The following is a 71,241-nucleotide window of genomic DNA, read 5'->3' as shown; positions in this document are numbered from 1 at the left end:
TGCATTTATAATCCCTACATCAAATAATCTCGCTGTATTGAAATGAATAGAAATGCCATTCATCTGTGACATGAAAACAAACAAAAATGTATAGTATTTTAAAATATGATTCTGTATTAAGAACAACAATAAAAACAGCCATGACACAATTAAAGAAACTATAAGTAAAGAAAATGTCCTCACATTTTTATCTTCAATTTTATAGACATTGTGCTGCTTCTTCTGCTGTGCATACCTTGGCCCCTTGGGGGCAGTACAATACGGGTATCCACGATGACCGCTGCAGCTCTGCAGTTACCAGTATGAATATTAGTGTTTCTTTGTAGAGGATGAGAAAAATAAAGAAAATCTGGGACGATTGTTATGTGTCTAAATGCATTGCTTAATTACTTGTTTTTAAAATTTTTAAATATTGCGAATGTCCCCATTGTGGACTATTAAAGGCTTTCTGATTCTGATGCTTGAATGGTTTAACATATTTTCACACTGATGCTACTCATTGGTATGTGCATTTTTTTACTCGGAGCTTTCTTCAGTGTCAGTGGCCTTTTTCCACTTAATCCACCTTTGAATGCCAATTATACAAACCATCAATACTTTAGGCAGTGTCTGAAACTAATGACAAAATGTTTGTGTACACCCGGGCAGACAACTCTGAAATGTTGCCTGCCAGGCCATAAAGTTGCCTGCCCGATTTTTCACAACTTGAAACATAATAAGATGACTGATCGCAAAAAAAAACATTGCGAAGTATAAATGATTTTTTTGATGATGTTTGTGTTGCGTTGTCTGCTCAAAGCCATGTGGACCCCTCTTTCTAAGCGGCTTTCAAAACTTTCAAGTACACTTTTCAGTCACGGTCCGAAGTCAGTCCGAAGCACGAAACAGGCTTCTGATTGGCTGCCGTGCCGAGTATGCAAATTGCCAAACGAACGTTAACGTAGCGGTTTGCCTGTAGCTTTACTGAATAAAACAAACCTTTGATTTGAAAAAAACATTTTTTTTTCTTGAAGTTGTCGGCCACCCGGGCCGAGACGTTTTGAAAGTCGTACGCCTGACGTAAAAGTTGTACGGCCCGGGCCTTCGGGCAGACGTTATTTCAAACATTGCACTCGTGTGGAGTTTGCATCTTCTCTACGTGCCCGCGTTGGGTTTCTCAGGGTACGACAGTTTCCTCTCACACTCCAAAAACATGCATTGTAGATGGTGAAACATTCGAAACTGTCATAGGTGTGGATGGTTGTTGTTTGTCTATTTGGGCCCTGTGAGTGTCTGGCAACCAGTTGCCTAAGGATGGGGCAATACAATAGAAAATGGCAACAAAAATAACAAAACATCACTTCAATGTCACCAGAAATGTTGACTGCTATCAATTCCAGTTCTAGGAAATGGCTACCGAGTGTCACGTTTGGGTTGGCGACCAACGTATGGCACTGTCGGCCCCGCCTGCCGCTGCACAGATGTTGGTCGTTTTAATCAGTGGCAGTTAAAAGGATTCCCGGCACGACCATTCAGTGTCGGGTCATTGTTTGTTTCACCCTGTCAGGTTTGTTTTATTTTGTTATATTTGTACTCATTGTTTTGTTTTGACGACTTTGATGTTTTAGTTTTTCTTCCTGCTGACTTTATTTTAATACAATTTGTCAAATGCACACTGCCCCTCCCTCCTGCCTGCTTTTTTGAGGTCCACCACCATCATGACTGCGCAAATCGTGACACCTAGTTGTCCGTGGACGCAATGGTTTAATTTCTTGTGTGCCTGATGAGCGTCTAAAATAGATTTGCATTAGCTGCAATGGTCTTGAAAAGGTTTCAGACAAGCATCTTCGTTGTGGAAGGCTCCAGAAGATCCCAGGATGTTACAGGGAGGGGTGGTTGCGAGGGTGAAATGGCATTTTCCTGTTCTAATGAATAACTAAGGCCAAGCGCTAGTTTGGCACTTGGCAGCACAGATGAGAGAGGCTGGCCTTCATGATAAATGCTGCGCCTGCCTCAAAACAAAAACAGAAAAAGTAACATTTAGTTCTTCGCCTTGTCGACATGTTTCATCAAAGCAATTTGAGAATGCAACATGAAAGGGAAAAAAGGAAGGAAGCAGGCATCTGTGGGATGAAGATGGAAAGAAAGTTGTGGTTATTTCTTTTTTCCGCCCTTCTTCTTACTTTGGCGCCTAATCGTTCTGCCTCCCCGTTCTCGCCGCCTTCTGTTTCTTGTGAACTTGTTACTCCCCCATTTCAGGATGGGAGTACATTACATGGCCGGGTGAGTGCTTGAGCTTCCATCATAGTCACACAAATGTCAATGACAGTCACTGGTTAGGGGTACACCCGGAGGGTTGGCAGTCAAGCACAGGGCAGACGTGCTAAAAAAATCTCCACTCAGTTCCAGGGTTTTTGTCATTGTCACTTGAATTCCAGGACCCACATAATATTGAGTTTTAGGACTACATAAACATTCAATACAGTGTTATAAATCTTAGGCTCTCTTCTTTCATCAGAAAAAAAGACTTTGTTCCTAAATTATATGGATCTGGAGTTATATGAGCTTGAAATGAGGGCAGATGTCCAAAATACAATGCAATACAGTCATCAGCACCCACGGGAAAAAAAAAAAAATAATTCGGGAATGTCGTGTTCGTCATGTTTTCAATTCCCGAATAAATTCGTGAATGGCAGTTGAATGAGTTAACAAAATACAGATTCACTTTTATGATGAAAATCGCCCATATTTTCCAGTGTATAAGGTGCATCGGAGTATAAGGCGCACCCCCAATTAATGGTGTATTTTCAAACTCTTTCCATAGATAAGGGACACTGGACTATAAGACGCACCTTCAATGAATGAAAAATGTTTTCCAAATATAATACCTAAACATAAAAGTTTTCCAAATATAAGGCACACCACATTATAAGGCACAACAGTAGAGGCTGGGGTGACCCACGACTTCTTCTTCGATGATTGCTGACAGGAGTTGCGTATTCTGTTGTGGCTCCATATTACTTCACATATAAGGCGCACCTGCGTATAAGGTGCAGGGTCGTCTTTTGAAAAATAATTGAGGCTTTTGGGTGCACCTTATACACCGGAAAATACAGTAAATAAATAGGGACATCATTTTTTTAACTCTACTAACTCTGCCTAGCAATTTAGCAAAGGATTGCCATGATCAGGGACAACAAAAGTTGGCTCGCTGTACAGATAAATACATGATTGTTGTTCTTTTTTTAAATAATCACCAAAGTGTGGCTACAGCAGAACAGTTTCAGGACAAAGTATAGACCCTAGATCCATATGACTTTTCCTGGCACGTCAGATGTAAGTAATACACCTTTTTCGTTTTCCACCATTTTAGACACTTGCTGCACGAACCTGTCGTCCAATAAAATGGATGCGTCGGAACACTGCTGGCTTTGACATCTCAAGCATTTGTCTTGCCTCTCGGAGCCGAACTGACGCTGTGCGAGTTCCACTTCCTCAGATGGAGGCTTGCCCGAAAGGTCAGGGGGGAAAGTAAAGTCAAGGTTCTGAAAATGTTCCAACACCCATCCTTTCTTTCTTATTGCCAAGCGGCATTAATCGCTATGTTATCAGCGCAGGAAGAAGCCGGGTCGTATATTCGGATGCGCTTGCACCCCCACAACGGTGTTGCATCCATATTTGGCTGAGCGTTCTATTAGTCTTGTCGACCAGTGGCGAACTGTCAAGGCCTGCAAGGCCTTCTCTGTTGGACTAAAAATATCTGAATCACGGACTGGGGTTAATTATATTTTGTCCATGAATTCATATTAAATCATTCCAAATTTTCTATCAGCTTCCTTCCGTTGTTTCCAGATGTGTGTTTTCGTCTTTTTTTTGTTTCCTGACATCAGAAAAACATTTTATAGCATCTAAAATACCCAAACACGCAGTATGATATTTTTAGTCAAATGCAAAACACCAATAAAAATGACTTAAAGTGTCTAAAAACTACTTCAATTTGAAACCGGAAGTGGCCAGTTTCAGAAGGTCCCGCTCCCTTGATCGTTTTGTCACGCCAAGACGTCTTGCCTTGCTCGAGAATCAAAACAATGGCTTCAGACTAGGAAAAGATGCTTTCTTGTTACTCATCCAGTTATGAATATGATTCAAATAGTTCTTAAGAGGAAAGCATCCATGTTTGCAATCGATTAAAGAATTTATTCCGGTCATTTTGATGCTGGATCAAAATGACAAATGACAAATGACAAAATGATCTGGAGAGAAATGTAGTGACAAACTCTTGAGTACTCACAGTACCTACAAAAGGCAGAAGATGGCGACAAAGCTCCATGGAAATTGTATCCTGGGATGTTTTGTCATCGAATATCAAAAAGAAGTCTTGGTGCAACACACAACGATTCACCATCGCGTTATTTATGTGTTTTCCTTCTAATTTCTCCATCAACACGAAGTTTTCAGACCAAAGAAAGTACTGCAAAATGCATTGAGGTGATGAAAGGACTGCTACAATGTGTCATTTCTCGGTCAGGGGCGTTCCTTCCGTGACGTGAGGACTCGTCACCCACTCAAAAACAAGACTTCCGGAATACTCAGCGCGAGTCTTAAAACGTAAATTATAGCTATATGCGGTGGAATCTTTGTAAAATACACTCAGTAGAAGTCATTTGAAGCGATTTTACAAGTTATGGACACAACTTGTCCGAAGGCGTCGGTTATCCTTTAAGCATTTAACCAATCATATTTCAGCCATCATTTGTTACTAGGGTCAGCAATCTACCTGGACGCCTTCACAATCAGTTCTGGGGGCCTTGTCACATTAAATGTGTCGATCGAAATGTTGCTTTAACCAATCATATTTCAAGTTGGCAACCAAAGGTTTTTGCAAACTCAAATTGGATAGTCACATGAATGGCAAACCAAAAGGGGTACCAACGCCTTCCTGAAGGCGCTAGTTAATGTCAGAGTTTTCGCAAACTATGATTGGCCAGTCACCAGTCAATCATAGTACAGTATCACAAGCCGCTAGCTTGTGACAAGGGCATACAGGCTAGGGGTGGCCCGCTAACAGTATCGCAGGGGTCTGGAGCCTATGGCTCGTGAGCCATATATGGCTATTTTGATGATTGCATGTGGCTCGCCGATAAAACTAAATACACATTCTTGCTTTTTCGCTCTTATTTCCTGTTTGGGCTACAGTTGGCGGAAAGTGCTGTTTTGATTGGATGATACTGACCTAGCTTGACTGAAAGCGCAATTTTGATTGGATGATACTGACCTTAGGTGGGTTGATGTTCAAAGAGCAATTTTGATTGAATGATACGGACCTCGGTGGCCGTTCATGTTGAAACAGGTAAATGCCCCTTTTAAATAAGCCCGACGAGTAAAAAAATGACAAGTATCATACACTTCAGGTTGAATGAACGGAAGGATTCGCCTTTGTTGAGAGAAAAGGTTCTGATTCTAATTTGCAATGAAACAATATCATCGATGAAACAGTCGAATGTCAGTGGCATTTTGACAAGCCCCATGCTAACATTAGTATCAATATACTTCTGCGAGAGACAGCAGAAAGCAAGTGTGGAAGCTAATGAGCCGTGTGCACGCTAGCTAGCAGTAACTTTGCGTATGGAACCGGCAAGTTGACTTTCATTCCGATTTTTACCAATCACGAGGAACGGAAAACCATTCATGCTAATTGTGAGTACTATCACATATGTAGTTATTTTAAATAATACATTCTGACATTTTGTTGAAAAGCGGCCATGCGTGTGTGCGCATTTCCGTGCGCGCGTGTGCGCGTGCGCGTGTGTGGCTCTCACTGAAAAACATTTCTAAATATTTTACTTTTATGGCTCTCAGTAAAAAAAGGTTCCCGACCCCTGCTGTATCTGTAGCGAGCTGCACAAGTAAATATAGTGTGTTGATTTAATAACGTACAATAGCTGAAGGAGGAGAAGAAATTGATTTGGTTGAAGATTTAAAGGACGACACCATTTTTTGTTTCCTAACTGACATCAGAAAAACGTTTTTATACCCAAAACACGCAGGCTGATATTTTTAGTCAAATGGAAAACACTAATAGAAATGACTTAAAGTGTCCCAAAAGTACTTCAAAATCACCTCAGAAAGTTTCAGTTTCAGAAGGTCCCGCCCCCTTGTTCGTCACGTCACGCCAGGACGTCTTGCCTTGCTCGAGAATAAAAACAATGGTTTCAGATTTGGAGAAGATGCTTTCTTTTTACTCATGCAGTTATGAATATGATTGAAATAGTTCAGAAGAGGAAAGCATAAATGTTTGCAATCGATTAAAGAAGTCCGTCTCATTTTGAGGCGTCTGCACTCCAATGTTGCCCAAGCTTCGTTGGAAATGGGCTGATTTGTCTGCTGTGAATTTGTGTCAACTAGTATCAAATAGTAGTCTTGGTGCAACACACGATTCACCATTGCGTTATGTTTTTTCCTTCTAATTTCACCATCAACACCAATCAACACGAAGTTTTCAGACCAAACAAAGTACCCAAAATGCATTGTCTGTCGCTTTCTCAGACAGGGGCATTCCAGACGTGACATCATGTCAGGCATCGTCATCAACTCGAAAACAAGACTTCCTGAATATTCAGCGTGAGTCTTAAAACGTAAAATATAGCTATATGCTCTGGAATCTTTGTAAAATACGCTCAGTAGAAGTCATTTGAAGCGATTTTACAAATTATGGACACAACTTGTCCGGAGGCGTCGGTTATCCTTTAATGTTAAAGCCATTTTGAAGATGGACTTTTCAAGAAAAGTTGGACATAATTATGAGAGCTTGGTCAGTTATTTCCCGGCTAATGGTATCCTCTAGTGGAGGGTACCACACCACACTTTTGTCAGTCTGGATTGATTCAGACATAGCACGACTGAAGGCCTTGTGATGAAATCCACGGCCCGCCCTGTTGTCTACTATGTACAAAGTTAAGCATGCACACAGGCATGTGAGCTTAAATTTGAAAGAGGGATGGTGAGGTTGAGATCTTGTACTGTGGGGCGAGGACACAATAGACTGAAAAGGGTGGAACTTCCTGACCCGTGACTTGGAGGTTAATGGATATGATGGTCTACCTTGTTTTGTGAGTGTGACCCAACAACTATTTTTGCTTTATTTGTTTATGTTTAGCATCTGCTCAAGTGTGCTACACTGTTTCAGAATCACTGCCCAGCCAAAATCACAACAACAACATCATAATACTTAGGCACAAAAATCATCCAGGCCTGCTCGTGTGAAGCAAGTGTGCCATGAGCGTGCACGCAGGATGCTGGCCGGAGAGTGCGAGTGCCATTATCAGTTGATTAGCCGGCAAGTCTCGCCTTTTTCCTGTAAGTGCTTCGGTCATTTGCGAGCACACAAATGAGGTTGCAACGGCGTCTAATTCATTTTGGCATCCAGTTCAAATGGTCCGCTGTCAGGAAAGCTAATCTGCCGCCTCCCTCCCCCATCCCTTCATTCTTATGTTTTGACAATAAAGATAGCCTATCTCATCCCGTTACAAGCGGTCTGTCTGCTGCCTTGTCCAAGATATGCCTGACAACCATTCTGATGGTGTGTGTCACCCAATGGGACTGTTTGTAACCCTTTGATTGCCCCAACACAGAGAGCTCATGTTGTTGATGCAGCCGCAGGCGCACTCCAGAAGTTGGACTCAATCGAGACCGATGCAAAATCCACTTTTGCTGTGATCATCTGTTGCCCAAAATAAAGATTCCCAACAACAGTTGAAACAAAAACAAACAAAAAAATCACAGAAACGGTTACTTCTTTGTACGAACTAGAAGCAAAAAATATGTATATTTAACATTGGCGCGCCGTGCTTGTCACTCCTAGGCCTTCAGTAGTACTACCTCTGAAGCCTGCCTTTCCAGTAGCTCCTGTATTTTTTTTTAATTCTTCCTTTCATTTCCTCTTATCACTTTGTTGCTGTGAAATGTAAATTTCTCCACTGCGAGACTAATAAAGGTGAATCCAAGCAATTCAGTTGCGAGTGTGGTGTGATAATACTGCACGTCCAATAGAGGGTGCCATTGGCCTAGAAATAACTTGGAACTTGAAGAAACTTAAGAAATACTGTCATTAAACCGTTCGAATTTTTACAATGGACGTGGGGATTCATGATAACATAAAATTGCAATATTATTTGGTATTTTTGCTAGCTTCATAGCTCTCTAAATTTAATGATGTCCATCTGTTCTTGAAAAGTCCACCTTGAAAATGTCTTTAACAGTATATATGCAACCTAATCCATTTATTTCCCTCCTTCAGCCATTGTGGGTTGACAAAACCACTATTAAATAAACACAAAAATGTTTGCTACTGATACAGTATGCTAGCTCTGCCCAGTATGGTGTTATCACTAGCGGTGAGTCATAGTTCGCGAAAACTAACCAGCGTCTTCGAATAAGCCTTGGTTTGCCAACTCGAACTCTAATCGTTAAAAGCAACAGTTTCATCGACATTGATTTTTATGCTCCAGGGCCTGCAGAACTGATTGTAAAAGGACAACCGACGTCTCCGGACAAGTTGTGTCCATAATTTGTAAAATGGCTTCAAATGACTTCTACTGAGCGTATTTTAATAAGATTCCACCGCATACAGCTATATTTTACTTTTTAAGACTTGCTCTGAGTATGACGAGTCCGTACGTGACGTCACGAAAGGACCGCCCCCTGACCGAAAACAGACACATCGTAGCAGTCCTTCCATCACGTCAATGTATTTTGCTGTACATGTTTGGTCTGAGAACCGTGTTGCACCCAAAAGCCGCCAGAAGAGGGCATCCAAGCTCCATATAAGGAATTTATCAGCCTGTGGAAGCGGAGGTGGCCACTGGAGGTCGCCATTTTGTGCCTCTTTTTTTTGGGTGAGATTTTCCCCCAATTTTGCCTCAAAATGGCACATATAAATCGATTGCAAACATGTATGCTTTCCTCTTCAGAACTATTTGAATCATATTCATAACATAACATAAAGCTGACTTTGACTTTGACCTTTTGACTTTGATAACTGGATGTGTAACAAGAAAGCATATTCTCCGAATCTGAAGCAATTGTTTTGATTCACCAGCAATGCAAGACGTCTTGGCGTGACGTCACGTACTGGGGGTGGGACTTTCTGAAAATGCCCAATTCGCAGCTCAATTTTTTGCAGATTTTGGACATTTTAAGTCATTTTTATTGGTGTTTTGCATTTGACTAAAAATATCATACTGCGTGTTTTAGGTATTTTAGATGCTATAAAAGTTTTTCTGATGTCAGTTAAAAAACAAAAAAGTGACGTTGGTTGTCCTTTAATGCGAAGAGATAGATTTCTGACCCTGGTAACAAATGATGGCTGAAATGTGATTGGTTAGAAATTAAATGTATTATTATTACTCAGCATTTTACTTAGACTTTTACTTTACTTTAATTTTACTTTACTTTAATTTTACTTTACATGTTACTCAGCAGCTCATGTATTTTGTTTTTCTACTTTCTTTCCTACCCCTGAAGGGAAAAGCCGAAAGGAAAAGAAGAAGACTTTCATTCCTTTCATCACTTTGCTGCTGTGAAATGTAAATTTCTCCACTGTGAGACTAATAAAGGCAAATCCAATCCAATCCAATTATTATAAATTCTTAAATACGAAGACACACATCTAGAAGCAGCACAACAGGGTGGGGGAGCAACGAAAGGAAGCTCAGACAATTTGGAATTATGTACAAAATATCATTCACATTCATCTGTAATTCAAATATTTTTAGGGCAGCAGAGAAGACCTTGCAGGCCATGGCGGCCCACTACTGATATTTAATAGCTCAATTTGAGGGGAAAAATTATATATAATGGAATTGTCTCAATGGAACGACACCAGACAAAAGTTTCAACACCGTCACCTTCCTCAATGCAGAGTGGCAATTCATTCACCAATACACTATTGCCACAGCTCACTGTGAGGAGCTAACATCTGATCCAACGTTGCGTGGTTGTTGAATTACCTTTGTTAAAAAATGAGATCATCCTGTCTTTTGGTTCCATTGACATGTCTGACTTTGACGCCATCATTCAGCTCAGTCCACTTCGGATGATAGCTCGACATGGCTTCAGCACTCCTGTTTCACTGCAGAATAACAAGCAGATCTACTGTAGACTGCAGGTGTTAGTTTAGGCAAGAGAAATTTACAGAGATGACATCCCCTTTTTCACGCCTTCAGAAGTTAGTATTTAGTAATTTCATACAATTTCCTTCTGTTTGATGTAAAAATGTTACTGTTACATATATTATTTTCTTGATTTCTTTTAGTGTTTCTGAAAGCCATAAAGTGACAACTTTAAATGACTGTCAGAAGTTCTGTGTGACATCTGGGATCATTTTTCCCCAGATTTACAAATCTAAAAAGAATGAACATCCTCTGAGACTGGTGAAGGCTTGGTCAGCAATGTTTTTATTTGTTTATTTATGTTTTGGGTCGCGGGGGTGCTGGAGGCCGTCCCAGCTGCCCTTTGGGAGAAATGCCTTTCACAGTAGTTGTTAAAGCGCTATATAAATCAATGTGTATTGTATTGTGGTGCCAAAGTATTGAGGGGAATTTCATTATTGACTAAAACTTAACTAGCCAGTCTCTCAACACAACTTCGAAATGGAACTTCCTTAGAGTTCGACCAGTCACCAGATGTGCACAAATGCAACCTTGTTTGCGTTTTTTTGGTGTGTTTTCAGACGAAACAATGCAAAACAAACCCGAAAGAAAATATGCTTGATTAAGACATTCAACGAAACAAAACAAGAAATGCAAACCCAAATCTCGCCAGAGAAATTAATCAAGGGACGGCCTTTTCTTGAACTGACTTCAGAGGACGGATGGGGGTGGGGGGTCGGATGAGGAAATGGACAATGGGCAAGGAAGAGTGACGGAAGAGAGGCGGCGGGCAGGATGGGGTAGACGCGAGGAGAGAATGTCAGTCCTGCAAGTTGGAGTTGCATTTTTATTTTTATTTTATTTTATCTGACACATGAATCAAAGAAGGGAAAGCGTGGGCCCCCCCGAGAGTGGCGCGGTGGGGGGGCATCGCTGAAAGACAATCCAAAATAAAGCTTTCTTCTATAGCTGATTAAAAGAAGTCCAACCAGAAGGGTGGAAGTCAAAAGTATCAATCACAGATCAATCCAGTGCTTTGTTATAATATGCACAAAAAAGTCAACCAAAATCACTTTAAAAACAAGACAATTGTTTATTAAATTTAGCTGTTAAAATGACAATGATGTTTTAAAGTAAACATTAAGCACTATTTGGCAACCTTTGAGAAGAACTCTAAAGATTTGGTGTTCCAGCTGCTTCACAGCCAACAGTTGTATAAGGGAAAATGGGATTACGACTCCTGTGATCCTGTGACGTTAAACTCCTCCAATGCTCTTGCATCTGATTTAAACCAGATTCAGCAATATTGTGTTCCTATTTATTAACAATGAGAAAAGGAGAGTGAACCCTCAGTGATCCATGCAAACGACTGACTAATAGTCTGCTAAAACCGAACAGAAGGAAGAACTTGACATGCACTGCCCCCTGCTGATCACACTGATGTCTTGTAACGTGTTAACAGGGGGAAAAAGATCACAAGTGACAAGAGGATGATCGTTTTGTGGATTTACAGCCGATCAGGATGTATCGGAAATTATCAAAAATTGAAACTGGCTTTATGAGAAACAACCACACAAACCAAAATACATCGACATCTACAAGAGTCAGTTGAGATCAACACATTTTAAAAATCACTTGGATAAGTTACAGGTGCTTTAAACCTTATTGCACTTCCCGAACAAAAACAAAAGAATAGTTCACAGTATGGTCGGTCAAAGTCACAAGATGCCCCATGACGGGGGTTTCGCTTGGCTTTAAATACATAAGACACAAGAGTGAAGCATTCCTTTTGTGCATTTTTGTAAGTCAAGAGTTTGACTTTGTAAACTTATTCACATACCCCTAAAAAACCCGAAATATTTCACAGACAAACTGTAAAGCAGCACACTCTTCAGCCCACAGACTACACGAGATGCTCCGTCATCCCATTTTTTCTGCGCAATTTCCTACTCACGCCGAACTGTACAGCAGTCCGGGCTGCACCACATGTGTCCGATTGCAACTCTTAAAATAGTGGAACATCCTTCGAAAAGAAAGTGTCGGGAAGTTTCCGATGAGAGCGAGCCACCCATCAATCTGGAGCAGGAAGAGGAAATAATATCACAGCTACAGCATAATGCTTGAAAATAGCTTTGCTGACCTGTACGTGTTTCAGAAGCCATCCTTTCATCTCCTGTTTTGGGCCTTCACTGCCCATGAAATAAGGCTTTGATTCACAATGGGCTCCCCCCCTGAGCCATAACCACGTCTCTTCGTTAAACCTGTCAAGGCTGTTGTTATGCTCATGTGAATGCTCATATCTTGAAATTTTGGTCATTGAACATTTGAGCAGACCACCCACTGCACACAGTCAAGTGTCTGTATCTCCCTTGGCCCTTTACTCCATACAAATCCGTCGCCATTGACGACAACAATGAACTCCACAGGTGCCTTGGTCACCCAATGACAAGGGAGAAGTCACTGGATTTTGGACAGTCCACTTGCCAGGAGAAGTCTGAACGGGACAGTGGAGCGTGACACACTTAAGGGCAGTCGGTGGAGACCTGCAAAACGAGATGATGAAATTAAATTCAGCACAATTGCAGGGTGGAGTGCTAAAACAAGGGGAAAATAGTGGTTCGGGTGAAGCCAGAGTCGATTAATCATGGAACAAAAGTGAGCTGGGAGGCAATGGAAAAGAATAAGTGAGGTGGCCTTAGCGCAGAGATGCTATCTAAACTGTAAGGAAGGGGGACTGCATGTGTGCGTGGAGCTTTGAGGACTTGTTTGTGTTGGGCGGAGGGTACGTGGCTGTGTGTGCTGCGAGGGGGTCCAGGGCGGTGGTCCTGAAGGTCTCCCAAGGGGATCCGACTCTCCTCCTGTCCTTTGACACTTTCCTGTATGAATTGTATTCTTTCTATCTAAGGAAAAGCAGTCAGCCCACAGGGAAATGGGGCCCCATGCTGGGAAACTCTTGATGGCTTATCCAAGTGCAGTCAATTTCAGCTCAAAGCACTCACGCCATTTCGATATGCTGTCATTTTGACTTGCAGAGTCACAAAATTAAAAGAATACCAACCAAATGCACGGATGAGTTCCCTCTGCACAGCCCACGTGACCGTCTTGATCAGAGAGGCAGAGGTGAGGCCAGCAAACAGCATGTTGTACAGGAATACCACGTAAAAGTTCCCAAGCCAGTTGTAGCGGCCAAAATCTCCCAACAGGTCAAAGCGCGTGATGCCTAAGACCACAAGAATACAAGTGAACGGAAGCAACGCCAAAGTTCTCCTTCTCAGGTAGCAAAGGCCACAAACGCCCTCTTGTGGCGGTTACTAAAACTACAATTTCATATTGCTGGTAGTTTCCTTCCATTCTTACCAAGTGTCCGTGAAAACACTGGCAGTGCTGAGCTCAGGATGAGAAGAGAAACACAGTTGGCAATCATCTAAAGGGAACAGAAAAAATACAATTGTTTTCATAATAATAATAATAATAATAATAATAATACATTTCATTTATCAGCGCCTTTAAAAACTCTCAAGGTCACTTTATAGTCACAGGACAGGTTTTTTCTGTGGGTGAGCAGCAGGCAGCCACACGCGCCAGCATTCACTCAACACGGAATAACTCAAATATGTAGAAAGCTAGCTAGCTATCTAATAGATAGATAACCAGCTTGCTATCTAGATAGCTAATGGACAGTATAGAAGTATTTTTCATGTCTCCTTATGTTTACTGCCTCCAAAATACGCTGACTCTTTCAGTTGTATTTGTTCTCCAATCTCTCGTTCATAAGTGCGGCGGGGTACCCAGCAGGTAAGGACTTTGAGCGTGTACTTTGTCCTATCCTCGCTTTGACTTCTATTCCAGGCGTGATATGAGCTAGTTTTTCGAAGAATACTTGCCAATTTTTGCTGATGTATGTGTAAGTCGCATTTAGGCGACACAGTGGTGCCATGTTGCCAGTGTGTGGGGATATTTAAAGGACAACCAACGCCTGCGGACAAGTTGTGTCCATAATTTGTAAAATCGCTTCAAATGACTTCTACTGAGCGTATTTTACAAAGACTCCTCCGCATATAGCTATATTTTACGTTTTAAGACTCACGCTGAATATTCCGTCTTGTTTTTGAGTTGGTGACGATTCCTGACGTCATATCACGGAAGGAACGCCCCTGACCGAGAAAGGACACACTGTAGCAGTCCTTTCATCACGTCAATGCATTTTGCGGTACTTTGTTTGGTCTGAAAATTTCGTGTTGATGGCAAAATTAGAAGGAAAACACATAAGTAATGCGATGGTGAATCCTTGTGTGTTGCACCGAACAACTATTTGATATTCGCTGACAAAAATTCCCAGGAGACAAATCAGCCCATTTCCACGGAGCTTTGTCACCATCTTCTGCATTTTTTGGGTGCTACATTTCTCTCCAGATGCCTCAAAATGACACGGAATAAATTATTTAATCGATTGCAAACATGTATGCTTTCCTCTTCAGAACTATTTGAATCATATTCATAACTGGATGAGTTACAAGCCATTGTTTTGATTGTCGAGCAAGGCAAGACGTCTTGGCGTGACACCACGAACAACGGGGCGCCACCTTCTCAAACTGGCAACCTCCGGGTTCAATTTGAAGTAGTTTTTAGACACTTTAAGTCATTTTTATTGGTGTTTTGCATTTGACTAAAAATATCATCCTGCGTGTTTTGGGTAGTTTAGATGCTACAAAACGTTTTTCAGATGTCAGTTAGGAAACAAAAAAGTGGTGTTGGTTGTCCTTTAAGCGCTTTGTTTCAGCTTCAGCTGTTGTTAAAGCGCTATATAAACCAATGTGTGTGTATTGCATTGTATTTTGGACAGCCACCCTCATTTTAAGCTCATATAACTCCAGACTCATATAACTGAGGAATTAGCTATTTTTTCTGAAGAAGAAAGAGAGTCTAAGATTTCTAACACTGTATTGAATATTTAAGTAGTCCTAAAACTCAATTTTCTGTGGGTCCTGGAAATCGAGTGACAATGACAAAAACCCTGCACTGGTGTGGACACATTTTTGCACATGATTGGCAGTGAATGAGTTAACATCCCTTTAAACACCTTTATTGCAACCTGGGAAAATTATGCTAATGTATTATCTTTCTTATGCCTACTTGGTTGGCCGGTGAAAACATATCCACTTTAAGCGTCCATTACTGATCTTTGCTTTCCCATCCTGGATCCTGGCTACTAGTACAACTTATTCATTAAGTCATCTCATAGCTTGCTGTGACGACGAGGCTCTCTGGAGCTAGCTAACTATCAGTGAGGTGGAGCACAAGTTCTAAAAAAGTGGGAATTGGGGAACAACTGGGCTTCATTTTTTTTGTTCTTTTGACTTCAAGACGGCGCCGCAGGAGTGGCTGCCTTTCCAGCAGCTCATGTATTTTGTTTTTCTACTCTCATTCCTTTCATCACTTTGCTGCTGTGAAATGTAAATTTCTCCACTGTGAGACTAATAAAGGCATATCCAATCCAATTTACCATTGGCAAAAAAATTAAAGAAAACAAATGTAAAAAACTCTATGTTGATCTCTACAGATTTTACACATCACAGAAATTGTTTTCAACCAGGTACCATATTTTCAAACACATCTATAAATGTAGTTTTTGCATGTATTTTTGATGTGTAGATGGTGGAGTTACCTGTGTGAGGTTAGTGTCTTGTGCACGAGGTACCAAGCTGGTGAAGAGAGGAGAGCTATAGAATCCTACAACTGATGAAACCATTAAATAGCTGTCGGTTATTATGAAGGACACATATGTTTCAGCAACTTTTTTTAAAGGTGATCACACCCCATGATCGCCCCCCAGATGTGTTTCAGCAACTTTTTTTAAAGGTGATCGCCCCCCATGCATCACTAAACACAAAATAGACTGCTGGTCAATCACAGTGTCATTGCACTGAAAGGATACAGTATAAGGACAACTTGAACTGCTGCACCCAGTGAACCAAACATTGAGAAGGAGGCCATCCCAAGGTGAGGGTCCTGAATGGACAAAAAAAAGCTGCACCTCAAAAGATGCACGGGACTTGCTGCAAAACCCCCTAATAAAATCCTTACTTCCATTCCCCTGGGCATCGCCGTCTCGTCAAGGAGTAGCTCCAGCACATTGAAACACACCATCAGAACACACAAAACCTGAAAACAGACAAATATTCCCAAAGGGCTCATTGGCTGAAAGACAGACTTTAATCAGCCTGGAAGAACATTGTGAATAATTACGGTGAGAGCGAGGAGCATAAGCATGGCCAGCGGATAGCCCAAGTTTCTCTGCCAAGGCGACGCTTTCCTTCGCTTCTCTGCCAAGGCCGAAAGAAGAAACCAGTTGAGCAAACAATGACTGCACAATGTCAACACCGATGGAGAGGTGAAACGCACCCAAGGCGATACGCTTTATCCGGACAGCTTGGTGCTCTTTCTTCATTGCTTCAATGTTTAGCTTAACCCAGCAGGACTGAGAACTGCCACCTTGTTACAGGCAAAACATCAATTTTAAATTCAATCTAAAACCAACAAGGTTCATTGGCTACTCACACTTCAATTTTCGGTAAAGCGAGTCCTCCTCCAGTGTGGTGCATCTGAGGGCTTCATCAACATCTTCAAACAGCTAAGGAAGAGAAGACAAACAGTGAAAAAAAACACAGTGTACATTTATCTTTGCTTTCCCATCCTGGATCCTGACTACTAGTACAACTACTGTAATCCTTCGTTTATCACAGTTAATGCGGACCGGGACGACCTGTGATAGATGAAAAACCGCGATAAAGCTAAGTTGGTAAATTTACATGTGTATGAGTACAAAAAAATATTTATAAGATCAAATTTAGTGGAACATAGTACAGGACATGCATAAAGAAGCAGAGTAAATGTTTGTAGTACAGTACAAAACTCTAATGCTAACAGTCCACTGTCAACATACAGTATATAGAGTATATTTACAGGTACACTACACGTCTTTCCTGATGGAACGCATCATAGATTCATTGATGTAATGGCGTGCAACAGCGGCATAACTTTCACCTTCCCTCAGTGTGTCAAGTAATTTTCCTTTTCACTATCATCATTTTCCTCTCTTTTTTGGGGTTCGCTGGATGATTTTGAAGGCACGCGGTGCTTAGGAGCCATTGTCGGGTGTATTAAGTACACTGTACAAACTAAAATACGAGATTACGTACAGTACGTAACCTGAATTAACGCAATGCGAGAACAGGAGAAGGGATAAACATTTAGGTAGGTTGAATGCTGACCAGTAGTGTCGTCTCTCGGCCAATCAGCTTTGGCCCGAGTCAGCACGAAAATAAATGAAAAAAGAAAACCCAGTGTTGACAGCGCGGCATCACATGAAGGTAAACAAAGTCAAGACGATTAATGTACAGTAAGCAATGTGCTGAAAATGTTGTTTATATTAATTTGTTTGACTCATTGTGAGGTGTGGCCAAATGAAACCGGCGTTTTTGGTTCCTGAACTAATTTTCATTTACAGCACAGTAATGCTTTCATAATGGATGAATAAAGAAAAAAATAACAACAGTAAATCTAATGAATGCTGTATGCTGCTCTCTGTGACTCGTCGTTTTACAGTACTGTACTGTAGTGCCTTTTTTTTAGGTTGGAAAAAAATCAAACCGTGAAGTAGCATGGGATTACTGCATACATGTTTTGTAAGATTGCACGTCAAACTAATGCATCAGCTAGATGTATCAGTAAATATAATTGATGTGATCTTGCAGGACTGTCCCAAATATTCCAATTATAACTTTTTTAAGGATCATGAGGTGGTATGATACTAAGTGCACAGCATATGAAAAAAAAAGCAAAAATAGTTAGAAATTATGAGAATTGTAAGGTGACTCCAAACTGCAAAACACAACAAATAAAAGCAATGTGGTGCCTCACTCAACATCAGGTATGTCACTCACCTGAGGTTTGACCAACAGGCTGCCCGTTACACTGAACATACGAGACAACCCAAGAGGTGTACACACTGAGGAGAACAAATTCACAGATGATATGAAAATAATATCAACAAAGTTGAATGATCTGAAATCCACAACAAAGGAGACCTACACAGGAGCAGCAACACTCCAAAGAGAGAGATGCCTGAGTATAAGTAGGGAAGGTAATACTCCCACAGATCTGCAATTGACAAGCACACACAGGAAGACTTTGGGTCAAAAGGTTCTCAAGTGGATCACCAAACAGTTGACTGACCATAGAGGCTCTTCCTGGCTAGGTTGTCGTGCAGAAGGGCTGATGCCACCCACACAATGCCCAAAACCAGGAGGGCTAAGAGCAACAATAGGACAACTGCTTCATATACTCGTGCCATCACTCCCTGCATACACAAACAGAACACGGACGTATTCAAGCACAGAGCTCAAAGAGCATGCTTTAATCACAAGGTTCGTTATTACCTTTTTGGATCCGACAAATCCTTCAGACTCGGTGAAGAAGTATGCAAATGGCATAAGGAAGACCAGGGACAAATTGGAGAAAAGGAAAACGAGGTTCCACAACCCTGATAAAAGAGAAGAAACGTGTCCAGTTTGTTGAGGATTTCTTTGCAGTTCTACACTTCACCACTGAGCGGCAGCATTTTTCAACTCCTTGTAACTCGTCAAGCATGAATCATGCTAAGAAAAATGAAGAGAAACATCTTGGGGGGACAATGCAAGTTACACCACGTTAAAACAATCCCAAACATCACTTGAGATAGTGCCTTGAAAGTCATTTAACTCATTCACTGCAAGACGTGCAAAAATATGTCCACTCCAGTGCCAGGGTTTTTGTCATTGCCATTTGAATTCCAGGACGCACACATAAAGAGTTTTAGGACTACATAAATATTCAATACAGCGGTAGAAACTTTACTCTCTTCTTTCATCAGAATAAAAATGCAATGCAATACAAACTGTACATATTGGTCTGTATAGCACTTTAACAACAGCTGAAGTTGGAACAAAGCACTAACATGGAAAAAAGGGAAATGCTGCCCCCTTGTGGAAAAGAAAAAAACATGGCCAGAGGTCATGGCCAGCGCTTTGCCGGCACCCAAGCATAAAAAAAAACAAAACCCGAACAAATTCGGGAATGGCGCTCTACGTCATATTTTCAATTCCCGAATAAATTCGTGAATGGCAGTGAATGAGTTAATGATAGTTTCTGACGCTTTTGAAAGTTACGATATGAATACAAAAATGTACCGTGGATCAGAGAGCCATTGAGCCACTGCATGTAGTAGCTTTGTGGAAAGGTGAGCAGGACCTCATTCGACAAAATCGAGATGGGCAGAAGCAGCACGGCACACAGAGCAACGGAGAGCGTGAATGTACACAACCACAGCCTGGAGGAGAGGACCAGAGGGATTGTTTGACAAAAGTTATACTCGTAATCCAAAGTCACATTTTTGTTTGTTTTTAACGCTGGTCTGGGACAGCAGCCAAGGTGACCCACAGAAGGTAAGACGACAGTGCCAGCGTGTCGGGACAAAGGGTAAAGGGATACTGTTCCTGTCATAATCAGCAGCCACACAGTCGACAAGGCAATAAAGTTGGATCTCGGCACACTGCATGTGTTTCTCTTCATTCACACTGCATGACATTGATCAACGTGAGGGAGGGAAAGAAGATTGCCCCAAGTCAGTTAATCATTACTAGCTTTTCACTTACGCAATTCTGTTGACTGTCGCATCTTCAATATCATCTGAAAGAGAGCAAAACATTTGATTGTGCTTCCATTGAGAATAACATGCGTATGAGTTTACAGGGGTTATTTTGAACGATCCAATCAACCATCTATCCATTTTTTGATCCACTTAATTCTCACAAGGGAGGCGGACACTATCCCAGCTGTATTTGGGCAGTAGGTGGAGGACACCCTGAACATGTTGCAAGCCAATCGCAGGGCACACAGAGACAAACGACCATCCGCGCTCACATTCATACATACCTAGGGACAATTTAGTATGTTCCATTAACCTGCCATGCATGTTTTTGGGGTGAAACCAGGAGTACCCGGGATAAACTCACACAGGCAACCCAGAGAACATACAAACTACATACATGAAAGCCAGAGCCAAATTCGAACCCTGAGCCTCTCCACTGTGCGGCGGAACTGTAACTGGTAGACTACCATCATAACATTATGTAAAGAAAAAAAACCCTGTGAGTCTCTATTATCATGACAAAGGTAAACTCTGAAGGAGTCTTAGTGAAGCCCATGAGTAGTACCAGAGTTCACAGAGGAATGGGTGTGAGGGAGGGGTTCGGAAACATTGTATACAAGTATGATTGGAATCCTAGGTAAAAAATTACTTATCATGAAACAAAACTAAACTAAACTACAAAGAATGAGTCACTGTGAATGCTAACTGCAGGAAATTATCGTGAAAAACATCTGTTTTACATTGTGAAATACAGTGGCCGGCTGTGCATGTCACTCTGAGGCCTTCAGTAGTGCTACGTCTGAATTAATCAGCTGTAAGTGTGGTGTGAGATCACTACACGTCCACTAGAGGGTACCGTTGGCCAGGAAAGAACTTGTGACTTTAAGAAACTTAAGAAATACTTTCATTAAACTGTTCGAATTTTGACTATGAACATGTGGATTTGTGATAACCTCATAAAATTGCAATATTATTTGCTATTTTTGCTAGGTTCTGAGCTGTCCGAACTTAATGATTTCCATTTATTTTTGAAAAGTCCGTCTTGAAATGGTTTTAACAGTATATCTGCAACCAAATCCATTTAATTTCCTCCTTCAGCCATTGTGCGTTGACAAAACCGCTATTGAATCAACACAATATATTTGCTTCTGCAGTTCGCTACAGATATAGTGTGCTAGCTTTGGCCAGTATGCTCGTCACTAGTGGCTAGTGATACTATGATCGGCTAGTGACTAGCCATTCATGTGACGAGAAAACTTTGATCTTTCCAGCGCCTGCAAGCAGGCATTAGGTTTCCAACTCAAACTCTGATTGGTTAAAGCAACAGTTTCATCGACACTTATTTTATGCTCCAGGGCCTGCAGAACTGATTGTGAAGGCGTAGAGGTAGATTTCTGACCCTAGAAACAAATGATGGCTGAAATGCGATTGGTGAAATGCTTAAATACGAAAACACAATTCTGGAAGCAGCACAACAGGGGAAAAGTAATGAAAGGAAGCTGAAAGACGATTTGGAATTATTTAATAAGAATTCATGGACAAAATATAATTCACATTCGTCTGTGATTCAGATATTTTTAGGGTCAGCAGAGAAGGCCTTGCGGGCCCTGGCGGCCTACCACTGGTGAAATAACTAAAATCTGTCTTGTATGTCCATCTAGGTAAAGACTGCTACGGACCCAAACACAAGTTCTTTGCTACTCAATCCCACAAACAATTTGAGCATGGCATTGCTCAAATGCTACTCAACTGCAGGGCTGGACTGCTCTTGCGTGCAGGCTGTTTTCGACGGCACATAATGAAGTCCAGCCAGCCATAGCAAAGCAAAGACAACTTGGCCTGGCGGACATCCTCATCTGCTTTCAATGAAGTTAAGTTATCAAAATGGTTATGTAACCACCAGGCCTGGAGAGCCAAATATATTGAAACAGGATATTTGCACTTTTGAGCAACAAAACTAACATGCTAGCATCAATCAACAACATTCCTTGAAACGTTTAGACATTGCACATAAGAGAGAAATGTCGCAGTAAAAATATTGAAATGTTGCAGTAAAAATATTGAAGTGTGGCAGTAAAAATATTGAATTCAACAGCTTGGCGACCTGTTTCTCTGCTTATTTATCGCTCTAATGCAGGGGTGTCAAAGTCATTTTTTGCTGCGGGCCACATTGTAGTTATGGTTTCCTCTCGAGGGCCGTTATGAATTTGGGGAACCCATTAGAATGTTTAAATCCCTTCAAATATTACATATAGACAGTGACGTGCGGTGAGGTTCATGGCTGGTGAGGCACTGACGTCATCAATGACGTCACCGCTCGTCTCTACTTAGTATTTGAACGGGAAATTCAGCGATTTTGAAGAAAATCCTAAAACGATAAAGTTAAATGGACAAGAACTTTAAAGTACAAATCACTAAATACATCTAACTGTTTAATTTATTTTTTCATTTGATATTTCCATGACAGCTTTCCATGATGACAGGTGAGGCACTGCCTCACCTGCCTCTATTGACTGCACGTCACTGCATATAGAGAACACAACATCCAAAAATATGAAATTTTGGCTCAGATTTTAGCAATCATCATGGCATTTAACAAGTTTGATTTGCTTTCGCGGGCCGAAAAAAACGATGTGGCGGGCCGGATTTGGCCCGCGGGCCTTGACTTTGACACCTGTGCTCTAATGTAAAACGTTAATAGGCACAAACATGCAACAGTTTGTTCCCATGTGACAAATGTATGAGTTCGCATGAGATACAGTACTGACAAAGTCATCTACGCCTTCACTCCGGGGCATATTTTCCGTTTGAGTTTAGGTTCATTCCTTACGCGTCTTTCAAGGTGCAACAATTTTACCACTAAGGTTTACTGCACACCGACCATGCCGAACTTGGGAAACCACCGAAGAGGCTTCACCCACTGAATTCTGGACAGCCGTGCAAGTCCAGAATGGTGGTGATTTCCTGACAGATGTGAACTCCTCCACCATCCCCCCCAAAAAGAATTAGTTGTCACACTAAAAACTTTTACTGAACTCATTTATGCCAAGCATGTTCGTATGAACACAGACAAATTCATTTTCAAAAAAATTATATAAAATCAAAACGGAGTATCAAATAGGTTCAAATGGAATATATAATTAAGAATAATGTAATTATATATAATTAACAATAATTAATGTGGCAAGAAACAACATTAATGCATTTGAAAATGAATTTCAGAATCAGAAAGCCTTTAATAGTCCCACAATGGAGACATTTGCAATCCACAGCAGCGATTGAAAGGGGTGGGGGGTGTAAAGACAAAAAAAACTGTATATAGTGCAAATATGAGAATATTAGAAAATGTATCTGTGTTCATAGGAACATGCTCGGTGTAAATGGGTTAACTTCTCAGTTAGTGGATCTAGAAGTAAGACTGAATGTAACCAAAGACGTGTGTGCGGCTTATCGTACAGTAGCAACTTTGAAGGAGCTTTTCTAATTGCATTTTATGTTTGAGAAATACAATATGAATTAAAAAAAAGACAAAGGTCCTCCCGTTTCTGTGTCGGTTGATGAAAAGTTGTCAAGATTCTTCAGTCAGTGTAAGATGACCCCAAAGCTACCGCATTTTCTAGTATATAAGGTGCACCGTAGTATAAGGCGCACCCCCAATGAATGGTGTATTTTCAAACTTTTTTTCATATAAAAGGCGCACTGGACTATAAGGCACGAATGTTGAATTAAAACGAGCAGATTTGCAGTGTAGTCCATTCAAGCGACTTCTAGTCTCTCTGGTCTGTGTTCCGAACATAAGGGTAGGCGGAGAGAAGAGATTTCCTATTCGCATTGGACCCCCTCCCCCACAGATGAGTAATGCTTTATAGACTGGCCTAATAACCCCAATGTGGATACAGAGCTCGAAGGCTTTATAAAACACCTCCCGAAGGGTCCAAGTCATGAGAGGCGGTCAGTTGGCCGTGCATTATCTCCACTTAAACCAAAATCAAACAAATAATGGCTTTACTCACAGGTGACAAACTCTGTCGTCTTCTTGAATCGTGAAAGGATGAGGTAGGACACGATGTAAAGGCATGTAAACAGGAGTACACAGATCTGCACAAGAAACAGAAAGACAACATTTGAAGGGACATTCAACAGAGAATGGGAAAAAGCTCCAAATGTCCTGTTGTCGATTTTTATGTCCAACTGAATTTTTTTCCATGTCTCAAGCTGAATGCGGTCAATGCATGAGACACTGATGCCGACATTATCCACAAAAGACACAAATAAACCAACAAAAAGACACAAACAAACAGGATCTGCTTTTAAAGAATACATCAAGATGTACATGTTCAGATAATATGCAAAATGCACCCGATTAAAAGCAAAATAGATCAAGTATGCTGGCAAAAACACGGACAGACAGATGGGGCTCAGAAGATTATCACCTCATTAAAACAAAGAGTTCTAAATGGGTGACAGTGTTGTAAAGAAGAGGAAGATTAAAAGGGAAACGTGGTCAGGCATAACAAATACTGATGGGCTGCCTGTACATATCATTGTTTTGGATATTGGGCTGTCAAATATGTAGGCCAAATCTATTGTTCATGCTCTGCTGCCTGATGAATCTCAATATTCTGCCCCAGACTGAGGTAAACTGCTGTGTTGCTTGAATAAGCAGGCATCTATCCACACATCTTGAAGATGAATGCCACAGGGAGAAACAAAAGCCGACAATCACCTGAACAATGTTTAAACATGCTGAACTGGATTTCCAAATTTGTCTCTCAGCACACGTCAGTCTCAGTAAGTAAAAAAGTGGGTTTACAAAGGCCAAGATCCAGTTTGGAGATGCATCACAATTCATGCCTGAGGGAGGTTAATTCTGCAGCAGACTGCAAGCATGTCACAACACTCAACACAAAGTTTCAGCGGATATGTCATAATTGATGATACTTAATGGCAGCTTCTGTTACAAAAGTTACAACAGTTCTTTGTGTGGTCCTGTCCTTGCCCAACCACCCTGTTACACCACAAAATGAAAAAAAAGATTTAAAAACATGCAAGAAGGGCATCAGGATGGAATTTCATCAGCCTAATGGAAAAAAATTGAACTGGGTAGCTTTAAACAGCAAGCAATTAGTCTCCACCCAAGGATTACTTGAATTATTGCTTTCTTTCCATGTCACAACGGATTCTCAAACTTAAAGGACAACCAACGTCACTTTTTTGTTCCCTAACTGACATCAGAAAAACGTTTTATAGCATCTAAAATACCCAAAACACGCAGTATGATATTTTTATTCAAATGCAAAACACCTATAAAAATGACTTAAAGTGTCCAAAATCTGCAAAAAATTGAGCTGCGAATTGGGCATTTTCAGAAAGTCCCGCCCCAAGTTCGTACACATCCAGTTATGAATATGATTCAAATAGTTCTGGAGAGGAAAGCATATAATTCGCAGCTCAATTTTTTGCAGATTTTGAACACTAAGTCATTTTTATTGGTGTTTTGCATTTGACTAAGAAAAATCAGCCTGTGTGTTTTGGGTATTTTAGATGCTATAAAATGTTTTTCTGACATCAGTTAGGAAACAAAAAGTGATGTCAGTTGTCCTTTAAGCCACAACAGGTCTCGCCACTACTGTCAGCAGCCAGTGACTGCCTCCATTTCCCCCTGTAGAAGTTGTGCGTAACCCCAGCCACTACTGTAGCGCCGTATAATGCGAATCGCCATATATCTTCAAAACTTTTGTATATTTATATATGGAAAACTTTTTTTTCATACATCAAAGGTGTGCCTTATAGTTGATACACCATTCATTGGGGGTGCGCTTTGTATTCCGGTGCGCCTTATACACTGGAATATACGGTACTATATTTTTAGATTTTCTACTAATTGATACTACTGGGCACTTCACGGGTGTGTTTTTTATCATATTGTCCAATATTTACTGCTGAAAGTGACTTGCTCTTTTTGATGTCATGGTTGATGGTTGGAACAACATGAAATTTTTAGGGTCTCATGATTTTGGAGCAATAAGAATTCCGCCCGATGCCAGTGTGTTTTATGTTGTGTGTTCTGTTTTACGCTTGTTATTTTATGTTAAATGCTCTGTAAAGTGCTTGGTTACAGACAAAGCTCTTCTGAAAGTACTACATAAAGATGTACTGTAGTGCAAGAGGAATCTGTCAGGAATCAACAGGCAAGCAAGCAATTAAAATCTCAGAACTGGTTTTTATTTCCGATCGCTGCTTTAAAATCAATGTCATTAAATCTGTGGTTATGGACCACAAACAGCAAAGTGCGTCTGCTGCCAGGTGTTACTGTAAATTTGTACTAATTACACATCTTTCTTGATCTCTATCTAGGTACAGGGTGTGGGCTACGGATGTCTTCTGTATCTACTCGAGATTATGTTCAACTGCAAAAAGTGACTGAGCTCTAGGTTATGTGTTATTTCTGTTGGTGTGTCCGAAACATGCAAAAATAAATTAACAAATCAACAACCCCACAAATAAAGAAATATAGCTAGCTAGGTAGATTCATCACCATTCTATTGTTTATCACCATGACAGCTTGTTAGCTAGCTACAAGTAGATAGATCGATAGCAAGATAGCTACTGAGAGATAGATCGATAGGTAGATACTGTCGATAGCTAGATACTGCAGACGGATGGACGGACGGACGGACAGACAGATGGACAGACGGACGGACTAACTCCAGAACTTGGTGTTGAGAGCCTGATGATGATTCAAATAATTTATTAATAATACTGTACAAGTGCAAAACGCTCTGACCACTAGAACTAGTGTTTGTCATTATGACAGTTACTCCAACCAAGTGATGAATGGTTGCCTAAAGTCCAACATTTTTGGTTTTGTATCTATACATGCATTTAACATTTTTTTCCTATTTAAAGAATTACAAAAAGTCAAGCATGCGTTTTCACCACAGACAACCATCTGTATACAGTGAGTGATCAATTAAAATGACGTTAATGATACAACAATAGAGTTACTTAAGTTTTACTTGTGGGAAAGTAATACGCTGGAACACTGTGATTATGAGGGTTCGCTCAGATGTAGTTCAATCTCTTTTTAATGATCACAACATTTTTTATCAAACTTAGAAGCACTTCCTCTGTGAGCCATTACCATAGTTTCTGCGCATCTTCAAATACTGTATAACTCGACTTGCATAGAAAATGCCTTCCTATGTGGTCAAGGATGACACTGCAAGCGTAAAGAATTGATCAAATGTAATTATGTATTTTTCTTACAAGGAATGTAGTCGCGTGGTTAGCACCTCAATTTCACACTGCTGAGGCACCAGATTCAATTCCAGCTCCGGACTCCCTCTGTGGAGTATGCATGTTCTACCCCAGCCTGCGTGGGTTTTTCCCAGGGAGTCCGGTTCCCTCCCACGTTCCAAAACATGGATGGCAGACTGATTGAACACTCCAAATTATGACTGTATGTGAGTGCGGATGGTTGTTCATTTCTGTGTGCCCTGCGGTTGGCTGGCAACAGGTTCAGGGTAGGGGGGATCGGCTCCAGCATCCCTCACACCCGAAGTGAGGATGACATGGTTTGGAAAATGAATGAATGGATGAATGAATTAATGAATGAATTAAGTAAAGGTGGTTGGGAATCACTGTCGTATAGTAAACACATCTTAGGTGTGTCATTTTGGACACTCATGTAAACCTAGTAGATCAAATTCTCAGCACGTGATACAAGTAGAAACATGCACAGCAGAGGACAAACGGAAATTAAGAGAGAAAAATAAGTACTGTCAAATGTAAGAGGTGCTGGGGCCACTTCCTCTCAAACAGATGCATCCGTTGTACATACTGTACATATACACACATATATAGACATACTGTATACACACGCACGCAAACACACACACATATATATACACACACACACACACACACACACACACACACACACACACACACACATACATACATACATACATACATACATACATACATACATACATACATACGTATATATATATATATATATATATGCATCCATACATGTATACATACATCCATACATGTATATATGTATACATATATATCCATACTGTATACACACAAATATATACATACATATTCACACACACACACACACACACGTATACACACAAATACTGTTTACATACACACACACATATACATACACACACCTACATATGCAGTATATATATATATATATATATATATATATATATATATATATATATATATATATATATAGTTGAGATCTTCAGCGCTTTCGCGATGCATTTGGGAGAATAAAGAGTCGGGATGGTCCTCTTGTTTAGATCATACAAGTAGGATATTTATTTGCCAGAGCACAGAGAGCAGCGCTGCGCTCATCGTCGTACGAGAAGTAAAAAAAAACATACACATAAACTTTTTAACGCTGTCAAGTCACGTGATGTTGCGTAGTGGCTGGGTTGCCAGATCATCTCAGTATTACAGCATTACACAAAAGGAGGATACAATCTAGATTTCTTAACATATATATTCAGATTCGGGGAATATGCTTTATATATATATTACTTGCAATTCAACTTTGTGTGAGCAATTGCAAAGCGGGGCTTCAAATACAACATCGTCGCTTCATGTGTCACATAGCATTATTTGTTTGTTATTGGCTTCAAAACAAAAAAGCTACATTTCCCAGAACGGAGGCAGTACTTACGATGGTCTCCCTGACACGGTTGTGGAAAAGTTGCTCCCTCACCGACACGTCATCTGTTTCCATTCTCCGACACCATAACAAAGAAAATGTCGGGTTCATGGGCCGAAAAAGAGGACTCGTCGGCATAACATTTATTTACACATGGGGCATACTGTAACTATGAAGGTAGAGAAGTTCAAACTGTTAGCAGCATGCTACGCGTCTCAGTTAAGAGGAGATGGGCGGGCCTTAAGGGCGGGGCGAGGGATATGCAGTGCCACAGGTAACTGTCATTCATCCTCTTCATCGAACGTCACATCATCGCATATATCAGTCAATAACTCGATTGATCAATAAACCATAGTTGTTTTGACTCCACACTAAATATGCTGGAAAAGGCAATCTCATCTTCAAGGTTAGTTCGTATATACACACACATACACACGCAGACACACACGCACGCACACTCACGACGCACGCACACACTCAAACAAACACGCGCGCACACGAACACGCGCGAACACGCACGCTCACACGGCTCACGTTTCACTTTTGCTGTCTATCGTGCTCGGTTAACTGGACTGACTGACATCTATTGGCAGTAATAGGAAGTGACAGAGTACTTGACTAAATTTTCGCTGTGAGCCCAGTAGTTGTTCAGGTAATTTCTTCTTTATCTTGGATTGGATTGGATTAGCCTTTATTAGTCTCGCAGTTGAGAAATATACAGTACGTTTCTGAATATAACTTTTCAACTTCACTTTACAGTGCCCCATTTAAAGGATTTGGCATTTAGAATCAAAATGTCAGCACTGAAAGTTAACGCACCCTCAGTTTTGGCCAATATCTGAAAATGGCAAATTTGTTTCACTCTGATTTCTGTCCTTGCTTGCCAAGATGCAAGGAGACTGGCAATAGGCTCACCAGTTTTTGCAAGATGGCATCATACACTATTTTAAAAAGTGTTCAGTAACAACTCATTTTAATATCTTTCTAAAATAGGTGCAGTAGTTATAATTACAGTAATTCGTAATTCCTGCGATTGGCTGGCAACCAGTCAGGGTGTCCCCTGCCTACTGCCCGGAGACAGCTGAGATAAGATCCACCACCCCCCGCCAACCTAGTGAGGATAAAGCATTTCAGAAAATGTATGAATGAATTAAATGAATGAATAACTTATCCTGTGACTTTAAAGTCACAGGATAAGTTATGAAAAGTTATGAAAGTTATGAAAGACACTTATAAATTAACTGTATTATTGTTATTACTGCAGTAATAATGCATCAGTAATTCATCCATATTGCATTACTGAATATAATGCAACAACAACTAGTTCTTGTTACTTTAACTGCATTACTTTTGGAGCTTCGATCTGCATTTTGGAACGTTATAACAACGTGTAGAGTACAATACGCAGAGGTCGTTCAAGAGCCATAAAGGTTGATGAGTATCACGTGGTGAGTTTCATTGTCACGATCCAAAGTCTAATCTGTTGCAACAACATGCAGCAACTTTAACAGAAGAAGGACTGAATAGGATTGGGTTTCACGATTTGGACTCAGTAAGTGAAAAGAAGACAAAGCAAAACATCATTGGCAAGTACATAAACTGTTTGGATAACATTATAGTTTATCAATACGGTCAAATCATCAAAATGTGTTTTTCTGTTTTGTTGCTGTGATATCTTACTGCTGTGTATACAGCACTGAATTATTTTATGAGTGAAAATCCAACATTATGCGACTAACCTCTTTTTTAAAACTGTATCGTGATGTTTATAAATGCGAGGGTTCTGTCTTGTGTGTGTTTTTTTTAGATATGAACCCTTACAATGGACACAAAGGCCATGTGTCTCCTCCCACAGATACTCACTGAGCATGTCTAATTGTGACCCGTACCAGCAGTGATCATCATCGCAAGATGGTCAAAAGTATCATGGTCACCTACGCCCTGTGGGCAGTGGGTGGTCTTTTTGGCCTTCACCATTTCTATTTAGGAAGGGACAGCCAGACTCTGTTATGGATCCTAACCCTGGGAGGTTTCGGAATAGGCTGGATCAGAGACTTGATACGTATTCCAACATATGTTACTGAAGCCAATCAGGATGCAGAGACAAAGAAAAGAAAAGCATCAAGGAATCTCCCTCCACCAGTAAACCCGGTTCGATTCGCCGGCCAAGTGTGTGTTGGGGTCTACTTTGGCACTGTGGCCCTGATTGGCCTGAGAACCCTCAAGTACTTTGACTTGATCGTTCTGCCTTTATGTGTGACTGTTGGGGTGCACCTGGTGTCTACTGTTGGCCAACAGACCTCTCATCTCCCCAAAACGCTCATGGCTAGTTTCATAACTTCCCCGATATTCTATGGCAGCACTTTATCCCCTTTGCCCATTAGCCTGGCAGCCAGTGTCACTGCCACACAGCATCGCCAGTACAAGAAACCATCAGCAGCAGAGGGCACACGAGAACTCGGTAAGACCAAAATGCTTCATTCAGTCAAAGTCGTTACCATTACTGATTGTGTATTTGGCACTTTCAGGCCCACGGCTTTGCAGGCTGAGTCTGGCTCTGCTGGCATTTTCTGCTCCATTGGCATACTGTGTTTTCCATAATACCACCACCACGTTGTATTACCTGTCTGACTGTGTGGCAGCACTGTTGGATATGTTTTGGTTCTTCCCTTGGCTTCGAAGTGTGCTGGAGTACATTTTTTTGATGCCATATCGCTTCCTGTGTGTCTTTACTGGAGGCGGCTATTATGAAAAAGCCTGGACAAGGATGCTGGAAATACTCCTCAAAGACTACAATGAGCAAGAAAAAGAGGCACTGAAGGTGAGTATGTGCTTTGATTTTGGAAAGGTTCTAGTGTAGACCAGTGGCGGGCCATGGGTTTTATCGCTAGGTCTGAATAAATCCAGACTGAAAAAAGGGTGGTGTGGTTTACTACAAGTCCACTAGAGGGTACCATGAGCCAGGAAATAACTGACCAACCTTTCTTAATGATGTAATTTTTTTCCTGATAATAATCATACATTTTATTTGGAAGCGCCTTTCAAAACTCTCAAGGACACTTTACTGTCCGTCTTGAAAATGGCATTGACAGTAAATGTCCAACCAAATCCATTTCTGCTCCTCCTTCAGCCATTGTGGGTTGACAAAATTGCTATTAAATCAAAACAATATATTTGTTTATGCAACTCGCTACCCATACAGTGTGCTAGCTCTGGCCAGTATGCTTTGTCACTAACGGCTTGTGATCAAAGCAGATTTCACAAACTATGATTAGCTATTGAATAGCCAATCATAGTTTGCAAAAACTCTGATGTTGACCCCTTTTGGGTTGCCAACTTAAAGGACAACCAACATCACTTTTTTGTTTCCTAACTGACATCAGAAAAACTTTTTATAGCATCTAAAATACCCAAAACACGCAGGCTGATATTTTTAGTCAAATGCAAAACACCAATACAAATGACTTAAAGTGTCCAAAATCTGCAAAAAAACTGAGCTGCGAATTGGGCATTTTCAGAAAGTCCCGCCCCCAGTTTGTGACGTCACGCCAAGACGTCTTGCCTTGCTCGAGAATAAAAACAATGGTTTCAGATTCGGAGAATATACTTTCTTGTTAAACATCCAGTTATAAATATGATTCAAATAGTTCTGAAAAGGAAAGTATAAAAGTTTGCAATCGATTAAAGAAGGTCTTCCGCGTCATTTTGAGTGCTCAAGACTGATGTGTAGTGTCACAGAAAATGCAGACGATGGCGGCAGAGCTCCGTTGGAAATAGGTTTATTATTCAGCTTGGAATTTTTGTGTAACATACAACGATTCACCATTTTCCTTCTAATTTCGCCAGCAACACGAAGTTTTCAGACCAAACAAAGTACCGCAAAACGCATTGAGGTGATGCAAGGTATGTCCTTTCTCAGTCAGGGGCGGTCCTTCAGTGACGTAGGGTGAGGACACCAACTCAAAAACAAGACTTCCGGAATATTCAGCGTGAGTCTTAAAACGTAAAATATAGCTAAATGCGGTGGAATCTTTGTAAAATACACTCAGTAGAAGTCAGTTGAAGCGATTTTACAAATTATGGACACAACTTGTCTGGAGACGTTGGTTGTCCTTTAAAATCTGATTGGTTATAAGCAACAGTTTCGACACATTTGATGTGACAGGGCCAGCAGAACTGATTGTGAAGGCAAGTGAATTAGAAATTTCTCCATTGTGAGACTAATAATGGTTTCATAACTTATCTTATATAATGGAGCACAATCCATATTGTATTTTTTCATCTTCCAATGTAACCAATTATAGAGTCCCGTCCGTTTCAATCGACACTGGTTTCTTCATAGATGTTCTAACTTCCTAGTATCCTTTTCAAACTTTATTTTCAAACGCTGCATTTATCAGCATGGGTTTTATTGCTTCAAAGTTGAAAAGGTTTCTTCAGCTGTCATCTGTACTACTTTGAAGGTGTCGGACGTTTCGCTCCTTGTCCAAGAAACGTCAGCAAACTAAAGTCTTACTGGTAGTAGCAAACTTTAGTTTGCTGACGAAGTTTCTTGGATAAGAAGCGAAACGTCCGACACCTTCAAAGAAGTACAGATGACGGGTGAGGAAACCTTTTCCTCGATGGACCACTCCTGTACGACTGAGAGCTTACACAGACGTATTGCTTCAAAGTGTTATTTCAAAAGTTATATATTGACTGTATGTACTGTTTATTGCAGGTTTTGTCGCTAGGAGGTGAGCCTTCACTTGAAGAGATAACCCGTGCCTACAGGACGCTTGCTAAAACATGGCACCCAGACCATAACCCCAGCAAGGATTCGGAGGCAATGTTTATGAAGATCCACAGGGCCTATGAGGTTCTTCTACGACATCACAAGCCGAGACGCTTCACATAGTTCCTGAGAACAGTTGGCACAGATTGTGCCCCCGACTGTAATTTTCATCATTTGCGGGGAAAAAATGATCAATTTATCATTTTGCTTGCCAAAGTTTTACTCGACAAATTATTTAACATCATACTCTAAAATGTGATTTGGTTGATTTCAGCCAAAAGAAACTGTATGAATAAATTCAAACAGTGTTATTTATGCCCATGACCTGCTATACATCGCCAAAAATATACTCAGTATATTTAAAGCAACCTTGTAACAAATCATAAATACGAACATCAAATTCTTTCTACATCGTGCAAAGAACCTATCCTGTGACTGTAAATTTTCCTTGAACGGTTTGAAAGGCGCTTAGAAGTGAAATCTATTATTATTATTATTATTATTATTATTATTATTATTATTATTATTATTATTATTGTTATTATTATTGTTATGGTTATGGTTATGATTATGATTATGATTGTGATTATGATTATGATTAGCGCAGAAAAAAATATCCTGTGAGTGTAAAGTGTCCTTGAGAGTTTTGAAAGGTGCTTATAAATGATATGTATTATGATGATGATGATGATAATAATAATAACAATAATCATCATCATCATCATCATCATCATCATCATCATCATCATCATCATCATCATCATCATCATCACCACTGTATTGACTTAAACATTGACGATTGCGGTGCAGATCTCTTGAGAAAATGGTACTTTGCTTCCCTCTAGTGGCGTTTTATCCACCCTTGAACTATTTTATTTTTTCTCAATGCACAGCATTGAATATTGTATACATTGCTGTATACTACCTTTTCTTGTTTACCATATCCAGTATTGTTACGGGGACATGTTTTTTCAGATGTTCAAATCGATGTTATTTAATGTAGAATTTAAATATGTGGTACTACTTATAAAATAAACCACATAAACAAATACACAATCAAAAATAAAATGATCAAACCTCCGAGAATGTTTGTCAATATTTTAGGGCCTTTTAATCAATTTGCATCCACATATTATGCGTATCGATGCATTCGATAATCCACAGCCCGGAAGTTGTTTGGGGTTCCCAGGTAAAAAAAAAAATCCGAGCAATGCTGCGGTTGCTTTGAAAACAAACCGCAACCCAGACAATTCTAAGGAAGGCAAGAACGAACCGCGACCAGGTAAGGAGGCGCGTTGTGGACTCGGCGAACACGAAAACAGGCTCCATCGAGTATTATTTGCAAGCTTCTTTTTTTCCGCGAGAGTTGAACGCGGTGAATGCAATTCATCTTGTGCACTGCTGCCATAGCAACGGCGCGCTAGAAACATTGAAGAAACATTGCATGGCATCGCCGACAGTTGAACGTGTCTCGACGCTCGAAGCTGACAGCCGCATGCGTGCTGGTGGCCGTCTTTGTCAATCATGTCAGCCGCTGTTTTTAATCTGTCCAGTACGTAGCTCTAATAATTGGACAAATATATTGTATCTGTACAGGCCAGATAGTTATTTGCAAATATAAACCCTGTGTTCGCCTTCCCGCTTCGATGAACGATTATCAGTCAAGAATCGGCGCGAGAGTGCCCCCCACCCCAATACGCCCACCATCCTGACTCCCCGACGAGACATGCCCTGGTGTGACTGGCGCGTCTGCATCCGCGCCTGTTGCTCTCTAAGCGGCCAGAGGCAGCATATTCACTCGTGTTCAATTTTTAGCCTCCTCTTACCACCACAGCCCTACACTTGTTTGTGCATAAGGTGCGGCATTTTCCGTCGCCATAGGCTACCATATGATAATACTACCGTGAAAAAAGAGAAGGATTCCTTCACTAGGGTTGAAAACATCCATAGAAATTAGTTGAATTCAATTTCCTATGTTTGGTCAGTGTTGGTTAAACTTGGATCATGCATGCCACATTCTGACTCAGTAAACGGTTTCTGTCAAATCCCATCAAATTGGACATACACTACAAACCAGTGGGTTTCATCGCTCCGATGGACTGATTGTGTTTTCTTAACATGCCCCTGTTGCACCAGGCAATTTGGTCTCTATCAGGAGGCGAGATTTAAGACCAAGTGATATCTGGGCAGCAATGTGCTGCCCTGATATCTGTGGTGGATGTCATCGTGGCTCATTCATTTGAGTTTTTGTTGTGAATATCCTTGGCCAGACCATTTTTTTCTTGCTATCAAAATTTTCACATACAGTCATGGAGGCACTCCACTGAGTGAAATGTGAAAGTACAGATAACTAATGAGCATATTGCCAATGCCAGTTGAAGTTCAGTGTAAAACTAAACATAAAACAAATTGTTACATTTTTATTAATATGGTATTATTCTTATTTTTCTCTTTATTGTCCGTGTGCCTATGCAAATATGCGCTTAAGTGATGTCTGGAATAAAGTAATGACTGTCATTCATTCTCAAACCACATTGCGGATGAATCTGCCTGAAATAGTGCAGGCAATGCCTGATCCTAATATGAAAAATTCCAATAGAGATCTTTGCATTATGATTTCCTGATAGCCAATGTAGTATTCAAATTTGACACCATTCTTCTTTCATTGTGCAGATGCAGGCATCTGGTGAAACAATGAATGCTGATGACTGCAACGGATGCTCTCATGCATCAGGTTACGATGCATCAGGATGTTAAACACACAGTCCATTTGCCCGTGCAGACACCCAAATTTCACTTTGCCGTCTCTTTCAGGCAGTGGCCAAGTGTCGGCGACAGAGCAAGACTTTTATAGTCCACACAGTCAACAGTCCTTGGCCCATTGCTCCTTTGCAGGTTTGTTTTTAACCTTCCAGCACAGGCTTTTTAAAAATTTATCTGTAAATGTATATTTGAAAGGTACATTAGATTTTCAACACCCAGAAAACTCCATCAAGGTGGAGCTGGGGAGTGAAAACAAATCCTCATCACCAAACAACCGAGAGAGTGACAGAATAAATCTGATGGAGGAAGGGAGCACAGAGCAAGCTGAGCTCCGCCAAGGAAATATCTACAGTGAGTTGGGCACTTCAAATAGTGCTTCTTCGCCCGGAACAATCCGACTTCCGAGTGGAAAGCTCCAATGTGATGTGTGCGGAATCATCTGCATCGGGCCCAACGTGCTGATGGTGCACAAGCGAAGCCATACAGGTAACGAGAGCCGAGCGAACAGTTAGCGCCTAGAACTAAAAATGGGCATGTCTGTCCGTGTTTTGGTTGGTTATTAGGTGAGAGGCCTTTCCAATGTAATCAGTGTGGAGCTTCCTTCACTCAAAAGGGCAACTTGTTACGACACATCAAGTTGCATTCTGGAGAAAAACCTTTCAAATGCCCCATTTGCAACTATGCTTGCCGGAGGAGGGACGCCCTAGCCGGACATCTACGGACCCATGCTGGTGAGTTCACTTGTGTGAGACAAATATTCATGCTAAACAAAAAGAGTCAAATATTCATTTTTGAAAGACACTGTCAGATAAATGTTGGTTTAACAATATGTTTATTGTTGTGATAATAGTTTGTAATAGGGCTAAACTGCTCGGTATCACATTGAGATCTACTCCTGATAGTTTGTGTTGTAATATTCAAGATCTCTAATTTATTTATATTTTTATTATATGTATGAGATACAGTATGTACATCATTTAGCGGCTAAATTATCGCGATCGACCAGTTGATAATCAAGGTAATATCGGTAGCTCGCATGACAAGGGGATGTGACAATCTCACGAATGGCCCTATACAAATAAAGTTGAGTTAAAAAACGCTATCAGCCTATCAACAATCTTTTTACTTAATTGATACAGCGGACAACCAATCAGATGACATCTCATTTATTAGGTACACCGTGCGTGCTCGAACAACGCCCATCAAACAACCGTTGCAAAGTTCACTAGCTAGTCGTTAGTTACGTCCTAATTTTTCGCTCATTTTTCCCTCTTAAACGTAAGATATTGTATGAAAATGGGTGGGGGAGCTGGACCAAGTAAGAAGAAAAAAAGTATCACTTTCATACGGAATGTGAGTCGTACTTTTTTTTCACGATGACATTTTCAAAGTGCGTTTGTATCGCCAGTTGTCAGTGAACTCGGGTAATGGCAAAAAATACATAATGATGTTGTGTTGTGCAACAAATGCGGTTATACATCAACATAAGTTGCAAGAATCCTCAATATATTTCTCAATAAATATAATGGGTAGATAATTTTGACTTGGTCATTTCAAAAGTAGCTCCCATGCTGAAAAAGTATGAGCACCCCTGATTTAGCCTAATAAGAGAATCAAAATATGAGAAACACATTACAACGTGATGTGGGGAAATTTCAAATTTCACTGAGTATTTCACTGAAAATTCGAGTATACACACATTCGATAATCGAGTATACACTGTTCGATTATCAATCAATTGTTTTTTGTCTGAGGAAAGCTTCTGAAAAACTGAACTTTGCTCATTAATTCTCACCTCACTCACAATAACCTCTACGAACAATTCCAGTCTGGTTTCCGTCCCCGCCACAGCACTGAATCAGCCCTCATAAAAATCACGAACGACCTTCTCATAGCAGCAGATACCGGCTCCCTCTCTATTCTCATCCTTCTTGATCTATCTGCGGCCTTTGACACAATTTCTCACCCCATCCTGCTCAACCGACTCTCCACTCTAGGCGTGACACACACCCCACTCAGTTGGTTTCACTCCTACCTCACTGGCCGCTCACAGTTTATCCAAATTACCTCATTCACTTCACGGTCCTCCCCTGTGTCTTCTGGTGTGCCCCAAGGTTCTGTCCTGGGGCCCCTTCTCTTTATTATATACCTTCTTCCCCTTGGTGATATCTTCCGCAAATTTGGAATTCATTTTCACTGCTTCGCGGATGACACCCAGCTCTACCTCTCCAGTAAACCCGACGCCTCTCTTCCACCTGCATCCCTTACACTTTGCCTCTCAGAAATCAAATCCTGGTTTTCTCATAACTTTCTCAAACTAAACAGCGAAAAAACTGAACTTCTCCTTGTCGGTACAAAATCCACCCTTCACAAAGCAAACAGTTTCTCTCTCACCATTGACAATTCTACCGTGTCCCCCGCCCTTCAGGTTAAGAGCCTGGGTGTCATCCTTGATAGCACACTATCTTTTCACTCCCACATAAATAACATAACCCGGTCTGCATATTTTCACCTCCGCAATATCAATCGTCTCCGTCCCTCTCTCACCCCTCACACCACTGCTATCCTCGTCCACAGTCTCGTCACCTCCCGTATCGATTATTGTAATTCACTTCTTTTCGGGGTCAATCAAAAATGTCTCCATAAACTCCAACTAGTCCAAAATTCCTCAGCCCGGATCATCACAAAAACCCCTCATTTCACCACATCACTCCTGTCCTCCAACAGCTCCACTGGCTCCCTGTTAAACTCCGTATTGAATTCAAGATACTTCTGTTTACATTTAAAGCCATCCATAACCTTGCCCCCCCCTATCTGTCTGACCTAATTCAAATCTCCGTTCCTACTCGGGCCCTCAGATCCTCTTCCTCCCTCCACCTCTACACGCCCTCTGCCCGTCTCACAACGATGGGGTGCAGAGCTTTCAGCCGCTCCGCTCCTAAACTCTGGAACTCACTTCCACCCAACATCCGCAACATTGACTCCCTTCCTACTTTCAAATCTCACCTGAAAACCCACCTCTTTAAACTTGCTTACATGGTCTAATTTATTATGCTGTTTTATTATTTATTGCTTTATGCATGATTTTACTGTTTTGTGTGTTGTCTTTGTTGTAAAGTGTCCTTGAGTGTTCAGAAAGGCGCTTGTAAATTAAATGTATTATTATTATTATTATTATTATTATTATTATTAATGTTAACTTGAGGGTTTTCACTCCAATGGGACATTGTGATGGTAGGTTAGACGCTGGTTGTAAATGGGGCAATTAATTTTAAACATTTTAAAGTATGACAGTAAAATATCTTCTATTTCATTTGATTAATTTTTATTTTATAGTATGGCTGTCACGGAAATCATTTAACACGACACTGAGTATTTAAGAACCATTTTCCCAAAATGACATACAGCGTATGGTTTTTTTTTTTCCATCATCCTGGTCACAGGTCAATTTAGACTTTGTTTTGGATTTTGTAATTACAGTTTCTTCGCCACTGGGGGGAAAACCTTTTAAGTGTGTCTACTGTAGTCGGAGCTACAAACAACAGAGCACACTGGAGGATCATTTCGACCGTTGCCACAGTTTTCTCAAGAGTCACGACCAGAAGGCAGCAGTCACCTCAAAAACATCCCAGCAGAGTAAGACACAGCACAAACAACTTAATAGCACCTTTGCAACAGTTCATCTGAGGACATTCAATTAGTCACGGATGTTTGTGCAAAGACAGTCATTGTGGATTTTATTGGCAGATGATCCGTCTGTAAATATGGAGACAAAGGCTAAAACCACGCTGGACATCTCCAATGAGAAACAGCAGATTGCGGATAGATTAGCTGTTAATATTACAAAGCGCAAGAGGTCAACGCCACAAAAGTTTCTGGGTATGTTATCTTTGCTGATTCCATATATTAAATAGATTACAGATATCATGCAATTATATTTCAAATAAATAGCAACCAGCTGTGTTAAAGATGTTATTAAAATAAGAATTAATATTGCATTTAGTTAATCAATTTTCTGCATTGATTCAAAGTGATTGATGCCCACTTGTTCATTAATCACATTGATTAATAAACCGAAACAAATATTACCATACATGCTTACAGCGCTTTGAATCTGGCTTCCTACACTCATTCAGTGCCAGACGATGTGCAAAAATGTGTCCACTCCAGTGCCAGGGTTTTTGTTATTTTCACCGAAATTGCATGACCCACAGAATATCGAATTTTAGAACTACATCAACACTAAATTCAGCGTTAGAAACCTTAGACTCTCTTCTTTGATCAGAAAAAAATGAGTTAATTCCAAAGTTATATAGGTCTGGAGTTATCTGAGCTTGGAATGGGGGCAGCTGTCCAAAATACATGCATATTGGTTGATATAGCGCTTGCACAACAGCTGATACTGTACCAAAGTGCTAACATGGATAAAAGGGAAATTCTGCCACCTCGTGGAAGGGAAATACATTGCTAGAGGTCTGACCAGCGCTTTATTGGCACCCACGCAAGAAAAACCAAAACCCAAACAAATTAGGGAATTGTGCTCCACGTCACACTTTTCAATTCCCGAATAAATGCGGGAAGGACAGCGACTTAGTTGAATTCTCCCAAATCACATATCGCTACTGTGCGGGGAATGTTGAATGCAGTTGCAGCAATCATAATGCTTCGTTTACCTTCATCTACCAAAGGGTCCGATTCCTAAACAAGGGCATCAGGATACGCCAATTGGTGTGCTGCAGTGCTGCTGCTCTGTCATCGAATGAAGAGCCCATTATGTAAAAACATGGTCCATTGACCTTTGCTGGTATTTGGTGTTCCTAGCTGACGAGCACCTCCATGGAGACCTGCTCGAAGTTCCTTGTGACTTGTCTTCTGGTTCAGAGAGGGAAGTGGAACATATGAAACCTCATTCAGCTGAAGACTCCACTGGTTTGAGTAGGGTACCTCTGCAAGACTCCAGAAACAAACGAAGAATGGTGTGCCTCATGCTGCCTTCCCATCTGAGCTGCATGTCGTCATGGGCTCCACTGACAACATTGTGCCTCCTCAAGGAGCTTCGGGTCGACTCTCAACTGTGCCTCCTGGTCTGTCTGGTCAAGCAGCAGGCGAAGGGTGTAACGGTCACCCTTTGGTTCACAGCCACACAACCTCACCTAACGGTTGTCCCGACTCTACGGATACCGAGAGCACAGCAGAAGACCTCAGCACAAGGGCTGTAGTCCACACACGTACCTCCAACAACAACCAGCACCTCCACTACCAAACACTAGCACTGCCCTACGGCCTCTCCACCTCCAGACTCGGCCAGGCGAAAGAGATGGACTCAGAGTGGGATAACAGAGTGTGTCCATCACCTCCCACCCCAGTGAAGAGGTGCACTGGCTCACCGCTCTCTTCCACGGAGAAAGTGCAGGTGTTGGACAGGGACGGACAACCCGTACGCTATTACCACTGCCCCCACTGCCGCATCCTCTTCCTGGATCATGTTATGTTCACCATCCACATGGGCTGCCATGGCTTCCATCAGCCCTTTGAGTGCAACATCTGTGGCCACAGCAGCCGGGACCGCTATGAGTTTTCCTCACACATGAGTCGAGGAGAGCACCAACTGGCCTAAGGAGAGCCGCAAAGGTTGACCGTCGAGAGCAGTCCCTGGAGGCGTTGCCAGCTCATGTTTGCTCAGCTTGAAACCCCCAATAAAAAATACTGTATACTCTCTCTCTCTCTCTCTCTCTCTCTCTCTCTCTCTCTCTCTCTCTCTCTCTCTCTCTCTCTCTCTCTATATATATATATATATATATATATATATATATAGTAAAGTCTCGTTATATCGATATCGGTTATATCGATAGTACTGCTTATTACGATACTATTTCTATGAACGCAAGGAGAAAATTTACATGCCGCAGGATCGGATATATCGATAGACCAGTTATATCGATATTTTTTCAGACTCCCGAGAATATCGATATAACGAGACTTTACTGTGTGTATATATATATATATATATATATATACACACACACACACATACATACACTGTATCTTTTTTATATTTATTTTTTTACATGCAGACTGTTTTGTCATTCTCTCGTCAATCATTTACATGTGAAATAATCTATTCCGATCTGGCGTTAACATAAATCACTGCTTTTACTGAGAACAAATGTGTAACGCACAGATTAATTTATAGGAGGAGATTGATTGTCAATTTACCACAGTCGTTGTGACAATCTTTATGCTTTTCTGAAAGGAACAGCTTGATAACAAGCACTTACAAGAATTGAAAAGAAGCTCTCCCACTGTCGACCAACACTGGTTGGAAATCACCAGATCAAGTGTGTAGACCACGTCACATTTAACTCAAGTCAGAGCATGCGCAGCCTGGCTGTTCCTATTGAACAGCATGCATGACTCATCGTCGGATTGGCATCGGGAATGTACAAACCCTGTCAATCCAAATTAAAATCCATTCGGGTCTGATAAGCGAAGCAGAAGCGGGCGAAGAATCATCTGAGAGCAGCATTTACAAGTTTATTGTGGCAAATGATGTAATATGATTGATTGTACTCGCTTATTGAATTATCAGGCAAAATGTGATTTTGCTTGAAAAAGTGCCTTTTGGGGATTCCCTCCAAATTAAAAACTTTTTTTAAGGGAACACATGCTGGGAAATCTTGACGAGCCATCTTCTTGATTCAAATTGCTCAATGAAAAGGTCATGTGCACAAGCAGAACAGGAATAACACCATGTTTACATTTTAAAAATTGTATTTGATGTGTCATACGCTCTAAAGAGTTGAGTTTGGTTGTGTGGGAGGGTGTTTAGCTCATGATTTGTGTGAGCCTCGTGCACTGAGTGCGTTGTGCCTCTTGGATTAGCGGGGAGCTTTTGTCAAAGGATAAAAGCTAAAAACGACTGCCTTAACTTGAACTTGTTTACAGTGTTTGGAGTCGGAAACTGCATTTGATCGTAACGATAACTTTCGCAGGCAGGATTTTGGATCTTAACATCAGAATCATTAGGATGACAAGGAAGATTCTGACCAACATAGCTCGGGGTGCTTTGAATGTACCTGGCCGCCCCTGTCCTTCAAATATGACAAGTCTGCCCAGGGACTTAATGGCTTTACTTTTTTTCTGCTCGTTCTGCACTGAGATAACTGCGGAATCCTCACCATGATGGTAATGTAATTTGCCTTTCAAAGGTTCCACTCATGTCGCGCAAACTATTACACTCAACTTAGCTGCAGCGGCTGACTGAGAACTCTTCTGGCACTGGAGACTGACAGTATGGAGATCTTCATTTGAATCAAGGTCGTTGTTTAGCAAGTAAAAACTTGGGTTATGTTGAGTTTGACTGGCAGATGTTTCTTTATTGCTGCTAATGTTGCTTGTTTCAGCCTTGGTGTTTTTAATCAGCTATATTCCAAATCTTATCCAGCGTACTCTTCAAACGGATGAAAGATGTTACCTCCTGCTTCTTTCAAGCACCCAAATACCTTATCGCTACAGTATGGTGACTTTTGTTCATGTGGATTTTGGCAACACAAATGAGACCAAATTCAGTATTCTGGAATTGTTATTGTGAGTTTGCTGCTTTAATAATTAAACGTCTTTTTTTTTAAATGTGGAGTGTAATGAGATGGTTTGACAAAGAAATGTGCGTGACTGCTACACAGCATGTGTGCTTGTCACTTTGCTTTCCTCCTGTGAACAGTTTTCTTTTTGGTTTTAAATCATGTGGAGTTCTGTGAAAAACGAGACATGGGTTTGTGTCTCCCTGTGTGGACTTTGTTGTGGTTCTACGCTATTTTGTGATTGATATTACAAAACAAAAACAATTTACCTCAAAGTTCAACATGTTTAACTGCCTCATCACTTCAAAATGTCCTGTTGCTTTCCAAGCTGTTTCTGCAGTGACAAATGCCCTCGCTATTCTGCAAACTTTGTACTGTTAATAAAGTTTGATTTATTGTTAACATGAATTTGCTTTCATTCATTATGCATGCATTCAATTCTTGCTGTGACAAAGATTTAATATCACTCGGAAATGTTACTACAGAAGCAAGTGCAAATCTGGTGAAAAAAAAAAATCACATTTCCCTGTATCAACTTTAAATTGGGCAGTACCGCCATTTGACCGCTAGATGACACCAAAGTCAAATTTTGACAGTATTGAGCAACTGCACTTTCGTTTTCTACGGAAATCGTTTAAGTATCGTACAATGCTTCAACATACTGATTAACATAACGATACTAGTTTCTCCAACGTTTTGTAAAATGCATTTAAATTGCTTTGAATATTAAGATGATTGAACTTTTTAACCTCTCTCCCACAGTACAGTGCAGAACGGCACTGCGGCATATTGACAATGCGATATCGGGAACATTTGCATGTTTTAGCATTAGGGAGAATGTAGTAGTTGTGTTATGCAAGCCATTCTCGGAATGGCCTTGGGAAAAACTGTGGCTCCTGTGGTTGCCTGTCTCCCTGTCACTTCATGGCCTGAAAAGAGACATTGCCAGTAGAAATGTCTTCTTTACTGACTTTGGCTGCCAGATGGAGTGGATAATGGATGGGACACACTGCTGCAGGAAGCCTTGCGTGCAGCCACATGCAAGTGCCCACAAATATACACGATTTGGCTATTTGGGGTCAAGGATGTCCATGTCATTGATGTGGGACATCTTGCACATACACTCTGTCACACACTGTAAGAAATATCACATCAGGTCACCTTCAATGAATACATTTTGCTTTTCTGTCATCTACCTACCTACCTACCTACCTACCTACCTACCTACCTACCTACCTCTCTAACTCCCTACCTACCTACCTACCTACCTACCTACCTACCTACCTACCTACCTACCTGCCTACCTACCTGCCTACCAACCTACCTACCTCCCTCCCTACATCCCTACCTACCTAGCTTCCTCCCTAACTGCCTACCTACCCACCGAGCCTGACCACAGTACGGTTTGCTCAGAGTGCTTGAGTGCTGGGTTCTCATTGCCAGTCTGATTCACTCTTTGCACACTCACAATATAAAAGCTGTATCTGGACTTTTGCAGAGAGAAGCAAGAGTTGGCTGGGTCGTCCTTCTGACTTGACCCACCACACTTAGAGCGCAGGAAGCCAAATTGAAAAGTGTGCTGTCCTTAAAGCTGCAGCCTGATGCCCTCCCGAGTGGCGAGGCTCTTTCTCATGTGAGGTCTCTTGCGGCAGGTCGCCAGATGATGAAATGATGGAGGTGATAGGAGGTCATGGCCATTGTGAAGCTGCGTTGCTCTCACTCTGGAACGACCATCTGCTCAAAAGGTCACTTGCTCGAAGACCATTCTCCTGCACGCTGCCTTGCAGCTGCCATCCACATACGCACACACACGTACACACACTTAGTATGTGTGCAAACATCAAGTTTGTCATTCTGTCCATCCATCGATCCAATATATGAGCAGCACGATTGCCTCCCAACCCAATGATAATGGGTTCCAGTGGCGGACCGTCATGGCCTGCAAAGCCTTCTCTGCAGGCCTAAAAATATCTGAATCATGGACTGATATTAATTATATTTTGTCCATGAATGCTTATTAAATAATTCCAAATTGTCTTTCAGGTTCCTTTCATTAATTTTCCCCTGTTGCGCTGCTTCTAGATGTTTGTATTCAGATTTTAGCATTTAACCAATCACATTTGAGACATCGTTTGTTACCAGGGTCAGAAATCTGGATGCCTTCACAATCAGTTCTGTGGGCCCTGTCGCATCAAATGTGTCATTCAAATGTTGCTCTAACCAATCAGATTTCGAGTTGGCAACGTCAGAGTTTTCGCAAACTATGATTGGCCTGTCACTAGTCAATCATAATTTGCAAAAACTGTTCTGATCAGAAGCCACTAGTGACAACTGGCCAGAGCCAGCACACTGTATTGGCAGCGAGCTGCATAAGCAAATATATTGTGTTGATTTAATCACAGTTTTTTTCAATCCACAATGGCTGGAGGAGAAGAAATGGATTTGGTTGGAGATTTACGGTCTAAGCCATTTTCAAGACGGATTTTTTAAGAAAAAATGGACATCATGTAGAAAGGTCAGTCACTTACTGTATTTCCTGGCTAATGGTACCCTCTAGTGGACTTGTCGTAAATCACACCACATTTTTTTCAGTCTGGATTGATTCAGACGTAGCACTATAGAAGGCCGAGTGATGAAATCCACAGGGTGCCATTAGTGGGTTCAATCCCAGCCCTTGTAACCAGGTCCAAGTGGCCTTGAGCAAGATAGTAAATCTCAGTTACACCTGATGCCGCAACATCGGTTAGTTTAATGTCAAATGTTGAAGTTCCTCGTCGGTGAAAAGTGAAAGCCTATTTACCGTTTGCATCATACAAACTTTCAGTCATCCATCCACCCACCCCCCCCCCCACCTGCTATATTTTCAGTTCCTGAATGTTCTTCCCACACTGTCCTTCCCATTCACGGTGAGTTGCGAGCAGCCTAAAACCAAATCCAGCATTCTTTAATTCATACCCCCTTTAAATTGGAGCCCAATCGAAGCAACAGGCAAACGAGCTTCTGTGATTCAGAGAGGATTTTTAATTTGAAGCTGCTGTGTTGTGGCATTGGCTGTGATATCGCTGCGCAAGGATGTCTCTTAAACACACTCTGATTCTGTCACCTCCTTGTCATATGTCCCACCTATTTCCATGTCTTAATTCAAAACAAAATAAACAATTTTTCAGAATATTTTTCCTCAACATCTGATCCCTCGCCTGCTTTTCCCTTCTGGTCGTCTCTGTGACAGTATTGCTGTTTTGGATGGCAGCCTTCTCCCCGCGACTGCCTGCTCGCCGCCTGGCAGGGACGTGTGTCAAAGGTGGCTACAGCAGAACAGACTGTGGGAACAGCCGGTTAGCCTCCGCTGGTCCCCTGTTCCCCAACCAGAGGGGCAGCCATCAATCCAGCTCTCCCCCTGCCTCTGTGCATACACTGCAGCCCAAACACACAAATGCTCAACACACACAGGCACACACACATAAAGCCGACAAGGATCACACCCTCTCCCAATAATCCTCGGAAGCAATTTCATCTCGACTCGGGTGGCGGCCCATTGTCGCCAGTCCCTTCAATCTTTCCTTATTAACTCTCGCTTTGTCCCGCATCCGAGCTTCTGGACTCATCTCTCCTACATTCCGATCGGAGCTGCTCCCAGCACTCCCGGGCAACCTCCATTCGCTAATCCCGCCGCCGCCCCCACCCCGAAGAACTCTCACTGTTTTTTTTTTTTCTTCCCTAAACCTGCCGATCACCTACTCACACAGTAAGGTGGTGGCATTAACTCCATTGCTTTTCTGAAGGCTGGAGTGTGAAGGCGGGGTGGGTGAAGTAGGAGGCGGCCACAAAGTGACTCCAGCCCAGACAATTAGAACAATGAGCTAGGCCAGTAGGGTGCTAACTTGCTGCGTCACGCCTGGACGGTGGGGCATTTTGTCACTTTAATGAATTATCCATCAGGCCAGGGCCACATCGCAGGCTGCGCACGGAGAGGCCAGCAGGGACCCAGACACTAAGTCGGTATTTATTACACTGCCTTTGTCACTAATTGAGCTAATTATCACTGACTCCTCAGCACTCCCACAGGCATCGCTCCGGCGATCCTCCACTCTCTCAGCCTCCAATTCTCCCATCACACTTTTATTCCTACCATTTCAACTGTGCCTTCTCCTTTCTTTCTGATACCCCCGGCCCCTCTCTGTTTTTATCTTCACCATTATATTTGAGCAAGTACAATATTACATTCTAAAACGACTAAGCCCTGAAAGGAAAAATATTTATATTTATATTTATACTTATATTTATATGTGTGTGTATATATGTGTATTTATATTTATATTTATATTTATATTTATACAGTCTATTTACACTGACATTTATATACTTTTTATTTATATTGTTGTGAGGCCTCAACCTGCAACTCTGTATCCATTCAATTCTTCACAAAACAACCACTCGTTTCTTCTGAGGTGCAGCTGCACAGACGCTCTCCTGATGTCGTTGCCTCTGCTCTGCATTCTGACCCTGTGACTGCTCCTTGCTGTGAAGGAGAAAGTTCTGTGCTTTTTAGACTCATGTGGTTAATCAAATTGCCAAGAATTGCTTTGCACCGTTATTATTTCGATTTCTGTATTAAAATGGAGCAAAAATATTCAGTTCGGCGCCGTGAAAGTCGGTGCTGGGCAAGGTTAAAATAGATGCAGTTGGGACTTCTTCAGGGGGGAGTTCAGATGCAAACATGTTTGGTGAGGATCGCTGAAGATAATCGGATTAAGCTCAGGACACCCAGGAACAGATTTATATGATGCTTTGTAAGAGCGTGAAAAACAACAAAACAAGACACCAAGCATGGAATGTAGACACATTTGAGACATAATTGAAAAATAAAGATTTTATTGTTCTATCATACAATACAAAAACAACTGGCAACTATATCACTTTTATTCTCTATTCCAATCTTACTACTTCAATATAAAATCCTTACAAATAAATATTTTTATATTTACACTGATAAAACAGGTGTGTATTCAGTGCATGGCAAAACACAATGGGCTGCAATGTGACTAAATGTTCAGCTGTGTCACTCCAGAAATGATCAGAATACAAAACAGTGAGAGTGAAAGTTAAAACATTTTCTCCAGCAATAACAGGTGCAGACATCATTCAACAATGACTTCATTATAAATACGTTCATATATTTTGATATTTACAATATTTTGGTTCTCTTGGCCGATGCTCTGTACAGTATATGATGTCAGATTAATCAGTCTTTGCCCATTTGAAACTAGTCTGGTTGACTAGAGTGTTGATTCGAGACTCGTTTTAAATATGCTGTGATTGTGCGGGGTCGCATTTATTTGTTCTCATTTACTCAGTTCCTGTTTTCCTTGGAGCTCACCTCTCCCAGTCATTTAACATTTGGCTGTGTTGCAACGGTCAGATCTGGACTAAACTGGAGGTGCATCTGACTTTGTTCAACTGGGCTACGATCAAGTGATTTCATTAATATAGAGGGAACAACCCTTTAGAAGTACACATAGAAACAAACACAACTGTCAAGTTTTTACCTGACTTACGATATTTACCCACCACTCCCGTTCTCTTTTCAGAATACTTTTCAGCATCAAGTGCAAGAAATAAGCATTTCTAATATTCTGTACCCTGTTAATATGTTTGTGCTTTTGTCCACTGATGGACTTTTTGGGTTGATAAGATTCCCTGTCAGTTTACCACAAGCAACCACCTGTTTACAGCATTTGTGATCTTCTCTGCCAGCTACTTCATTTCTAACAAGTTCTGCTTCTCACAGGGCTAACTAAACACCTTCTCCCACTCCATTGTCATAGGCACTGGTGTGATGTTCGAGTACTGGTGCAGTTCAGGCAGCTGACGTGACAGCACCAGTGGAATGTGCAGTTACACCGCTCTGTGACACTCTCGGTCCGGGCCTTAAAGCCTCGGCCACAGCACAGCAGCTCACATCCATCCAGGCCTGGAGAGGTGCTGTTGCAAGTTCTGCCCAAAGTTCCCAAAGTGCCACTCTTGCCATTGTAGGAGCAGAAGTTTGGTGATTTCTCAAAGTAGACCAGGTCCATGGCGGAAGGGGGTTTGTGGGCTGGGTTTTCGGGTTGCAGGTGGCGAGGGTCTGCCCTGTGAGATGCGCGATTGCTTCCCTTGTTAGCGTAAACAACTCGGGAGGCCCCATCAAAACGGTCCTTCAGAAAATCTCCCACGGCCCGGAAGCTTGGGAGGCGCATCCAACAGGTCCGCACCGTGCAAGAACCCGACATACCGTGACACTTGCACTCCTGGCGCATCTCTGAGGACACCGTCTGAAATGAGAAAGCCCAAAGTCACCACCGGATGGAAAACACCCACAAGGCACTGTTTGCCCATTTCTCCTTCGGTCTGTACCATTCTTCCAGCCTCGTTATTGTGCAGGTTGGTTAGGTAGCGCAGATCTCTCCCTCTCTCACTGGAGTCCACAAATTCACGACTGAACATCCTGCTGAAGTCAACATTGTCACTGCAGCCACCCCAGTGCCAGTCTGGCCCCCCGGGACCCCTGCGCCGGTAATCGCAAGTGCACGATTCAATAGCCCCTTCTGAACATGATCGAGCCACCGCATGGGTCACCCCCGCGCTTGTGATAGCAAACACAAAGGCTGTCTCTCTGCAACCTAAAAAACAAAAGCAAGACCAGGGTTGATGCTTTCCGAACCAGTCTAGTTGACTAAGGCTCAGCCTAAAACCAGACAGACCATTCACACCTATTGGATCAAGAACCGATCTAAAAAATCCCACTTGGAGAACATGCAAACTTCACATCGAAAGGCCCCGGATTCAATTCCAGAACCTCCTCACTGCGGGCCAACAGTGCCAAGCGTGGGCTCACTTTGCTCCCGTCCAAATCCCTTTCATCAGTGAAATATGTCGTGAAAAGGCCATTTTAATATGGACAAGGGATTCCATTTCATCCTCCCCAAAGTCTTTCAAAGATGGCCTGGAGGGAAAGACAAGAGAGGCTTACCACGGTTGACAATTTTGCCAAATATCTCGGGGCTGTGGGTGGTCGGGCAGTTCCAGCGGCGGCTACGGAACTGCCACTTGCATTCTTTTATGGCTGTCTGCAGTCCAGCCGTGATGGCGTGCAAGATGCCAGGATTCTGCCGAATCAATCGACGCTGCCGGCGACTCAGTAGGGCCAGGCTCGGGTCCAGGACCAACTGCACGTTCTTGGAGTTGGTGAGAAGGTTGGACGAAGAGGCCATGTTGACAATGCCCCTGGCCCAAGCAAAAAGACAAGTCAAATCAAGAGGCAGAGTGACGATAGACAAGATGCTCCAACTTAGCATTTCTTCAGAAGAAAATAACTGCACCACTCAAAAAAAAGCTTTGAGATATTCTGCTTTCGATCGCAGTGATATTTCTGGACAAATCTAAACTACATATAATGTTGGATCCGTTTTGTGTTTCAGCACATTTTTTGGGCAACCTAATGTTCTTGGAGACGATGCCCCAGTTTCTCTGGTGCAAACTACTGATGACACCCAAAGATCAGTGGCCATTTCTCGTTTGAGAGGTTTGCAACGGTATGATGCTGTTGCTTCGTCCTTAACTGTCATCCTGCTCTCATGATGCCAAAAAGGGAACAGCATGACCAATTTGAATTGAGTTGACAGTTTTTACTCCATTCATGCAAGATCACACACCAATTGTGAATACGTCTGTGTAGGCTCTCAGTCGTACAGGAGTCAATGACGAAGCTCTTCGGAAGAGGAGTGAAACATCAGACACCTTTAAAGTAGTATGGATGACGGCTGAAACAACCTTTTCATCGACCAATTGCTGACATTCTTTGGGTTGATTTTGGTTTGTATTATTTTTCTTTTTCCTCTTTGTACATGTTTGTCTTGCTCGGTTGGCGTGTCTACTTGTGCTGGTCAGCCCGATCCCTTGTGTTTACCAATCAACTCCCTCTGCTACTTTTGTCTTGTATATGTGTTATTGTGTCTGTCTGAGTCAAAGCTTTTTTTTCTTATTGATCATTTTGCCAGCTGGAACTTTGTCATTTCTACTTCTATAGGTTTCATACTTTTGAAGAATCCAAGTACGTAATTTGCTGACAATTTGCCACCTTGCTTCTCTGTATTAGTGTCCAGATTTTTGCCACCACCACAACAACCGGCAACCGTGACAGACTCTTGTTGGAGACATACAACAGAGTATGCTGTAGTGTAACAATTGGAAATGTGCATTCCAAATTGTAAAGATTGTCAAAATTTCACTTGTAAAAACCATAGTGTATTTTAGGCTCATTCAAAAATTTCACCTGACCAACAAAAACGGAGTCCCAAACTCTCTTTAATAGCGTTTATAAACAGAAATCTTGGGATACTTCATCTCGATCTTTTGCTTCTTCCAAAGACAGTATTTCGACTATTGTGCTTTAACGTCTTGCGGAAAGTCCTTTCCTTCGCTAAGTGGAAACCAGTAACACAGCACAGGCGGGAGCATCTATTCTTTTGCTGATCAATTTCATGGTGTGGAGTCCAAAAACGTTTGTTCAGATCAGACTTAATTCAGGACATAGATCCACAGACACGAGAATGGTATCGTTTCCACTGCACCGTCAGAGTGACATAAACTCAAAACATTGATGTTAGTTACCGCATTTCCGGTGTACAAGGCGCACAGGAGTATCAGACGCACCCCCAATGAATTGTGTATTTTCAAACGTTTTCCATATATAAAGCGCAACGGACTATAAGGCGCATTATCAATACATGACAAAACTTTTCTAAATATATATGAATATACAAACGTTTTCTAAATATAAGGCACACCACATTATAAGGCGATACAGTAGAGGCTAGCGTAACACAGTACTTCTTTTACGGGTGAAAAGGAGTCAGTGGATGCGGACAGTAGTTGCGAGACCTGTTGTGGCTCAATAATACTTCATATATAAGGTGCACCTGCAGTGCAGGGTCATCTTTTGAAGAAAATCAAGGTTTTTGGGTGTGCCTTATACATCGGAAAATACGGTACTAAATATTTATTTGATCAGCCTTATATTATATTCATGTGGGGGGCCCGATTTGATGGTCAGATACTGTAAAGTCATATTTGATCAACCTTTTACATCAACTTTTTTATGACAAATGTGAGCTTGTAGGAAACATCAGCATAGAACATGCGATACAATGCCATCACATTATGAATACATGAACTTGTTTCGGGAACACTCCGCTGAAATCTGGAAACAGACAAGCTGATGCCTTCTTTTTTTCTTCTTCCAACTCATGGGCAGGCATATGCACTTACCACCAGCGGCCACTGTTGTTGACTGCCCCGGTGCCGGAGAGCGACGACACCAGCAGGATGCAGGCGGCTTTTACTCCCAGCAGAAGCGCCAAACTCCTCATCGCGCTACAGTTGCCGTCTTGGGGAAAAATGACATCCCACGCCCCGTGATTTCGTCACTTAAACGCATTCCTGGAGTCATGATGCAACTTGCAGATATTTTCCCGCAAGGTATTAATAACTCACCAGTCCGACGATAAGTAAATTGTGAGCTGTCGACGTGAGACAGGTTGCAAAGGTGATGTCGAGGATGCTGCACTGTTTTGCTCCTCACTGAGTCCCTCCGAGTGATGCTCTGCGCGTTGCATGGAGCGCGTGGGACAGTCCCGCCGACTTGATCCCCTCGGCGGTGACAGCAGATAGGCAACGCATTCTTCTCTTATTGAGTGCTACGAGGGGGGAATAAAAAAGGGATTTGCTGCTCACATCTCTGTGTTTTTTCTCCCTCTTCCTCGGAGCCTTTTCAATAGGATTGGAGGGAGGGATACTTAATGCTCTTCATAGGGTGCACAATGAATAAGGAAACACAACTGTGCAGAAAAGACGGCGGAGGTGGGGGCATCGGGGGCGTCGGGGTAAGAGGGGGCGGAGGGCAGTGCAATCCGTCGCATCTGTGCAATCTCCCGCACCCAATCCACGCTGGAATACTTTCGCCTGTGTTGTTTCACGGAGGATTGCAGCAAAAGGTGACGTCCGGTGCTCCCGAGTTGGTGTCACGGTGCGCGCAGCAGTCGTATGAGCCCTGGGAGGAGGGAGGGGGTGCGTCTTTTTCACCCGAGCAACTCCCTTACCGCACCTCCTCCTCTTTGAAACGTTTACACAGGCGCATACTCTCCCGAGTTCTCGTTATGGGGCGGCTTTAGTGGAAAGGGCGCACCGCGACGCAATGACGGTGCGTGATTCAGGTGACAATGATTTTACGAGTTCAACTTTATTTTAATCCAATGTTTGATGTGAATAAGTCATTCCACCATCTGGCCTGCAGACCTCCATGGGGTGCACGTGTGAGCGCATGCATTTCTTCAGTCCTGTCAATGTCAGTGCCAGTCCCAGCATTTCTTCATATAGGGGACGCGTGGGTGCGCGCCAGTTTGTGCGCGCGCGAGTGTGTGACAGTTATCTGCTCATTTGCATACTTCCACATTACTGTTTCAGAGGTAGAGTAATCTGTGATGACAGTCAAAAGGAAGTGAGCCATTGTCAAGAGGCTTTAACGACATTTCTTGTGCGCTCCGATATATGAAGGTGCCACCCCCCAAACGGGGCTTCTTGGTGCAGTCATGCGACACCGAGCAGATTAGCTGCAATCCGGATCAAGGGGGGAGCCTTTTATATACAAATCAACTTCAAATCACTTTTTAAGCCACTTACACATACACGCCAAAGCAGAATGCTAATGCACTTTTCATTGCTAGAGTTTAGGGAATTGGAAGGAGATTAGATGAATTGGTGTCACTATTGCCGATGCGAGTCGTCCTCGGGGTGGGAGAGTTGGGGGATCCACCGAGAGGAACGTTGTGCATTTGCAGCGTCTCTTTTCGTTTCAACGTGTGCATTGTGAGTTCAAGAGTTTGCTCATATTAATTCCTCGTCGCCCAACTGTTGGGTTGACAAGATATTCAGAGCATTCTCCTCCTCCATGCAGTGATGCATTGCAGCCACATCTGAACGAATCGCTCATGTCACACACACAAAAAAAACCTACACAATCCGTATGCATTCTGCGTGGGAAATGAAGACTTTGGGATGATAAAGTGAAGTTGTCGCTTTGATTGAGGTGGTTGGGGCATTGTCTGCGAGTAGCCGCTTGCCTGCTGACGCCACCGCTGCCTCCCTCATACAGTGGCAACCTCTCCTGTGCAACTAACCTCTCCCCTCCCTCCCATTCATCCCACAAGCCACATCCATCAATGACTCTCTGTCAGTGTTTCATGGACAAAGTATATCCACATCCATTCATGCGGGGCGTTTTATTGTCAGATAGTTTAATATCCGGAGCGGGGGAACTGCACTTGTGCGTAAAAGTGGAGAGAAACATTGAGGCTCAGGCACAAGAAGTCAAACCACATTTATAGGGGTATTTGTTTTGCTTGTACGTATTTATATCATACATTGTAAATCTTATAAAATATTTGTGTGGATCCATACTGTAAAACGAAATGACAGAAAAGTGGAGTAAAATATGACACTCACTATAAAATGTCCTTGAGAGTTTTGAAAGCTGCTTAAAAATGAAATGTATTATTATTATTATTATTATTATTATTATTATTATTATTATTATTATTATTATTATTATTATTATTATTATTATTATTTCGATTATTATGTTTATGCTTTTTATGATTATTATGATTATTATTATTGTTATTATTATTGTCATTTTTATTATTATTACTAAATGTTCAAATCTGATACAAAAAAAGTCATGTCTGAATTATAAAGATCGAGGTACAGACTGTGGGGGGGGGGGGTGCTGGAGTCTATCTCAGGTGTCTTCGGGCAGGAGGCGGGGGACACCCTGAATTGGTTGCCAGCCAATCGCAGGGCACACAAAGACGTACAACATTCACTCTCATACTCACACCTATAGGGACAATTTGGAGTGGTCAATCTGCCTGCCATGCATGTTTTTGGAGTGTGGGAGGAAACCGGAGGACCCGGAGAAACCCCACGCTGGTCCGGGTAGAACATGCAAACTCCACACAGGGAGGCCGGAATCCATTAAAAATGTGATTGATTTAAATCTTATACATATATTATTATTATTATTATTATTATTATTATTATTATTATTATTATTATTATTATTATTATTATTATTATTATTATTATTATCATCATCATCTATCCATCCAGATGTGATCCGTTTTTCTTTACGAGCAACGCTGGCGTGCTGGAGTAAAAAAAAGTCAGGAAAAAAATGTGTCCCGATGTCTTCGAGCACCTTCAACTGGTTGCCAGCCAATCGCATGGCACATATGGACAAACAATTATTCACACTGACAATCACACCTATATATACGGACACTTGGTGTTGGTTCATCTCCCATGCGAGTGTTTGGAAACCGGAGAAACCCCACGTGCAGTGGACCTCTTCAAAATTGACCTTTTTCTTCAAACATATGGAAACTGATATTATTCCCATTCTCCAAGGTCTAAATAAACTAAATATACCAGTTATTGTGATCTTGAACCTTGGCTATGCCTGCCTCAAGAACCATGTAATTTTATTGTTGACGTTTTTCAAAAACGCTGCAAAATTTGGGATATTATGTCCTTATTTTCATTGTAGCTTTCCAGAGGTTGATGCTATATAGCATTGAAAGTTGTACCAAATGAAGGCTAATAAAAGTTTCTTGAATATGGTGGTAAGCACAATAAAACACATGAACACCTGTGTACATATTAGCTAATTTTAATACATAAACAGCTGGGACACTGCATGCGTGGGCCACGCAGGCACAGGATGAACATACAGGAAGACCACCCTGTCTTATCTCCAAAAGGTTATTTGGCAAAGCGTTTTTTGACTTTATAATTGGACCGTCCAGCTTCAATCGTGGCTAATATTTTGCAAACAGCCGCCCCTCTGTACCCCCCCCCCCCCCTACGCCAATCTCAGCGCCACCACTATCACACCCCCGCCTCACCGAGTGGCTGCTCAAGTGTGCATTGGCTCCTCGCTTCTCGTCTTCACTCTCCTGTTTTTAACGCCGCTACAATAAATCGTCTTCTCTTCTCCCAAAAATAGCAATCGTGTTTCTAAAAACGGGAAAACTTAACCAGTGATTTAATGTCACGGCGCTACAGAAAATGGAACTACCAAACAAACTTCGCTTGCACCGGTGCCTGATTTTGGCAACAGCATTGTTATTACTACCTGCCTTGACGTAAGTGCGCTTGACAACTATTCTAAATTATACGTAAACTATCAGCTTTAACAGTTATTCATGGAATTTGACGTTTCGAAAATCTTTCAGGTAATTCCTGAATGCTTGTCATGTCAACAAATCTCACATATATTAAAATCAAAAACGTCACACAATTTTTATGTGTGGCAAACCACACAAAAACACATTCCGTGTGCATTGATTGTTCTTTGAATACAAATTAGAATTTAATAATTTAATTTAGTTTAGTTAAATCGGCTCTTTTATTATTTATCAATTTATTTATGGGATGATTGTTCTGGTGTTTATTGTACTTTTAATTGTGAAGTGTACTTGGGTGCTTTGAAAGGTGTTTGTAAATGAAATGTATTATTATTATTTAATTTATAATAAATATTTTATGTAAATATTTGAAAGTTTTTTTATCTACCAATCTACCTACCTATCTACCCATCCATCCATCCATCCATCCATCCATCCATCCATCCATCCATCCATCCATCCATCCATCCATATCTACGCAAAAGGGCTAAATGAGATTGTAGTGTGTGGAATGTGTTGCATGATTTGTAACATTCCTGAAGGCATCCTCACTCAATGCATGATCTTCACTTCGGCGGATTTGCACATGGGTCCAAGTTGAGTGTATGTGCTGGTGTGGCCGCAGTGTGCTGTGTAATGACATCCTCAGCCTGAAGGTGGCAGGAGATCCGGTCCTAACCCCCAACTCGGTGTGCCTGCGCCTGGCTGGCCTGAGTAAGCGTCAGATGAGGATGTGCGTGCGTCGACCCGACGTGACGGCCTCGGCTCTGCAGGGCATCCAGGTGGCCATCCACGAGTGTCAACACCAGCTCCGCGACCAGCGATGGGACTGTTCGTCCCTGGAGGCCCTCGGCAAGCTGTTGCAACACAGTAATATCCTCAACAGAGGTGAGAGACGCATAAAGTGACGCAGCCTTGTTGAGAACATTTCAGATATTGTTTTTCTATTTGTAGCTTCATACGAACAAGTTGATTTCATTTTGATCATGATCAGAATTCAGAATCAATCTACTTTAAACCTGTGATTCACAACTGGCTGTGCTGCGTGAAATGATCAAATTTTACAGAATGGGTCCTAAAATCATTTACAGAATCATTTATTTGTCTCAGTCATGACATGACAGGAAGGTTGGATGGATGGATGGATGGATGGAAGGATGATGGGTGGTGAAATGGATATATGTTTGGATGGATGCATTTATCAAGCTATCTATCCATATATCTATCCATCTATCCGTCTAGCCGTCCGTCCGTCCGCCCGATCAATCTATCGATCCATCCATCCATCCATCCATCCATCCATCCATCCATCCATCCATCCATCCATCCATCCATCCATCCATCCATCCATCCATCCATCCATCCATCCATCCATCCATCCATCCATCCATCCAGCTAGCCTCCTAGCTGTCTATTTATTTATTTATTGCAAATGTACCTGTAGTTTTATTTGTGTACAGGATGTAAAATTTGTTAACATCTCTCTAAGAGGACACAAAGACTATCAATCTGCTTTTAATCCATCACAGTAATGGGCTGTGCAAACTGGCGCAGTGAGGAGCACATTGGTTCAGAGGACACATGCAGGCTGCATTCTTCACCACTTTTCCATGGAAGCCCTTAACAAAGAATGACACTTAGAGTTGTTTTGCTCATATTGAGGCATTACTTCATTTCTGTGATGCAGTTGTAATTCAATACTAATATTTTAAATCAGAGGTGTCAAATTCATTTGTTTGCCGCGGTCCACATTGTAGTTACGGTTTTCTCTCGAGGGCTATTATGAATTTGGGGAACCCGTTAGAATGTTTATTCCCCTCCACATATTAAATATAGAGCGCACAACAAATTAACGAATAACTAGTTTTCAAATCTGAAGTCAAGAATAATGACTGTTATTGTGGTATACGTCCAATTTTAGCAAGCATCAGGGAATTTCACAAGTTTGATTTGCTTTCGCGGGCCGAAAAAAAATGATGTGGCGGGACAGATTTGGCACCTGTGTTTTAAATCCTCTCTCCATATTGAAATAATGGAAATGACAATTATCCATTCTAGTCTTACACACACACGCACGCACACACACACACACACACACACACACACACACACACACACACACACACACACACACACACACACACACACACACACACACACACACACACACACACATACACACACACGGCCGCCTTGGGTTGTCAGGTGTGTAATTGCCATTCTTGGGCTATGGCGTTTCACATTATATGATCGCATGAAATTATCAGACTTCAATGAAAAGTTATGTGGTTTTCTTAAACAGACATTTTGCAATTCTGTAAATTAGGGCTTACGTTGTGTCCTGCACCTGTTCCCACAAGGTTTTCGTGAGAGTGCCTTTTCGCTGGCCTTGTTAGCAGCGGGCGTGGCACACTCCGTGGCTTCGGCTTGCAGCCTGGGCAAGTTGGGGGGTTGCGGCTGTGAAGGCAAGCGTCGGCGGAACGATGACAAGCTCCGGTTGAAGCTCATACAGCTGCAGCTACAGACACTGCAGAAAAGCGGCCTGCAGACCCACCTCCGCGTCTCTCAACACTCTGCGCGCTTCAAGCCGTTACCAGATAAGCTCACCTCCACGCAAGAAACTTGGGAGTGGAGGGGTTGCAACCATGACCTGCGTTTTGGGGAGCGTTTCTCCAGGGAGTGGCTGGACTCCTTGGGATCCCTGAGAGACATTCACGCTCGTATGAGGATACATAACAATCGAGTTGGCCGCCAGGTAAGCAGTCTTCATGTAACTCAAGTCCATAGACACCAAAGTGTAACAATCTCCCACATTTAACTTCCTGAACCGTGATGAGCGTGTCAGTAATTTTCTCCCAGTCCTTCATTCATCAATCATCACTTGCTGGGTCATCTATCCGTCATGGTTAGTCCATAATAAATTTCAGGGAGACACAGTCCATCGTTATTTTAACTGCACTTTTTATTGCTAAATGACAGTTTGTCACAATTTTAAGATGGGCAGTAAAAAAAGGTTAACAAGGGTAACTGCAGCACTGGTGAAATGGACTCGATCGAGTCCATTTCAACCTCATTTCAACCTCATTTCTGTCATTCAAGTTTAATCGACAGTCAGCCTGTATGTGTCATTATCACTCCCTCGCTCCATCATTATTTTACTCATAATTTTCTAAATCTGGGACAACGTCATTGCGGTATGTGGCAGCAAAAGTTACCATATTTTCCGGTGTAAAAGGCGCACCCAAAAGCCTTCTTTTTCTTCAAAGGGTGACCTTGCGCCATATATGCAAGTGTGCCTTATACGCAGGTGCACCTTATATGTGAAGTAATATTGTGCCACAACAGGTCTCGCAACGACTGTCAGCAGCCACACACTCCATTTCCCTCCCTCATAGAAGAAATAGTGCATATTGGCAGCAAGTTACCCTATTTACCGGTGTATAAGGCTCACCCGAAAGCCTTCATTTTCTTCATAAGATGACACTGCACCTTACACACAAGGGTGCCTTACATGTGAAGTTATATTGAGCCACAAAAGGTCTTGCAACTACTGTCAGCAGCCACCGAGTCCATTTCCCTCCTCCATAGAAGTAGTGTGTAACGCCAGCCTCTAGTGTAGCGCCTTATAATGCGGTGTGCCTTATATTTGGAAAACTTTTCGATATGTATATATTATACAGTAAAGTCTCGTTATATCGATATCGGTTATATCGATAGTACCGCTTATTACGATACTATTTCCATGAACGCAAGGAGAAAATTACATGCGCGCAGGATCGGATATATCGATAGTCCCGGTTATATCGATATTTTTTCGGACTCCCGAGAATATCGATATAACGAGACTTTACTGTATTTGGAAAACTTTTGTCTTTCATTGAAGGTGCGCCTTAGATATGGAAAAAGTTTGACAATACACCATTCATTGTGGATGCGCCTTATGCTCCGGTGCGCCTTATACACCGGAAAATACCATACACAACACAGCTGGCTGGGATTTCCTGAACATCACTCTTGGAAGCAAAATTTAGCAGCCAACACAACCTTTTATTTTTCTGTAAGAGGATAAAAAGCCCCTCGCCCACTTCAAACAATGATGGTATAGTCACCTCTCAGAAACAAACACGGTAGAACCTGTCTGCTTACATCACCGAGCTCATCACTGACGCAATGAGAAGGGCTGTCAATACTGGTTTAAGTGCTAATGAGTTGAATGCGTGCTTGGTTGTTGAATGTTTCAAAGATTTCTCCAGACCTTCCCTTGCTACGAACAGAATACCCACAGAATACCCACCTCTGTTCATTAATTCATCGCATCATATCGATTTCCACACATTTTTTCTGGGCACTCAACTCTGCAGCCAGGTTGGCATTGCAAGAAAAAGCTGACAGTTTGATCTAGTCCGGCTCTCGCACACGCATGTGTTCATATGTGCATGTGTACACTTACTATGCTCTCAACTGCCACCTTTCAAGTCATTGTTTGTTATCAAGAACTTTGTTCAACAAACTCATAATACAAGCCGGTTAAACAAAGTACTTTGTTAAACAAAGTAACATTGTGTCGAGTTTGATTTACTAGACTGTCATTTTATTTTCAATTTCTTTGCTTGATTTGATGTGTGGGTATCAGGTCCTCAAAACTTGTACTTCACATCGTAAAATTTCCCCATTGTGGGACTATTAAAGGCTTGTGTGTCTGATCTGCTATCATCATTCATCTTTCCATACACAGATCGTAGCTGACAACATGAAGAGGCGGTGCAAGTGTCATGGTCTGTCAGGGAGCTGTCAGTTCCAGACCTGTTGGTATGTTTCACCAGAGTTCCGGCTCGTGGGTTCAATACTGAAGGAAAAATTCCTCTCAGCCATCTTGATCAGCTCCCAGAACAAGAACAATGGAGTTTTCAATCGTCGAATTGGAAACGTTGGCCACAGGAGGGTGGGCAGCCTGAACGCAGGTCGTGGTCACAGCTTGTCTAGAGAGTTGGTGTACTTTGAGAAGTCTCCCGACTTTTGTGAGCGTGACACGGCTACAGACTCTTTGGGCACCCATGGCCGCATGTGCAACAAAACGAGCCATGGCACAGACAGTTGCGGCTCACTGTGCTGCGGCCGAGGACACAACATACTGAAGCAGACTCGAAGCCAGCGCTGCAACTGCAGTTTTCACTGGTGCTTCTACGTTCTGTGTGAGGAGTGCCGTGTGACCGATTGGGTCAGCGTGTGCAAGTAGAAACGCAGTCGTCCAGTTCCGAAGGCCTTGATGTTCAGGTGGTACAGGTCACTAGCCACGGAAAGCCCTTTTTCCTCTGCTGAGGTCCATTATCTTTTTTTTCATAACCCCGGACAGTTTTGGAGCTTCTCATCATCTGGTGTGTGTTTATCATTTGTATCATTTGGGATTGTTACGAGGCCAAATCATGGTATACTTGGATGCACTCTTTTCAGTCCTGCTACAACATCGAACTGACATGTTTTAACTCAACATGTATATTTGTAAATCTATTTTTATTCATATTAATACAGTGTTGGCATTGGCTGAGAGTTTGTGGACAGAACGACCTTGTTGTAATTAGTCTCTTCTAATGCTCTTTCATTTTGCTACAGAGTTTATATTGAGCATGTGGTTTGGGAGATACAACAAACATTTTTTCCTCAAAATACAAGTTAGCTTTAGACAATGGTTCAGTTTGACTTCTCATGGCCATAGAAGGACACCTGATATAATGGAGATTTGAAAGCTGAGGTATACTTGGTTGGGTCCCCAGTTTCCTGAATGACTGCTTCAATGCGGCATGTCATGGACGATATCAGCCAGTGGCAGTGCTCCGGTGTTATGAAAGACCAGGATGCTTCTATAGCGGCCTCCAGCTCTTTTGCATTGCTCGGTCTCATGTTTCTCATCTACCTCTTGACGATGGCCCATACTTTTTCGATGGGGTTAAGGTCAGGTGAGTTTGCTGGGCAATCAGACTAATAAAGGCAAATCCAATCCAATCCAATCCAATCCAATCCAATCCAATCCAATCCCATGGTCATTGAACCAGGCTTTGGTACTTTTGGTACTCTGATTTTGCGGTTTTCATAAGCCATAAGCCATAATAAGCAAAATTCTAATGAATAAAAGCTTGAAATATCTTGCAATGCATGTCATAAGTCTAAATAATATATTCATTTCACCTTTTAAGTTCAATTACTTAAATGAATGAATCTTCTAATTTTCTGAGGAGTACCTGGAGACTGGAATGGTTGGCAGGCAGTTATGGGGAAAGACCCCAGTCCTTAGATATCAGCCTTGAGGGGACCGAACAAATGAATGAATGAATAAATGAATGAATGAATACGATGGCCACATCCAATATCGCTCTGAATGGGCCAGACAGCCTACCTGTGGGGCAGTCACACTCCTTTGGACAAATGAGAATCTTCCATGTATGTTTCTCGTGAATGTTGGAGGAACTTGGAGCAACGAAGTAAGCAAGATCAAACAAAATCCTCACAGGAGGGGCCGATCCAGATAGGGGCCCCAAACACCCGTGAGACACAACAACCACAACACTCAATAACCCACCTGGCCCAGTGGGTTAACCTCACGATGACCTGCGTTCCTCTGTCATGCATGTTCAGCAAAATATTCATGCCTACACCTGGCTGTTGCACCATTTGCAATATGTCTGCACGGAAAACCTGGATTTAATGCAGATGTACTTTTGGTACAGAGTTAGGTAAATAGCTATTGAAGAATGGCTCTGCCACTGGCTGAATCGGCTACTCTGCATGTTTTTTAGGGATGAAAGAGACAGCAAGTGCAACGGTATGATAAAGGTCTGGATTTCTGGTTTGCATGCATTCATACTTTCACCACGGAGCTCCTGAAACATAAAATTTCCCGTCACTGTTTCTGCTATCTGTCAGACAGAATTAGTGAATAGACTGGAATTACATATTTCGCAACTTCTACATCATCATTGCAGAGCAAGACTCATGCAATGAAATATAGTGACATCGGCCAAATAATGAAAACCAGACAGAGTTGAAATTAAAGGGAGTCAAGCAGAGAGGAAATTAGGAGATAAAAGTGACCGGCGATGATTGACATTATGATTATATGTACAAAGTGAGGTGATTGAATGTTTTTAGCTGGGTACTAAGATAGAAGGTAGAGCGGATTCATACTGCAGCGCAGGAGTTAAAGGACAAATGGTGGCTATAGAGAAGGGATGGATAACGTGTGCACTGTATAAATACCAGCCTCACAACATCTGCTTCTCAATTCCCGTTTCATTTTTGATGTGGGACATGGCCGGGAAGGAGAGCGGCAGAGAAAACACGAGGAGGCAGCTACCCAGAACATCAAAGCCCCTGCCCTCAAGATGCAGGCCCTCATTAGTTCAGCTAGCAGGAGCCACCAGACTTGTGATTGTGTTTGCTGGGGTTCACGCTGGCAAACACTTCAGAGGAGAGCTTCCTTTAAGTCATAACTAGCCCCCCCACCTCCTCTGCCACTGCTGCCACAGCCCATCATAACCCCCTTGTAACCTTCACCAAAACTCTCGGCTCACACAAAACCCACCGTGAGCCCCCTGCTATCCGCTCCACCCCGTAATCTGGTGTGCAGCTGCAAACATCTGCTCCCCACTTTATTCCCGTGCCTTCAGCCGCCGCATTGATAAACACATAGCGCGCCTGCTAGCAGGCTCCAATTTCTTCCTCCTATTTGCTATCTGCTTGACTGCGTTCAAGATTGACTCGAGTGGTGTCTGTTTTGTAGCATATGCCGGTTTGAGAAGGAAAATTGATTTTGACATCAGTCACGTACAATGAAGAACTTGAGCTCAAAATGAAAAGTATGAATGTGGTTTTTCCCTAGTATTCAAACAAATTAAAATGCATTAGAGGTTGTCAGGAACAGCTACTCACCAATTTCATTGTATATGTAGGAGGAGTCGTACGCATCATATTTCAGTACACCTTACTTATTTATTAAGACGATCCCAGTGTTAATTATTAAAGAAATGTTGCTTTAGGATTCATTGGAGTGCAATGTAACAGCAAGTTTGTTTGATGATCATTTCTTGGGAAATTTGTGCCTGTGAATAGCGGAAGAGATGTGTCAAATTCTATGGGAAAATAAATATTACTGTTTGTCATCCAGTTGACAAAAAAAAATCATTACATTCGTAAATTAATATTCGACTTCCTGTTGCATCGCTAAGAGTGCGAGTCATTATCCAAATACCGCGATATTTGTAGATCTTTCATCGCGAGACTTGAGACGAGCCTGACCCTCTGCCTCCATCCAGCTGGCTGACAGCCTCCAGTTGACGGGTAAGTGGAAATGAAATACCCGCGGCAAAATGCGTCATCATGAAGACAAATTCGTGTGACAACTGTTCCCACGTTATTCTGACGTACAAAAAGATTTTTAGCTCATCCACATGATTGAACTAGCATCCATTAATATCCGAAATGAAACCGACCGGTGTGCTTTAGTCGTGCGTGACTCAATGCGGCGATTGCAGCACACACACGCACGCACGCGCGCAGTGCATATTATTGGATATATAATAATACTGCAATTTAATTATGAAACACGAGCGTTTAATATGTGCCATTCGAACACGGTGCCTGCCTAATCATCATTAATTTAGATCTTGAGCTCTGGCGAGCCAATTGATTAGGTACACACAGCTCTATACGTACTGTAGTGACAGCAACATACCGCAGCACACTAAGCATCATGAGTCTTTGTACGGTTTCGTTTGTAACGGTACCTTTTTATTTGTCTCCTTCAAGACAGCAAGCTGTTCTGTGTCATTTAAAGCATTTAATCACCTCCATCGATTTGCAAGGTGGTAGCGGTGGTGGACCCCAAAGAAATCTGGCAGGAGGGAGGAGCAGGGTGTATTTGACAAATAAAGATGCCAGAAAAAAAATCTCAAACAACAGAGTCATCGGAACAAAAAGGTCCAAAGTAGCAAACAAAACCATGACAAAAACGTGACTAAACAAAACAGACAAGAAAAAACAAACCTGACCCTGAATGGTCGTTCCAGGATTCCTTTTAAATACAACTGATTAAAGTGAACAACACCTGTGCAGCTGCAGGCGAGGCCCTACAGGGCCACCTGTTGTGAAACGTAACAGGAGAAACTTGTCTGATCAAAATCATTTGGTCATTATCACATATCTGTTAATCCATTTACTAAGTTTCGTATTACAGTATATGCATATATTGGAGCTTTCTTTTGATGATGAATAGTGAACAATCTTTAAAGCAGAATTTATATTCACAAATTAGTCATTCACACACAGAAAAAGTAGAGAAAACAAAAAAATCTTTCACAAGCAACATTGCATTGTAGTTTCCATACTTCTAGAAATGGCCCTGTTCTTTGTAAAGAACAACTAATGGCGCGTCAGGCTGCCGCTGCTCACCCGCAGGAAAAAAGTGTTCTTATCCTGTGCCTGTAACGTGCCCTTGAGAGTTTTGATTATTTTTAGAGTTATTATTATTATTATTGTATTAGGTTACCACAGTATACATTCTCAGAAGCTGAGAAAGGAGTGGAGTACAGAATACAGAATGCAGTATTCATCTGTCTCTGAGAGGAAAAAGAATAGCACAATATGTGCACTGCTGGCCCAGTGACAAATGAAGTAAAAGGTGAATATAAAATGGATGCTGCATTTGTTGATAGAGTTACCGTTGATTTAATACTGCCATCAGGACTTCAAACAAGACCAATTCAAACCTTCCATCTGCTATGCAGGCAGCGTGCCTTTGATCATCGTGATCTTCGTTTCATTTGTGAAAACCAGTAGCTTAAAAAGTGGCCATTTGGCACCATTCCATGTAAAAATAAAATAAAAAAATATTGCATTGTGACTGATGTCTCTATCATGCTGCTCGTGTTCAAAGCCTTTTAGACGTCCTTCGCCTTCCAAGGTGAGAAGCACTTTTACTGCTTTTCTTCTGAGGTGGTACTGTTGTGTAACAGAGTCACAGTGTCCCCACCACATGTTTTCTTGTGCGGTCCAGACATTCTCAATGTGTGGTTCACGGTTTGTTTTGCTTTTCCACGTGGTATTTAAGAGTTTCTTTTGTCGTAGTCCTGGTGAGGAGTGGTCCGCTGGTCATCATGGGCAATATCTTTGGAAACCTGTTGAAGAGCCTAATAGGGAAAAAGGAGATGCGGATTCTTATGGTGGGGCTGGATGCCGCTGGAAAAACCACCATTCTTTATAAGCTGAAGCTGGGCGAAATCGTTACCACCATTCCCACAATTGGTGTGTGAGGCCAGAACCATAGTAAAAACAGCGAACCGTGAATTCAGCTTGTTTAATTGCGTCGTTTCTCTTGACTCAGGATTCAACGTTGAGACAGTCGAGTATAAGAACATCAGCTTCACCGTGTGGGATGTGGGTGGTCAGGACAAGATTCGTCCCTTGTGGAGGCACTACTTCCAAAATACTCAGGGTAAGTGTCCATGATAGTTTTCCATTGCTCATATTTTAGATTAGATCATTACAACTGAAGGCCAAATCGCATTACACCTGGCCTATGGAGTTGAGCGCCATCAAAAATCTGTGTTACCTCTATTAACTCATTCACTACCAGACGTGCAAAAATGTGTCCACTCCAGTGCCGGGTTTTTTGTCATTGTCACTTAAATTCCAGGACCCACAGATATTCAGTTTTAGGACTACATAAACATTCGATATAGCGTTAGAAAGAAGATGAAAGAAGAGGGTCTAAGGCTTAGACCCTCTTTTTTCATCAGAAAAAAACAGTTAATTCCTAAATTTTATAAGAGTCGGAAGTTATATGAGCTTGAAATGAGGGTGGCGGTCCAAAATACAATGCAATACATACAGTAAATATTGGTTTATATAGCACTTTAACAACAGCTGAAGCTGGAACAAAGCACTAACATCGAAAAAAGTGAAATGCCGCCCCTTGTGGAAAAGAAAAAAAAAAACATTGCCAGGGGCCATGGCCAGCGCTTTCTCGGTACAGAAGCATGAAAGAAATAAACCCAAACACATTTGAGAATGGACGCAATGCCATATTTTCAATTCCCAAAATAAATTCATGAATGGCAGTGAATAAGTTAATTTGCTTTCGTGGGCCGAATAACATGATGAGGTGGGTCGGATTTGGCCCCTGGGCCTTGACTTTGACACCTGTGTTCTAAAATGTACTTTGAAAATATTTCCGCAGCCCCAGTATGTATCGGCCAAGCCTTGCTTTCTCACTTGCAGAAAGAAAATACTGGAGCTGTGCTTTAAAGCAGCCCACAAATATAATCAACACAATTTACAATAAATGCAATTTAGCAATAGTGACGTCTTTATACTGATACTCCCGTCTTCATGAATTTTGTGTGGATTGTATGGATTATTTGTGCTCCATGTATAGCTCTTTGTATAGTGTTATGGTTGTTTAAAGTGATCTAGTAATGCAGTTCAGACTATTAGTGACACAGTCTGAAGACGAACCAGACAAAGTGTTAAAAATATATTTAGAGAAAGACCAAAGTACCAACATAGTATAAACAGAATTCACTGGGAACAAGTCAGGGTAACCAGATCTGAAAATTAAGAAAAATACATCGAAAAGCATCTCATGGCCTAATATATCCAACCTGGACATCTAAGATCTTGGAATATACATTGTGCTCAACATTTCACTGTTCTATATTGTTGTTCAATGAGACTGCACTCGCTCTCATTATGTCTGTGCAGGTTTGATCTTTGTGGTGGACAGCAACGACCGCGAGCGTGTGAATGAAGCTCGAGAGGAACTCATGAGGATGCTGGCCGAGGACGAGTTGCGGGATGCCGTTCTTCTGGTCTTTGCCAACAAGCAGGTACAGTATAGGCTTGCTTGTGCTTCTTTATTGGCACTCGATGGCATGATAGATCACAGAATAAAATGGCCCTTTTGTTTTGTACAGGACCTGCCCAATGCCATGAATGCGGCGGAGATCACAGACAAGCTGGGCTTGCATTCCCTGCGCCACCGCAACTGGTACATTCAAGCCACCTGCGCCACCAGCGGCGACGGCCTTTATGAAGGCCTGGACTGGCTGGCGAATCAGCTGAAGAACAAAAAGTGAACGGCAAGTGGGGACATGCCAGCTCCAGGTAGTACTCCCTTTGGATGCATTGAGTTCGCATGGAGAAGCAGTGCTGACAAGCCCCTTCCAGGTGACTCTATGGTCTCCAAAAAAAACTTCTCTTGTTCTTTAGGTTATTGACTTCATTTATTGATTTGTTTGAATCTGCTGTGAGAGTCTTGAATCATGTGCGAACCAATATTACTGAAGTATTTTTACTTTCTCAACACTGGACGTATAACTTGGGTTGTACAATGTGAATCATACCAAGTACAGTAAAGTCTCGTTATATCGATATTCAAGGGAGTCCGAAAAAATATCGATTTAACCGGGACTATCGATATATCCGACCCTGTTTGCATGTAATTTTCTCCGTGCGTGCATAGAAATAGTATCGATATAACCGGGACTATCGATATATCCGATATCGATATAACGAGACTTTACTGTATGTATAATGTTCCTGAACTGGCATATATATTTTATCTCCTTTGTCGTCTCTAGGATTTTATCATGTTCTCAACATGTGCTGGCGATATTCATGTTTCCCAACTCTACTGTAAGTGGAGGTGAGAACAAAAGTTCCTCATTCTTTGCTCATTCTTTGTCCAAACAGTGCAGCGCATCAAAATAAAATACTGGTCTATAAGGCGCAAAGTGACGTTGATTGTCCTTTAAAGGACAACCGACACAATTTTTTGTTTCCTAACTGACATCAGAAAAACGTTTTATAGCATCTCAAATACCCAAAACACGCAGGCTGATATTTTTAGTCAAATGAAAAACACCAATAAAAATGACTTAGTGTCCCAAAACTCCTTCAAAATTACCCCGGAAATGCTGAGTTTCAGGAGGTCCCGCCCCCTTGTTGGTGACGTCACGCCAGGACGTTTTGCCTTGCTCTTGAGTCAAAACAATGGCTTCAGATTTGGAGAAGATGCTTTCTTGTTACTCATCCAGTTATGAATATCATTCAAATAGTTCTGAACAGGAAAGCATAAATGTTTGCAATCGATTAAAGAAGTCCTTCCTGTATCATTTTGAGGCGTCTGGACTCAAATGTAGCTCCCTGAAAATGCACAAGAGGGCGCCCAAGCTCCATTGGAAATGGGCTGATTTGTCTGCTGGGAATTTGTTTCAACGAGTATCAAATAGTAGTCTTGGTACAACACACAACGATTCACCATCACGTTATGTATGTGTTTTCCTTCTAATTTCGCCATCACCACGGACCAACACGAAGTTTTCAGACCAAACAAAGTACCCAAAATGTATTGTGCGTCGCTTTCTCAGTCAAGGGCGTTCCAGACGTGACGTCACGTGATGTCAGGCATTGTCATCAACTCGAAAACAAGACTTCCTGAATATTCAACGCGAGTCTTAAAACGTAAAATATAGCTATATGCCGTGGAATCTTTGTAAAATACGCTCGGTAGAAGTCATTTGAAGTGATTTTACAAATTATGGACACAACTTGCCCGTAGGCGTCGGTTGTCCTTTAATGTGTAAACTGAGTGAAGTGTTGTCGCTGTATAGTTGCAGGAGGCACAGTCAGCGCTGTGCATATCGAACAACATGCTGCTAGTGCTTGGTACAGCCACCCACGGATATTGATTGAATGTTTACTATTCAGCTCCAGTGGGAAAGCAGCTGCAGCATATCTTTCAAACATCTGTAATCAATTCAATTTAATTTGTCAACAATGTGTTTCTTTTTTTGCACTTGTGGTTGGTTATACCTTGAAATAAAACCACCTACACTGTTACAATAAAGAAGGAGGGACAAATTATTTTTTTCTGATTGATGGATCACTTGTTTTTGTTTTGTCCTTAATTTGTTAAACTTGACATCAAATCAGGGGTAGGAGCACGAGGAGGCATTTTAATACTGGACAAGACTGTAATCAGCAATAACATGTCTTTTTGTTTCATTATTTTTGGAAAGTATATCAGGTGATCAACCATTTTTCTATACAGTACCAGCATCAATAATGACTGAGTGTATATACTGTGTGCAAGATACTCTTTATTTCATTAGTTTTTTTGCAAGTATCATTTACATCAGACATGTCCAGCTCCAGGAGGGCCATTGTCCTACCTGTTTTCCATCTGACCGGGCTGCAACACACCTGATTCAGATGATCAGCTCATCAGCCAGCTCTGAAGCAGCATAAAAACGGTCCTCATGATTTGAATCAGGTACGTTG

The 71,241-nt window shown here is 41.8% G+C and overlaps 6 protein-coding genes and 1 long non-coding RNA gene across 9 annotated transcripts in view; 5 read left to right on the top strand and 2 right to left on the bottom strand.

The window, feature by feature from the left end:
• Positions 1-10,532: 10,532 nt before the first annotated feature.
• Positions 10,533-28,714, bottom strand: lmbr1l (limb development membrane protein 1-like). Its single transcript, XM_088993081.1, has 17 exons — positions 28,526-28,714; positions 23,829-23,913; positions 19,820-19,853; positions 19,355-19,494; positions 18,566-18,669; positions 18,363-18,486; positions 18,219-18,287; positions 18,071-18,135; positions 16,686-16,758; positions 16,530-16,619; positions 16,374-16,450; positions 16,212-16,289; positions 16,063-16,136; positions 15,793-15,883; positions 13,485-13,551; positions 13,186-13,347; positions 10,533-12,670 (listed from the first exon to the last, which is right to left on the bottom strand). The coding sequence occupies exons 1-17, from the start codon at positions 28,649-28,651 to the stop codon at positions 12,585-12,587; spliced, it is 1,545 nt and encodes a 514-aa protein (XP_088849207.1). The 5' UTR covers positions 28,652-28,714; the 3' UTR covers positions 10,533-12,584.
• Positions 28,715-29,998: 1,284 nt separating this feature from the next.
• On the top strand, positions 29,999-34,363 carry dnajc22 (DnaJ heat shock protein family (Hsp40) member C22). Of its 3 annotated transcripts, none has more exons than XM_088989794.1 (4): positions 29,999-30,065; positions 30,321-30,974; positions 31,042-31,334; positions 33,234-34,363. In XM_088989794.1, the coding sequence occupies exons 2-4, from the start codon at positions 30,425-30,427 to the stop codon at positions 33,408-33,410; spliced, it is 1,020 nt and encodes a 339-aa protein (XP_088845920.1). In that variant the 5' UTR covers positions 29,999-30,065; positions 30,321-30,424; the 3' UTR covers positions 33,411-34,363. The 3 variants fall into 3 exon arrangements, with proteins under 3 accessions (XP_088845920.1, XP_088845837.1, XP_088846004.1); XM_088989711.1 differs by having other exon boundaries at positions 30,045-30,099; XM_088989878.1 differs by having other exon boundaries at positions 30,045-30,103.
• A 1,597-nt stretch (positions 34,364-35,960) lies between these two features.
• ikzf4 (IKAROS family zinc finger 4) lies at positions 35,961-41,771 on the top strand. Its single transcript, XM_088989588.1, is given in 8 exon segments — positions 35,961-36,021; positions 36,102-36,182; positions 36,270-36,536; positions 36,614-36,781; positions 39,531-39,686; positions 39,798-39,929; positions 40,872-41,021; positions 41,024-41,771. Coding segments are annotated over 8 exon segments (1,659 nt in total). The 3' UTR covers positions 41,668-41,771.
• Positions 41,772-48,594: 6,823 nt separating this feature from the next.
• On the bottom strand, positions 48,595-53,804 carry wnt1 (wingless-type MMTV integration site family, member 1). Its single transcript, XM_088989459.1, has 5 exons — positions 53,162-53,804; positions 52,937-53,054; positions 50,640-50,893; positions 50,024-50,289; positions 48,595-49,941 (listed from the first exon to the last, which is right to left on the bottom strand). The coding sequence occupies exons 2-5, from the start codon at positions 53,035-53,037 to the stop codon at positions 49,450-49,452; spliced, it is 1,113 nt and encodes a 370-aa protein (XP_088845585.1). The 5' UTR covers positions 53,038-53,054; positions 53,162-53,804; the 3' UTR covers positions 48,595-49,449.
• LOC148902916 (uncharacterized) lies at positions 50,751-53,072 on the top strand. Its single transcript, XR_016114562.1, has 3 exons — positions 50,751-51,201; positions 51,345-51,481; positions 52,923-53,072. It is a non-coding gene; the product is annotated as an uncharacterized LOC148902916 (long non-coding RNA).
• A 2,893-nt stretch (positions 53,805-56,697) lies between the features above and the next one.
• wnt10b (wingless-type MMTV integration site family, member 10b) lies at positions 56,698-62,858 on the top strand. The gene is made up of 4 exons (XM_088993050.1): positions 56,698-56,868; positions 57,536-57,798; positions 59,271-59,665; positions 61,646-62,858. Exons 1-4 carry the CDS (start codon positions 56,792-56,794, stop codon positions 62,144-62,146), a joined length of 1,236 nt encoding a protein of 411 aa, XP_088849176.1. The 5' UTR covers positions 56,698-56,791; the 3' UTR covers positions 62,147-62,858.
• Positions 62,859-65,182: 2,324 nt separating this feature from the next.
• Positions 65,183-71,241, top strand: part of arf3a (ARF GTPase 3a) — a 6,335-nt gene continuing 276 nt past the window's right edge. The window contains exons 1-5 of the mRNA XM_088993061.1: positions 65,183-65,241; positions 67,027-67,203; positions 67,283-67,393; positions 68,662-68,786; positions 68,874-71,241. The exon at positions 68,874-71,241 is cut by the window's right edge and continues 276 nt beyond it. Coding sequence (XP_088849187.1) covers positions 67,056-67,203; positions 67,283-67,393; positions 68,662-68,786; positions 68,874-69,035 — 546 coding nt within the window. The 5' untranslated portion in view covers positions 65,183-65,241; positions 67,027-67,055 and the 3' untranslated portion in view covers positions 69,036-71,241. The remainder of the gene's footprint in view (positions 65,242-67,026; positions 67,204-67,282; positions 67,394-68,661; positions 68,787-68,873) is intronic.

The sequence above is a fragment of the Hippocampus bargibanti genome, linkage group LG01, assembly GCF_051943395.1.
Source record: "Hippocampus bargibanti isolate YZ-2025 linkage group LG01, ASM5194339v1, whole genome shotgun sequence".
NCBI classification, from domain to species: domain Eukaryota; kingdom Metazoa; phylum Chordata; class Actinopteri; order Syngnathiformes; family Syngnathidae; genus Hippocampus; species Hippocampus bargibanti.
The sequence above is the reverse complement of the archived record's forward strand: the minus strand, read 5'-3'. Positions and strand labels throughout refer to the sequence as shown.

Coding starts and splice junctions, on each gene's coding strand:
- dnajc22 (XM_088989794.1), top strand. CDS start 30,425: ATGGTCAAAAGTATCATGGTCACCTACGCCCTGTGGGCAGTGGGTGGT. Junction 30,975..31,041: donor AGAGGGCACACGAGAACTCG/GTAAGACCAAAA, acceptor TGGCACTTTCAG/GCCCACGGCTTTGCAGGCTG. Junction 31,335..33,233: donor AAGAAAAAGAGGCACTGAAG/GTGAGTATGTGC, acceptor TGTTTATTGCAG/GTTTTGTCGCTAGGAGGTGA.
- wnt10b (XM_088993050.1), top strand. CDS start 56,792: ATGGAACTACCAAACAAACTTCGCTTGCACCGGTGCCTGATTTTGGCA. Junction 56,869..57,535: donor TTATTACTACCTGCCTTGAC/GTAAGTGCGCTT, acceptor GTGTGGCCGCAG/TGTGCTGTGTAATGACATCC. Junction 57,799..59,270: donor CAGTAATATCCTCAACAGAG/GTGAGAGACGCA, acceptor TGTTCCCACAAG/GTTTTCGTGAGAGTGCCTTT.
- lmbr1l (XM_088993081.1), bottom strand. CDS start 28,651: ATGCCGACGAGTCCTCTTTTTCGGCCCATGAACCCGACATTTTCTTTG. Junction 18,288..18,362: donor AGCCAGGAAGAGCCTCTATG/GTCAGTCAACTG, acceptor TGTCAATTGCAG/ATCTGTGGGAGTATTACCTT. Junction 16,290..16,373: donor TTATGCTCCTCGCTCTCACC/GTAATTATTCAC, acceptor GTCTGTTTTCAG/GTTTTGTGTGTTCTGATGGT.
- wnt1 (XM_088989459.1), bottom strand. CDS start 53,037: ATGAGGAGTTTGGCGCTTCTGCTGGGAGTAAAAGCCGCCTGCATCCTG. Junction 50,894..52,936: donor AACAACAGTGGCCGCTGGTG/GTAAGTGCATAT, acceptor TGCTTGGGCCAG/GGGCATTGTCAACATGGCCT. Junction 49,942..50,023: donor ATAACGAGGCTGGAAGAATG/GTACAGACCGAA, acceptor TTCTCATTTCAG/ACGGTGTCCTCAGAGATGCG.